We start from the raw sequence: 52,961 nt of genomic DNA on the forward strand, positions 1-52,961 counted from the left end.
CAGGGAAGTGAATTACACATTGTTTTCAAGAGAAAACATTTGGTGTGGAAATGGCCGCTGCTAGTGACAACTGATAGTTCTTGCACTTGCAGATTTTCCATTGGCTAATGATCGTTATGGCAGTCTTTTTGTGGTAACATTTTTCCACAGGTTTCTACTTCTGTGTCATGTCTGTAGCTAACACCTGATCCCAAGGCAGAATTACTGGTCCCTTCATGTTACAAGGGAACATTCCAGGATTCTGCCCAACCATTAAGCAGGAGAGGCTTACCTGCTGCCCCGAAGCCCCAGGAAGGTACAGAGGAGACAGAGTCACAGCAGAGCAGCAAATAAACAGCCCCTTGGGTACCGTCAGCAAGCCTGGGCTGCGGCTGTTACAGGTTGAATTATGTCCCCTGCAAATGTGTATGTTGAAGTCCTACCCCCCAGCACTGCAGAACGCAATTGTATATGGAGACAAGGTCTTTTAAAAGTACTAAGTTACAGTGAGTTTTTAAGGGTGAGCCTTAATCAAATATGACTGGTGTTTTTTATGAGAGGAGATTGGGACCCAGACTCACTTGGCAAAGAGCATGTGAGGACACAGGGAGAAGGCAGCCATCCGCAAGCCAAGGAGAGGGTCCTCAGAAGAAACCGGCCCTACTGACACCTTGATTTTGGAAGTTTAGCCTCTAAAATCAGGAAAAAATAATTTCTGTTGTTTAAGCCACCCAGTCTGTGGTACTTTGTTATGGTAGCCAGAGTAAACTAACACAATGCTGCAAAAGACCAGGAAAGAAGGAGCATTTAAGGATACGTGAGAGTTGAGTATAAATGAGAAAATCATTAGAGATCACAAAACCAAAATGAGAGTCAAATTCAATGAAATTGGAAGAAACAAGTGCACGTGGTAAGGACGTGAACAGAGCTTTGAGACAGGTGACATAGGTGATGCACTTTGTCATTTATTACTTAGTGCAATGGACATCTTTACGATGTAAATATTTTTACAATATCTTATAAATGAAAGTGCCTCCCTGTGACTTTGTTCCTAGCTAATTTGAAAGCATAATAAATTTCCCCAATCTTGAAAGGTATTATTCATTTCTTTTATCTAATTTCATCATAAATTCATAATTTTGAAAATATCCTTACATTTCTCAACTTAGTGCTTATATTCATTCTGAAAATAAACTAATGGTTGATGAAGTATCCTTAAAAAGTCCCCCCCTTAAAATAACTTTTATGGCTTTCCTAAACCATGGATAAAATAAAGCATAAATCAAAGGGTTCATGGCTGAGTTATAATAAGCACCCCAACAGCAAATCTCATAAATATAGGCAGGGGTTGTGAAGCCCATATAAGCATCAATTAATGTATCCATGGTGTATGGTAACCATGCGATCATAAATGCTACCACCGTGACCCCCAGGATTTTGGCTGCTTTTCTCTCTCTCCTGGCCACTCTGGCTTTGTAACTTTCTGAGGATGATTCTGCTTTGCTACCAGTATTTTCAATTTTTACAGCTTGTTGTTTAGCTATGAGAAAAATCTTACTGTAAAGAATGATCATAACAAGAGTAGGTATGAAGAATAACAGAAAATCTATCAAAACCCATTGCTGATTTACAACAATTTGACAACCACCTACACAGCTGAGAGCACTTACTAATTCCTCCATCCCATCATCACTGACACCTGTGTAGAACACAGCACCGCTGTAAGTAATGGGCAGGACCCAGGAGAGGCCGATGCATATGCCTGACACAGACACCGTGAACTTGGTGGGATAGACCAGAGGGTCCGTCACAGCAATGTACCTGTCGATGGAGATGAAGCACAAGTGGAAGACAGAAGAGTAACAAAATGCCACATCACAGCAACTGTGAAGGGCACAGAATCTGGCTCCAAAATACCAGCAGCTCTCTACGGACCTGACCAGGCTGAACGGCATCACAGTCACTCCCACCAGAAAGTCAGCACAGGCCAGAGAGGCGATGAGAAAATTGGTTGGAGAATGCAGCTGCTTGAAGTGAAGAACTGATGTCATCACCAAGAGGTTTCCGAACACAGCCACTAAAGACCCAAAGCCAAACAGTGTGTACAGAATCACCCGAGAGCCGGGTGAGTAGGGAGTTTTAATACAAGACCCATTCACATTCTCATAGCAGAGCTGCACAGCTGCAGGTTGGGAAAGATTGCTGGTCATGGTTCTGCAGAGTGATGCTTGCTGTGTTTCTGCCCTTCAGAAAGAAGGTTTTCAATTCTGAAAATTAAAAAAAAAAAATATAACTGCATATTTGAGTGCTGCTTTTAGAAACTGCCTCATATTACATCCATTTCCCTTTTTACTATGAAGTGCAATTAAAAGAATTTTTAAAAATTCAGAATTTTTTCTTTCTGTGTTCATATAATGATTACTGTAACTATGTCTAAATCTCATAGATACTTAACTCTAAGCAAATCTACTATGAATTTTCATCAGCTCCAGAAAACACATTATCTGAATAACTGAAATAATTTAATTTAAATACCTGGTCCTTTACACCTGTGAGGTTCTTCCTTGCAAAAGTTAATTGCATATAATAATTGCATATTTGAATCTTAATAGACTTTCACCTTCACTTTGAGAAGTTAACACCTAGGGTGCTTTAGGAAGCCAGCCAATAAACTTAGCCCTTTATAATTTCTCACTAGCAATCCCTATAGTGTGAGGTGTGAACCATGAAAGGAAACTTACTTTTGAGAACTATAATTAAAAACTTCTTCTACAAAACATCTCTCTCTGTGCTCTGTTACTCTACAAAAACACGATTGTCACAACTAAGATTTCTTTAAGTTCTGTCCTGAAATAGCCTCACCCAGAATTGGACAGTAATAGTGCCTATTCTCTATTTACAAGACTTGCTACATAGTATGTAGGACCCAGTAAAAAATAAAAATATGGGAATTTTTGTCCAAATTTATAGAAAGAGGCACCCTGAAGGTACTAAAATATGCAGATATTTCCTTCCTCTTGCAGTGTCTTCTGACCTGCCATGATTTTTGATTTTTGCTGTGGGATATCTTACTTCCTTGAGCATGCAGGTATTAGGAGGGCTAGTGCAGACCCTCAAGGATGCCTTCAGACCCTGCCCTGCTACCTTAGTATCCACGTGGCCCACCCACTGCCAGTCTTCCTCCCTCACCAACAGCTGGCACAATACTCCACCCCAGGTAGGGCCAAGGAAGCTGAGCCAGGCAACCAAAGGTGACAGGCAACCCCTCTTGGACTGCAGCCACTTGGGACTTGAATTGGGGGTGAGGGAGAGGCTTGGACCTGCTCAGAGCATGGAATGTGCTGTGTGTCCACCAGCCTAAGATGGGATGACAGCACCATGCCTTGTCCTGAAACTTCCTAGTGTGCACATGATCCCAACCCTCCCCGCATAATATCCAGTCCTCTAAAATGGTGAGGATCCCAGCATCCTTGAAAACTTCTAGGTAGCCACCGTCTGTAGGTTAAAAACTATAGTGTGAACTGCTACCATACAATTAGGATCCCTAAATGCAATGAGGATAGTGGGATCTCAACCTGGCAGGGGCCAAATAATAGCACAGTAGATCCTTGAACAACACAGGAGTTAATCCAGGTATAATTTATAGTCAGTCCTCTGTATCCATGGCTCCTCAGCATCTGCAAATTAAGTTAACCAAGGACCATGTAGCACTGCAGTATTTACTGTTGAAAAACATTCACCTATAAGTGGACCCACATAGTTCAAACCCTTATTGTTCAAGAGTCAACTGTCTTGTTCTTTCATCTCCAAAAACCAGGTGGATATATTTATCAAAATGGACAGCAGAGTCAAAGCAGCAGTCAGGGTACATGAATTGCAGAAACCTATGACATTGACTAGTTGATCATAGTCTCCCTAGAGCTGAAATAGCCAGCTTACTAAAGCCTTACTCAATCTCTATATGCAGAAAAACTCTAGTTCTCATGAACGGAAGACTGATTTGAATTCCCAACATAGTGTCTTTGCTACTCAATCAATTCCCAGAATTACCCAATTCACAGACCTAGAGCAGCCTGAGTAAAAATAGACAGTGCCCTTGAGGAAGAACCCTGTTTTACTGCTAAGAATTTATATTGTTAATCTTCCTTCTAATCTTTCCCAAAGTGGCATGCAGTCTCCTAATAGAGGATCTATGCACTGGGGTAAGGGAAATATTCTTATTTTAGGGGATAATTGGATGCTTGCTCTAAACTGTCATTAATTCTGAAATACCCAAAATGTCACTGTGATACACTGGTCAAATGGTCCACCAATTAGGGTAGGTTATGGAGGTCAGGTAATCAGTGGAGTTATGTCTTAGATCATTTTCACAATGAGCCTAGTGTGTCTCCCAAACCACTCTGCGGTTATTTCCCCAGTTCTGGAATGCATGCTTGAAATATACATACTCTGCAACTGACAGATGGCCACATTGGTTCCCTGGCCAGTGGAACGAGGGCTATAGGAAGGGCCAAGTAGAAGCCACTTAAACTGCCTCTACCCTCAAAAATAGTAACCCAAATTTCATATTGCATTTATGGAGGAATTTCATCTAATAGTGTCACTTTCAAGAAGGAAAAAATTCAGAGGTGTTGGTTCTTACCATAGTTGCATTCAACTAGCCAATTCGAGTGTGCAGAAGACAGATGTATCTTAGAGAATGACAGTGGAATATCATAAACTTAGTAAGACCATAATTCCAATTGCAGCTGCTATTCCAGACATAGTTTTGCTTGCTTGAGCAAATTCACATTTTCCCTGGAATCTGGTAAGTAGCTATTGATCTATCAAGTACTTTTTTCTCTATACCTGACTAGCTGTTGTAATCAGCACAACAGTGTAAATCAGCAGTGCTTCAATAAAAATTTCAAAAATCGGGAGACATCTTAGTGAGTGTGGGGGACATTTGAAACTGTAGACGTCATCTTGAGCAGGCTGTTATTGTAAACAAAGTGCTCCCATCCATGTGATTATTTCCTTCCCCAGTAGAGGAAGACGAAGCCATTGTTCTGCCCAGGTGATAGGATGATTATTTGGTTGCTCTCTTTCTACTCTTATTACCACTGGAAACTGTGTAATAGTTGGTAAGGATTGCCCTAAGTGCTATGCTACTGTCTTCACACACATTGAACACTACTTGTCCATTCAAGGAGAGTCTCTTTTGAAAGCACTCTCTAGTTTTCTTTCCTTTTCTACTCCTCAAAACTGTCAAGGTCATCAAAAATAAGCAAAGTAAGAGAAAATATCAGTTTAGAGGAGAATAAGGAGACATGACAGCTAGAGGTAATGTGATGTCCTAAATGAGACGCTGGAACTGAAAAAGGACATAAAGGGAAAACTGAGGAAAGGGAAAACTGATTAATGTGTGGACTTTTATTGATACATTAATAATAATATATCAGCATTGCTTTGTCAATTGTTAACAAATGTACCATGCTAATGTATTAATAATAAGAGAAACGGGGTGCTGGGTATGTGGAAACTATCTGTACTATTTTTGCAACTTTTCTGTGGGCTGAGGAATCTGAGAAGGCTCCATGGAGAACTCAGAATATAAGCTGAGCAATAGAGCACTAGTTTAAACAGGAAAAAAATGTAGAAAGGGAATTTCTAGGCAGAATAAATATTTCATCAAATGTATAAAGTTAGCAGCATGCCAAGCACAATTAAGCATCCAGGAAGGATAGTTGACAGACCAGCCTAAGGCGGAGCATTTGGATAGAAGAGTCTCAATCAATCCATCCATCAACCAAGATGCTATTTTAGGCTCTCTGTCTGCACCATACAATCTGATAGCCCATAGCAATATGTGCTTATAGAGCACTTGAATTGTGGCAAGTCTGAATTCAGATATGCTATGAGTAGAAAATACACATCAAATTTCCAAGACTTAATAAACACAAACAGAAGAATGTAAGAGATCTCATTAATTTTTTATATTGATTACACATTGAGATGATCAATTTTTGGATATATCCAGTTAAATAAAATATATTAATAAATTAATTTCTCTTTCTACTTTTTTGGTTTGGCTACTAGAAAAAAATTTTTTTAATTTTAAATTACAGAGGGGAGAGTGTAGCTCAAGTGGTAGAGCACACGCTTAACATATACAAGATTCTGGGTTTAATCCAAGTACCTCCTCTAAAAATAAATAAATAGGTAAACCTAATTCCCTCCCCCCCATAAATAAAATAAATAAAGTTTAAAAAAAAGAAAATTTTAAATTAAAAATGCAACTCAAATGATATTTTTATTGTACAATATTGTTCTATAGAAAATAAAAGTGAACCACAAGACCCAATTCTGTCCCTTCAGGGCTTAACATCAAAATAGAGAGACAATGCATGAACATAAACAAGTAAAAATATATGAACTATGATAGAAGTTAAGTGATATTTATTTAACAACTTATATGTAAAAACATATATAGAGAATTCATGTTAATCCAGTATTCTGCCCATTTTAAGATAATGAAACTGGGTCTCAGAGAAGTAAAGTAATTTGCATGACGTTATATAGCTAGTAAAAAATTAAAAAAAAACTTTTTGCCACGCTTTAAATCCAAATCATCTAGATTTTAGCCCAAATTTATTCCTCTACATGGAAATGAGAGTTTAGGGCAAACAAGAAAGAATGTCACAAAGGAGAACAGTTAAATAAATGCTACCCAAAAATGATATTTAGCATTTATGATTTATCCTGTAAGTCAATGGTTCTTAATGATTTTTAGATCATAATTACATTGAAAAATATGCTGAAATCTGCCTTCCCTCATCTCAGGAAAAGGTACACATAATCAAATAAACATAATATTTGGCATACATTTCTGGGTATTCCCAAATTATAGTTGAGATCAGTTATAGTTCATGAATATACTGCACCCGTCAGGATAGGGTAGACTTTGCTTCTGTAAAAACAATCTCAGCTACCTTTGTGCTTGCTGTAACAAGTTTCTTTACTGCTCCAGTGAAATCCAGTATGGACCTGGGGAGCTATTCAGGGCAGCTGTTCTCAATGCAGTGACTATGCAATGCAGGCTGCTTTGATTTCCTGGCTCCATCTTTTTGAGAAACTTCTATGCTTCAGCCTAAAAGGACACAGCAGCCCATTAGCCAGAACTAAGCAGACAACCCCTTGTAATGGCTGGGAAATGTAGGGGACCAAGTGGAATGGGTACAGCCCCCTCTACCTTCTGCCACACAGGGCTGTATTGAATGAAGTGTCAGATTATGTTAAGGTATATCTCTCAGAGTTTGAATTTGGCAGTAAATGTATTTACCCATTAGGATTTATTTTACTTAAGCAACACAAAGTCTAAATGAGGCAATTTCTGGCTGTGAGTCCATGACTCAAGTATGCTAGAGTCAAGGGTCCTGTGATTTTCTTCATAGTTCTTTAATGGTTCCAAAATGGCTGCTGGAGTTCCAGTCAAACCACACATATTCCAGGAAGCAGAGAGGAGAAAGAAGCAGAGAGGAGGAAGAACCAGTAAAAGAGAACTTTCCTGAAGCCTGATTCAGCAACTTCAGCTTCATCAAAGAAAGGAAATTTCTGATGCTATGAAGGAAGGAAAAAAATAGTTATTAGGTGAGAAATAAAGCATTTCTGCCCCATGAAATAATCTAGAAAATGAAATCTAGTAAGTGGAAATAAAATTTCTTGCCAAAATCCTCTGAAGGGATTTGCTTTACAAATCCAGAAGTGAACTGAGAAAGGGAAAATGAGAAAATATCCAAGTCTTCCTCACTGACCTCTCTACCATCTTTTTCTTAAACTTCTCCTTTAGTATTGTTCTTTTATTTTTTTCAGCCAATGAGCATTTAGTAGATATGTGCTTTGTAGAAAACACTCTGTTGGCCATGCAGAAGACATGGCAATGAATGAGACTCAGCCACAGCAATAGAGTTCCCATTACAAAAGCTAGCCCCAGAATGGGAAGGTAGTCTCTAGGCTCTGTGAATGGCTCATAAATCAAAGTCCAAAGCCTGATTCCTATACTACTTAGAATCAAATTCTAACTCTTTACTATGATGTTTGAGATCTAACAGAGTCTTAACATACAAAGCTCTTTAACTATATCCTTGCCTGAGTCAGCTGGCACTTTGCAAGGATGTCTCCCATGGTATAAAGTGGAGCATTTTGAAAACTGGGGAAGAGGGGAGAGTAGGGAGGGCTGGAGGAGGGTTAGAAGCCCATGATGGAGGCCATGGCGGCCAGTGCCATGACAGAAGTAGAACGTGAACCTGAGTCCTGTGGAAACAGTAGTGGTAGAACCCAAGGAATTGGTCCCTCCTGATACCTAGTTCCTAAAATGAGTAAACATGCAGACATAGTTCCTGGATTGAACTGGGGGAGGAGCAAGGCAATGGAATGGGTTGCCATTACCAAACTGTATGGTAACTGGGTCAAAGCCCTCTACAATTTTATCTCAGCTACTGATTGTTCCTGAGGCTGGAGTTATCCAGGAAACTGGACTCAAGCTCATTGAAATGCCTTCCTGCTCAAAATTATGATTACAGTCAACCCTTGAACAACACAGGTTTGAACTTAATATGGGAGGGTCCACTTAATACGGGAATTTTTTTCATTAAACAAGTACTCCAATACTACATGATCTGTGGTTGGTTGAGTCTGCAGGTAAGGAACCCTGGATATGCTGGGATATGGTACTTGAGCATCCTCAGTTTTGGTATCTGGTAGATTCCAGAACCAATCCTCACCCCATGTACTGAGACACAACTGTGCTTCAGTGCTGGTGACAAAGTGTGCTGTGCTTTCAGCCACATTGCTTCAACCTAGAACTGAAAATGTGTAACTGGAAGTCGAGGAAATTCAGTTGTTAAGTCAAGGGCATATGGGAATGTGTGGCCTCAGCAGTTCAGATTTTAATGCCCTGCATAGTGAAACTATAAGATCTTGGATTACATAGAAGAAAAGGGAACACTAGGTGTCTGTGATAGGCAGAACAATGGCCCCCCAATGATGTCTGTGTCCTAATTCCCAGAATCTAGGTGCTTTTCCTTATATGGCAAAGAGGACTTTGCTGATGTGATCTTGAGATGGGGAGATTCTCCTGGATTGTCTATGTGGGCTCGATGTAATCATAAGGGGCCTCATGAGAGAAAGAGGAAGGCAGGAGAGTCAGAATCTGAGGAGATTTTAACTCCATAAAACCCACATCAGACTTCTGACCTCTAGAACTGCAATAAATTTGTCTCATTTTAAACCACTAAATTTGTGGTGATCTGTTACTGCAGCAACAGAAAACTAATGCAATGCCTTTAATACAATCATCTTCTGGTTAGGCTGATCTTAAAGGCTATCCCATTTCCATCCCTGACATGCTGGGATATCTGGGATTCTTAGTTGAGTGTGTCACTACCGCTCTCTTGGATATCAGGAGGATGTGAACCCATCAGCTCATGCTGCCCTGTGTGGTGTCCACCCCAGACGGGATTCTTGTTCTCATTCCACCTGGTTCATTGGCGATACACGCATTGCGCCATGACACTCAGGTTCCAGTGGTTCTGTGACTCTTGCTTTTGAATTTTAGTCCTATTCACAGGTTCATTATGTGCTTCAGCTGTTACAGAAGGTTGATAATGTCCACCCTGCAGCGTTTATGGGCAGTAAGGAAGATGCAGAACATTATAGATTCTCAGCAAATGTTAATTCTTTTCCTTTCCATCTTTACTCTCTCTTCATCCTGTCTCAGATAATGCAGCCTTGTCCACTGAATGGAGAGCAATAAGATGTGAAAGAAGCAGAATCATTTCCTGCTTCAGTGGGAGTGACTGACTTGCAGAGTCCCACCTTGTGAGGCAGCTAAGTGTTCTTACTTCCAGGCAGATATTGCCATACCTAATGGAGTAGGAATGGGTGTGGATTTATTCTAGGAAGGTAAAAGGAAAATGTGTGTTTTAAAGTAGTGACTGACTTATATTTTGCAGATTATATTTATTGCTGTATCTAAGGCACAGTGTTCCAAACTTCTTAAGGTTTCAAAACTGTATGTACTAAGATAAATTTGAATTTATCATTTATTTGTAATTTAATTATCTCATGATGCTTAAGAGTTAAATGCAAAAGAAAGAATAATTACTTTTAAAGAAGAAATTAAGCATTAAAAAGTAGACTGAAAAATATTTTTACAACAAATATATTTTTTGACTCAGAAAAAAGAGTGGCATCAGCCATAAAAAAAATTCAACATAATGCCATTTGCAGCAACATGGCAGTCCCTGGAGAATGTCATTCTAAGTGAAGTAAGCCAGAAAGAGAAAGAAAAATATCATATGAGATCACTCATATGTGGAATCTAAAAAAAAAAAAAGAACATAAATACAAAATATAAACAGATTCATAGACATAGAATACAAACATACAAACTTATGGTTGCCAAGGGGGATGGGGGTGGGAAGGGACAGACTGGGATTTCAAAATGTAGAATAGATAAACAAGATTATACTGTGTAGCACAGGGAAATATATACAAGATCTTGTGGTAGCTCACAGCGAAAAAGAATGTGACAATGAATATATGCATGTTCATGTATAACTGAAAAATTGTGCTCTACACTGAAAATTGATACAACATTGTAAACTAACTACAAGTCAATTTTAAAAAATGTTAAAAAAAAAAAAAAAAGGAAAAAGAGTGGCATCAATAAAAGTTACCTCTATCAAAAAACAAAAGAAATAAATCCATTGTAGCAATTGTACCAAACTTCTGTGCCATAATATGACTTTACTTCTTTCTTTATTTACTGATATGTCTATATATATGTATCTGTATTTATAATTACGTTATGTACGTATCCGTACTCCAGACACCTCAGATTAATTTACAAACAGGTTTTCCAAATAAGCTATTATTAATTTGAAAAAGTCAGTAAGATTCCACAATAAGTGTTATCATTTGGTATATTACTTATATATGGAATCTAAAAAGAAGACGCAAATGAGCTTGTTTACAAAACAGAAACAGACTCAGAGACATAGAAAACAAACTTGTGGTTACCAGAGGGGAAGGGAAGGGTGGAGGGATAAATTGGGAGTTCAGGATTTGCAGACACTAACTACTATTTATAAAATAGATAAACAACAAGTTCATACTGTATAGCACAGGGAACTATATTCAGTATCTTGTAATGACCTATAATGAGAAAGAATAGGAAAAGGAATATATGTATGCATACCTATGATTGAAACATTGTGCTGTACACCACAAACTGACACAACATTATAAACTGACTATACTCCAATTTTAAAAAAGGGAAAAACATCAGTGGAAGTAGGGTGACTAAAGACCTGCAGGAAAATATTGAGGAAGAAAACAGAAACAAGATGTACAGAGAAGATACACCTTTCCTAGTAATAGCTCTTGAGAAGCATTTGGTTTGGTTTTGAGCAAGCATGTGGCATAAGTCCTTGTTTCCCCAAAGAAAATCATATACTGCTGTCCCTGGGAAGATCATAGGACTAACTTGTGTGGTGTTAAGAAAGGAGAAAATATTAAAATAATGAGATGTGGATCATGGTCACTTTACAAAACATGCCACATATTTTCATGTTGCAATTATTAAAGAAAAGGGGAGAAAATATTCTTTCAAGAATATAATGCCTGTACTCAGTGAGCACGGAAACAGACAGACTGGTTTACCAACATGTTCAACGGCTGGGTTCCAAGGAGATGGAGGGTTTTTAAAAGGAACATTTTGAAAAAGCGACTTTCCAAACACTTGACCATGGTTATGAAAGTGATACAAAATTAGGATTCAAACAATGTTTCCCAAAGTTCAGTTATACAATATTTGAGCTCAAGGATGTCTCAGAGAGCCAACAGTACAAACCTTTAATTTTCTTGATATGGAAACTGTGATAGGAGGAGGGGTCAAAGATTGTCTAAGTAGCCTAACCTGGCGCTGCCTATTGGCAGGACCAGGACAAGAACTCAGAAATCTGACCTCAGTGCTCTTTTTCCTCCACCTCTGCATCTCAGTTGTCTTGAGGAAGTAATAAACAAGGAGCCTAATATTTGCATAGATTTTGACTTATCCAATAAATACTTAGATGACTTCACTCTCTCCATTTCCTACGTTCTATAGAAACATTGAAAGAGTGCTGTATCTCCTTGTTTTTGCCCCTCCACTTAAACCCTGCTGCCCCGGAAGCCTGCCCACAAACTCCTGACACCACACAGCCCACTGCCACCGCTCCACTCATCCTTCCTCAAAACCGCACCCCTTGCCTGCATTCAGTCACTCTTGGTACAAATCGACAGTGGGTGTCCGCAGTGAGAAGATCTCCCGACTCAGGATAAGCTTCAGTGCCTTTCTGAACCACCGGTAGGAAAAGACGTAGATGATCGGGTTGCAGGCTGAGTTGAAGTAAGCAAGCCAGATGAAGACGTTGAAGACCAGCGGTGGCGTGATGAAGTTAAGGAGGCTGTCGACCATCGTGTCGATGGTGAAAGGAAGCCAGCACAAGAGGTACACGCCCACGGCGATGCCCAGGGTCTTGGCAGCTTTTCTTTCACGCTTGGCAGCCCCAGCCAGGCTTTTGCTTAAGCTGTTGATCTGCTGAGCCTGCCTGCTAGCAACCACGAAGATCTTCACATACAAGCTGATCATGATGAGGCAGGGGAAGAAGAACATAGGAAAGTTTAACCAGCCCCAAAACTTATTGAACAGCAGCTGACAACTGCCCACACAAGGCATCTCTTCCAGCCATTGGCTGAGCCCTCTCTCCACCACGTCTGCGTAGAGTAAGAAGGCAGTGTATGCTGCTGGCACCCCCCACCCTGCCAGGATGTACCTGAGGGCCACCCTGACTGTGACCTTGGAGGGATAGAGCAGGGGCTCACAGATGGCACAGTGGCGGTCAATGGAAATGAAACAGAGATGGAAGATGGAGGTGAGGCAGAAGAGGGTGTCCAGGTAGGTGTGCAGGCGGCAGAAGAAGCCTCCGAAGAACCAGCAGCTCTCTACTGAGCGGACGGTGCTGAGGGGCAGCACCAGCAGACGCAGAAACATGTCAGCCAGGGCCAGGGAAAGCAGCAGGAAGTTGGTGGGAGTGTGAAGCGCTTTGAAGTAGGACACAGCGAACACCACAAACAAATTTCCTAGGACCGTAATCAGCACGCCTGCTGCACAGGCCAGGTAGATGGCCCCCTGGATGCCCAGGGGATGGACCGTCCTGGGACAAGACCCATTCACCTGGTAGCAGAACGTAATGGGGTGTTTTTCAGCACCTTGGTTGAGGACGACACTCATTTATGGTCTCTCTTACCACCTGTCCCACCCCTCAAAAAATTATTTGCTAAACAACTAGAAAATGAGATCTAGAGGAAGAACTAAAGGGCATTTTGAATCAAGTGTGCCCTGGAAATCAAATACAGCATGGGATTTGAGGTCCCACAAGAATTACTTCTGTTAGCCCTGATCTGTCTGACTAAGCACTTTTGAAACTAGTATAGATAATATCCTTAAAGAAAGAGAAGAAAGATATAAGCAAATGTTTCTCAAAGAAAAAGCTAGCTATGTCACAGTAGGGAGTATAAAATTATTGAGAGGTGTGTGCCTTTTCCATTTTGATAACATACCTTTTGTCAAATGTAAAGTACGATTTAAAATTATGAGAAGGAACTGGATGAAAACAGGCAAAAAGTACAAATCTCCAGTTATAAGATAAGTGAGTACTAGGAATGCAATGTGCAACAAGATAAATGTAACTAACACTGCTATATGTAACACATGAACGTAAGAGAGTAAATTCTAACAGTTCTCATCACAAGGAAAATTTTCTTTAACTTCTTTAATTTTGTATCTATGTGAGATGATAGATATTTACCAAACTTATTGTGGTCATCATTTCACGATGTACATTAACTCAAATCATTATGCTGAACATCTTAAACTTACACAGCATTATTTGTTAATTATATCTCAATAAAACTGAAAGAAAAAAGAAGTTATGACTCTGAACCAGGGAAGAATTAATTCTTGTTAATAAATCATTACTTAGGGAAGAAGTAACTTCTGGATCCCCGCCCCCTTTAAGAACTAAGTAAATTGGCAATAAAATCTGCAGATCAAGCTTTTTAATTCCATGCCAGCTTTTTCCAAGAAAAGAATCCAGCATACAAATAATGAATAGAATTACCCTATTTCAGTTTTTCATGCTGCAAAATTTCTAAAGGTTACACATGGTGTTTACACATCCTGGGAGAACTATCAGGTATGAAAAAGTATTTATCTACCTAGTTTGATCACTAGTCTGAAATTTTAAACAAAGCCTAATAAATTGAATTCAGACTTTTTAAGCTACTTACAGAAGTAAGAATCAGAATCACTTCATTGGAAGGAGTCCTTCTTATGGCAGGTGGACATAAGGTGTGTAGAATCCTCTTCCAACAGCAAAGTTGACAGATGTGCAATCAGTTAATGATTTTATTCTCCAAATAGAAACTACTCCTCCATTTGGCATGTAAAACAAATTAGCACTTAAGTGTACCCAGGGACCTAGTTTGCACTATTCACAAGTCTCAGTAGTTTAAAATTCCTTCTCAATACAGAATAATTTATCCTGCCAATTCATTACAGATGGAATTTAAAGACAACAGATTTTGCAAACTTATTTTTAGTAAGTTCCATATATCCGTTTTGCACTAGAATTGTTGGTGTATATTTCTCGCAGCATGAGAAATAATTCAAATAATTGATCATAACCCTTTGGTTTGTGACTCTCACACTGAGTTCATCATGATGTCTTTTTTAAGCTCTCTGTTTTGTGCCAGTTAAAGAAATCATGGTAGATGAAGCAGTTCACCTGGATGCAGAAAAGTTAGATTTTTGTTCTGCCGCTTCCTGGCTCAACGTTTAACCACTTCCTCCCCTCTGCTCCCCCTCTGGTAAGAATACCTGCAATTTATCCTCACCGTCTGTGCCTCACAGAGATAATACTGAGGAAAACAGCGTGTTCAGTCATATTCTGCTCTCTCTGTTTCTTGATACCAAGCCTCCAGAGGATAAGATGTCTCTTTATGGCCTTGGAAAAATCATTCCACAATATAAGTAAAACTAATGTTGCAAAAATGACAGAATTCTGAAGGTAAAAACAGATGACATCAGCCAGCAGGGTCTGTAGAAGGTGGGCAGATCACAAACAAGGAAGGAGTTTGGCAGGCATGTACCGCCCCCCTTCTCTGCAAAGCCGGGGCTGAACCCAGTGGTAACTGCTGGAACTTGCTTTGTATCAAGTCTACATGTGTACAGATAGATTTCTCACTCCAGAATTTAATAAGACAAGGAAGAATCCTGCATTACCATGTACCATGACACCCTTTAGCCTACAAGCCATAATCCAGGTGCAATCAGCTAGGGAGTCTATGCGTCAGAATCTAATTTGCCCAAGAATCTGTGAAAAATAAGGACAAATGTCTTACAACTAAAATAAGACCTGAAGAAGGAAACCCTCAAAAAAAGGTTTGGGTTCTGGGACATATAATATCAAAACTGAAAAGCAATATACAATCCAAATATATGTAGAAGTGGAGAATTTTATAACAACTGTTTCTAGTTATGTGACTCCTATGTCTGAGTTTAACCCAGCCCTTCTGTGCCCAATTTTCTCATCTATTAATTAAATGTAATGCAATACCTACATTACGATTTTGTTGTGAAGATTAGTGAGCTAAAGTTCGTAAGGTGCTAAGAGCAGTTCCTGACACATAGTAAACTGTGTCGGGCAGACCAGAGTGTGAATGGATATCTAGTCCAGACCCTCTGTTAACCTTCCAAAGTTCGGCCTTTTATCTCCTCTTCTATTGACTTTCAGATATACATTCCAGTTACATAACCAGAAGGAGCAACAGTAACTGGATTTCGGATCTTTTAAATTTTCCTCCTTACATCCTGAGTCATCAATGCAGCATTTATGTGGCTTTCCTCAAAGTGGTTGTGTTTTACTAATGCAAAATAAGAGTAAGGGACATATTTATAAGGTAGTCAAAAGTATTGTTCAGGATTAAGGGCAGAGGAAATCCCCTACAGGATTAAATTACTGTCATCAGAAGAGAATAAATCAGTACTATGATAAGATCTTAAAACCCAGTTTTGATTTCAAATACTGTCCTGTGATAACAGTAATTTACTGAAACATCTCAGAAACTAAATATGCCATATTCAAATTATCCAATTCCAAATACTGACCTTGGGAAGTTTTAAAGGTTCAACAGAAAACATAGATCAAGAGGGTGTTGGGGATTAATTCCTAACTGAATAATGATGTTATTAGAGGTGTTTTAAAGTAATGATAGTTTCCCAGTAGATAGATGGAGCAAGGGTGGATTCAAAAAAAGCAAAAAAGTTTCATAAAAGCATGTAGGATTTATGTATATGAACATTAGAAACCTCAGGATTAGCTGTCCTACGCAGAGGTGTAGTGTTATTTGGCCAGCACAGGGAATGGAGAGGGTTTGGTTAACCAAATATTCTGATATTACTATAAGAATTACTACAGTAGAATACACTTAACACTAAAACCCATGCTAATGGGAACAAGCTTCTCTCTGCAGCATATCAGTGCCTTGCGGTTATTGTTATGAAAAACAACCTTACTTTCTGCGAAAAATAGGCTAAAGTTGATAAATAAATTGCTCTAGCCACGTGTAAATAGATTTCAGGTTTGTGAAGATGTTCTATTTGGGCTGGAAGAGTCCTTCTATTAATGATTTACATTTAAAAAGTCCCAATCTGTCAGTATATGTATTAGTGAACAGTATGTCTACCCCACCAAACCTTTCCATAAAGCACATGCACTATTGAAGCATTAGGAAAGGCGAGACCTAATTTCTATCCTCAGAAATTTCACTATATGAGCATGAAAGCTGCAGTCTGAATGTTGCAATGTTTCTGAGTTGATGAGTCACTTTCCACTATGTGCCTCTGCTGACCCTGTCCCCAGGTTTCCCAGCACAACATCGTGCACATACAACCAAAGCCCATTAGAACAAGAATTAAATTCAGTTCAATTTTTTCTTTATAAGTAAGCTTTTTTCTTCATCTTCCCTCCTAAGAGAAGGAGCCCTGCTCTGTTCAGTATCCTTTGTTTTATCATTGTTTATTTCTGTGAATTTGAGTAACTCTCTCCCATTGTCCTCAAAGTTTCTATGTTTTAGTTATCCAGTAAATGTGTCCAGAGATTTTTACAGGAAAGGAACCATGAATAGTATAAAGACATAGTCTTGCACACAAGAAGTTTATACTCTAGACAAGGAACCAGCACATTTGAGCACACTCGACCCCTGTACAAAGCAGGAGGCAGAAGAGATAGGTTTGGGGCGATGGGGTGGGCATAGAAGGAAGGTGCTGCATGTGTTGAGTGTGAGATCTTGTTGGGGCATCCAAAAAGACACTCTAATGATAATAAGAAATGCGTAACTCAAATTTGTGAAAAATGATAGGGCTGAAAATTAATATATTTGAGAGAAATCTAAATAGAAGACGCAATTAGAGCTGTGAGGCTAGGTAAGATTAGAGCAGGGTTTCTCAACCATGGCACTCTTGAAGTTTGGGGCCAGATAACTCTTTGTTGTGGGGCTGTTCTGTGTATTGTAGGATGTGTGGCAGCACCCCTTCCCTCTACCCTCTAAATGTCAGTAGTACTCCCTCCCTGGTTGTGACAACCAAAAATATCTCCAGACATTGCCAAATGCACTCAAGGTGCAAAACCGTCCCTGGTTGAGGGCAACTGGGTTATAGAGACAGAGTAATGTTGTGAAGGATGAAAAGAAGACTGTAAAGGACAAAATTTGGTGAAATAGGTTTGTGGGGTAGTAGAAGGAAGAGAAAGGCAAACGGAAACAGAGAAGAGACAATCACTGAGACAATAAACATTATCCAAAGCATAGGGGAAGGGAAAGGACTTCAGTTTGTGAATGAAGCTTAATCTTGGTGAATAATTAGTATGTGCACACACAAAGCCAAGAGATGGACATAGCACCTGTATGTGTACATGCAAGCCACATGTATACATAGATCACAAGTATATATTGAGAGAAAAAAGAATACATTCCTAAACTTTATCTTTATCCACTTTTCCCATTTAATGACAGTCCAATTTTATCAAACTATTGCAAAGCTCACATTAGTTCTTTTTGTAAAGAGGTTTAAATCAGAATTGATAAACTTGGAAGTAACTACAAATGCCTGCTTCCTTCTCCCTTTCCAAGTCATTCACATGCTCCATATTGAGGATCCCAGTGTTCTCAAGCTCTCCCCGCTCCCCAGTAATCTCAGGAAATAGTTAGACAAACTCTGTGTGCTCTCATGAGTGTGAAGACCAACTGTGTCTCCTCTTCTGTTGTTTACAAGAAGAAGAGAAGGTCCCCATCTGACTTATGCCAACGGAAAGAAATTCTAAATCTCTAAATTTTAAAATTCAGGAATTAGTAAGACTTGGGAGAGAGTTTCTTTTTACTGGAGGTGCCTTCCCCAAAAGTCCAGCAACTGATCACTTTGGTAATTCGGGCATGCCCAGAAGTCTAGAGCTATTGATTCTATTTAGGTGTCTATTACACCAACTGAAACAATATCTGTATCTAGTCAACCCATGGCCTTACATTTCTGAGGAAGAAGCACCCAAGTTTCCCTAGCAGGAAGGGATTTTAGAAAATGGAGAGTGTTGCTAAGCACATGCAGGAAATAGGCTTAGAGTGGAAGAGTCAGGGCAGAAGATCATTCCTGAGACAATCATCCTCAATGCCTTGCGAAACCAAGGGTAAAACATACCATATATAATGGGATTGAAAGTGGAATTGAAATAACCCAACCAGAGAAAGACATTGTACAAATCTTCGGGAGTTGTAAAATTAATGAAAGGGTCTGTGATTGTCAAGACAAAAAAGGGCAGCCAGCACAACACAAATACTCCCATGACTATGCTTAAAGTCTTGGTGGCCTTGCTTTCTTTTTTGGATGATATCTTCATTTTGTTTTCTGACACAATCTGTTCCACCATAGACCCCATGCCAATTTGCTTAGTGTGCTTCCTCGCTACTGTGTAAATATGTATGTAAATCCCTACCATTACCATCCCAGGGAGAAAAAAGGCTATAAAGGAGGCCAGAACCCCCCAGAGCTTGTCAAATATCAACACACACAAGCCTGTGCAATCAGTGGCTGCAACAAAGTCTTCTGCACCAATTATGTTTAATTCTGAGAATACCAGGCCAAAGGCAAAAATGATTGGAATAGACCAACTGATGAACAGAAAGACCCTTATGACAGGCATGGTAATTTTGGTGATATAATGTAAAGGGTCACAAACAGCATAGTAGCGGTCCACCGAGATGAAGCAGAGGTGGAAGATGGAAGTGGTACAGAGCATGATGTCACAGCAGCTGTGGACTTTGCAAAAGAGATCTCCAAAGTACCAGCAGGACTCAATGGACCTGATCATACTGAAGGGCATGACCACACAGCTCAGCAGGAAGTCAGTGGTGGCCATAGAGAGGATCAGGAAGTTGGTCGGAGAGTGGAGCTGCTTGAAGTGGGCAACGGAAATGATCACAACCAGGTTGCCCAGCATGGTCATCACTATGGCACCAGTCATGACAACATACATGGCACAGACACTCAGCCCAGACCTCACGTTTCTAGGGCATGAATTGTTAACCAGAGCAAAGCAAAATTGTACTTCTGGGGGGTTCCAAAGGTCCAGTGAATTCATTGTTTGTGTCTTGTGGGTACTGTGATTCTTTTACAAAAGTACTATGTTCCTTCCCTTCCCTGTGAAAGAAAGAGGAAGAAACAATAAAAATCATGGGCTGTGCAACTTTTCAGAGTGCCCAGCTAACTGCATTTTCAATCCCAGGTTGAGTTCCCTACTGACCCTGAGCACTGCTGATCTTTTCAAAATACAGATTCTAATTCTGGGGTGGGGGGCTGAGAGTCTGCAATTCTCATGGGCTCTTGGGAGATGCCAATTCTGTTAGTCTAAAAACCATCTTTGCTAGGAAGGGACTAAAGACAATTGAGTGCATGTTGTCACCCAGCATCTAAGTAACCCAGTTAAAACCATCTAAGTAATCCAAGTAAGTGCATGTTCTGATTGTACTAATATGTAACACTTACTTAGGATTCTGAATCAAGAATTTTCCATGTTCCACTTTCATTCATCAATTTGCTGGATAAAAGTCCCTCAAGTGCTTGCTTCGGCAGCACATATACTAAAATTGGACCGATACAAAGAAGATTAGCATGGCTCCTGCACAAGGATGACACGCAAATTCGTGAAGTGTTCCATATTTTTTTAAAAAAAAAGTAAAAGTCCCTCAAGAATTACCAGGGCCTGGGAAACTATTATTTAATGTTCAGCTTTAACAGTAATTGTGATCTAAAGACTGTGCTTCTTCTAAGACTGTGCTTTTGTTTTTTAGTTTCTTTTGTGGATATTTGCAGATGCTTTGGATCCTGCCACTTAATACATACTCTTCAATTAAGGAAACGTTTTTCTCTTCAATGTGAACAATATAGTTTTTAGAATTTAGAGCAATATATGATAAACTAAAAATATGCTAAAGTCTACAATATTATAAAGGAATAATCTCAGGAAAGAGGAAATATCTCTAATAGATTCTGTAAATCTTGCAGATTGTCTCCTTTCATTTGGCAGCCACGTTCAGTCATGAACTCAAATTCAGGTTGAGGTTGTCTTATCCACAGACTTCAAGTGTCACATTGGTAACAAAGCTGACCTATAGGCCTGCTCGTTGTTTAAGCTGTCACTTCTTATAATTTATGTTGTTGTCCTTAAAATGTGTAAATAATGGAACTGACTCACCCAGAGTATGACATGGGTTTGATTTGTTTTTCCAGGGCCAGAACTGGATGTGTAACTCTGAGGACCAATGACTAGCATTAGTGGGATCTAAGGCCAGTTTGGACAATGGACTTTGGCCTGAGAAGAAATTCAAACTCACTTGTCCACTAGGAAAATGAGCCTACAAGCACGTCCTCACTAGATTTACTCAGAAAAGATATTAATGAGAATACATGTAACTTTGAAAATAATATTTACAGTATCTGCTACTACAGCTCAGCAATTTTTCTCAATATGCATTAATTGAAACCTTAATATTATGGTACACTTTATTTGCTTTGGATATCGTGATTTAATTTCTCACATTAGTATTTTTCTTAAGATACATTTTAATTGTACCAATCAAATATTACACAGTTAAGATGAACTTGAGAAACCAAAACATAAAAAGTAAAAAGTAAGAGGGACAAAGACTTAACTGCTTTGTAAACTGCAGACTATCAATGTTGGAACACACTGCACAAATTATTTGATTACTTACCACTTCAGTTCCTAAGCAATAAAATACTGAATATAAAGAAATTTAAAATACCTAATCACCTCCTTTAGTAAATTAACTTTACTAGCTTTTTATCTTCTTTACTTTTGTGAATTAAAATTTTTTTCTTTAATTCTTTTAAAAATTATCTTGAAAGATAGTTCACAATAACCACAAAATAACTTATACGTTTATCACTATACATCTGAAGACACAGCATTCCTAATACAAAACACTATACTCTTCAGTACTTCATGGTATAATTTCTCGAGTCTTAAGTTTTACTTTTGAAAACCTAATCCCTGAAAGGATTGATATAATTTAACTTCCTAGATGTGTAAAGAGAATTTTATTTATTTATTTTTATTTTTTTGGAACTCATAGTATGAAACAGCTACTAGAAATTAATTGTATTATCTCATGTTTCTGATGAATGATTATAAATATTAGAGAACTATTTAAACATTTAAGTATTAGATTAAGACAAAACAATAGAATAAGACACATATTTATTTCAAAAGTTATTATGTGGGTGATTTGTTAAGGTGATATTGGAGATAATAGTACTTTTAAGCCCTTATCTTAAACTCTTAGCCAAAAATTACAAAAACAAGTAGGCAAATGCATAGATGGTTGCTGGTCCACTGCTTTGTTAAAAAAGGAAATTGTCATGAAATTAAATGCACTTGAGGTTTTGTTTGTTATTTAAAAACTTAGCAGAAGAGAGATCCCTTTCCTTTGAAGATTCGCCTCCAAAAATGACACAAAAATTTTTTTAATAAAATTAAGTTAAAACCTCTGTGACATCTTGCTTTTGTCATGGGACATTGTTGTTTTGCCTTTTTTTTTTTTCTTTTTATCAATAACATTTCAACAAAGGACCAAATTAATGACAACACTGCAAACAATGACCTAATGAAAGCATAGAAAATTGTTAATTAAAATTGTTAATTATTTTTGCTAGGAGGTAAAAAGAAACATTTGCTGTCAATTCTGGAGAGGAGCAAAAATTGCATTATTTTTTAGCTCAAATTTAGTTCTTCAGGGAAAAAAAATTACAGAATAGGGAAACAGACATGAGGAGTCTGAAATAACAATTTTAAAAATGTAAAAGTTCTTCAGCATTTCAAGGAAAAAATGAAAAAAGAATTGTATAATAATTTTCCTCAAATATTAAAAGCTTCAAATTCTATAAATGTATATGTGTTTCCCTCCAGTAAGAAGGAAAATAGCTGACAAGCTCAATAATATGTTACAAATAAAGTAGAAAAAATTAGGAAAGAGCTGATTATACTTGCTTAATCATGCATGATTTTTCTCCTCTTACTGGATTTACACAGGTCAGACACTCCAAAAACAATGATTCCTCTAAAAGCAATGATTTTTATCTTGCTTTGATTTATCTCACTTATGCAATAATTTCGTAGGTAGGAGAGGTTCTTTGTGAATTAGATGTAAGAAAGATCTGCTGTGGGTCTTTCTATCATTGCCTCTTCAGAATTTCAGTGATTTTTTTTAAGTGATCCAGATTTATTTTTATGGATCAGGATTTTCAGTTTGGTTCTTTTCAATATGAAATAAATAAATGAATCAATCAATCAATCAATTTGATCTTTTTCCCTCTCTTAATAGATTCTCATTTAGCTTACCAGAATTTGTTTGGCTAATTTGGTAATTTGGAGCTAAAAATCATTGAAAGGTGACATCTGTTGTGCCAAGGTTTCTTACCATGAAAGCAAGCATTTGCTTCACCACTCTCTTCTCTGCTCTTCTCTGCTGATTCCCCTTACCCCCCAGAAAAGGAATTTAGGCCTGAGTGCTCATTGGAAGCTCATGGCAGGCTGTGCTGTCATCAGTATTTATATAAAAAATATTCTCCTGAGGTTTATTACCTGTGTCCTGCTTTTGACAAATGTGTTCTTTAGCAATTTCAGTGTGCTGTCAGCAAAAAGGTTACACCAAGTCATCGGAGAATTGGCTCTGGGAGAATGAATCCATTTTGTGCTATCGTCCCCATGACTTCCAAGGGACAATGTGGACTAGCCTCACACAAGGCCTAATTGGGGAAGAATGAAAAAAAAAAAAAAAAAAGAAAGAGGGAGGTGGAAAGATGGGATGGAGGAGGAAAGGAGAAAATTAGTTAAATACAACAAATGCTCCCTCCACTTATTACCAAATACTAGATACTTTCAGACAGTGAGTTCTTTAATTCCTGTGAAAATTTGATTCATTTATATCTTTTGCTGGCACGCACAAGTCAGTGAAATACATTCACATTGTAGTGCTCTAAGTCTATGATTTCCCTAGTCCAAACAAGAAGCAGTAAGAACCATGTTTCAGAACAACCAAGTGAAAAGTGAAAACTTCCATCACCACGAGGGTATCTTCATGATCCCTAGGGGAAGGTATATCCATTAGGGCGCCATAGTTCCAAACACTAAGCTTCAAGTAGTTTACATTGATAGTTTTATCATCCATCAAGGCTACAAAATCATTATATTCAATCGCCCAATGTTTGGAGAGCATCAAAGCTTACATGTTTATAAAAATAGAATCAAATTATCTATATTTAAATTAACTGGTAAAAATTAGCTTTACAGACTCTGAGGATTTTCTTCATGAAATGAAAAGAGCCTTGGTGAATGGGAGAGGTTAAAAAATACTGTTATCTTTACATGCTCATCTGGGTTTCCAAAACTCTTTCCAAACTTCTTCCCAGATAGAGAACTAATAATTCTGTAGTATATTTTTTTATAAATTTTGACTGCAACAATCAGGGTTCAGTCAGGAAAAAGAAAAGGAAAATTATTTTAACAAAAAGAAGTTAACTCAGGAAATTGTTTTAAGAGATATTGGAGGACTTAAGATCTATTAATGGCTTTTGGAGTTTGCCCAGGCTCAGCTCCAGGCAAGAACTCAAATGCTTCAATGGTGTTAGGCTAAATGAAATTATTTAGCATGCAGATAATCCCTGCTTCTGAGCTTCTGACCTGACAAACTGACTTTTGGAATACCAGGACTTAATCATTACTAAACATAGGAACTTAATTTGCAAAAGGAAAAACAAGTGCATGCCTTTGACATTACGAAGACAGGTTCTCTCCTTGGCATTAACGTACCACTCCCAGTTGCAGTCCCCCAAGATGAGTAAATTATACAGAATAAAGTATAAATAAGAATAAAGTAAATAAAAGAAATAAGAATGAAGTAGTATAGAACTAAATAAAGGTAAAAGAATCAAGTAAATACAGAACTAAGTTTTTTTTTTTTTAAAAAGAAAACACACCAGACCAACAGGTACTTATAAACCCAAACACTTGATGTTTTTAATAGGATTTTTCTTATACACTAAATAATAAATAGACTAAATTAAACAGCAAATTCAGAAAGTTTAGGTTAGGTATATTATTCTTTCATGATCAAAAGCCTAGCAAAATATACATTCATCTGTCCATATGTTTCATTTTCTTCTACAAGGACTCAGATTTCTAGAGAACAGTGTTTAATTCTCATTTAACACTGTGTTCTGTGCTCTGTCTCTCTGGGAATGCATCAGTAACCATGCACAGTATTCAGTCACAAAAAGTGGCATGCTGTAATCATTGAGATGCAGTAAAATAAATTTCAAAAGCAGCTAAATATTTACTGATATACTCGCATGAGTAAGTGTGTACTGACATGGATATTTATTGCGACATGATTTGTTATGGCGAAACTCAGAAATAGTAGGGATCTATTAAATTAATTATGATACTTCCAAATAATGGAACATTCTGCAGACTTTTTGAAATATCAGTTTTGAAAAATTATGTTCCCTGATATGGAAAGAATCTCTAAGACATACACTAGTGATTAAATTTACAAGAGTTATTTAAGTACTAGGGAAGGTTTTATGTATTCGTCTGACAATTAAATTATCAAAAAAGGAACTTGAAATTTTAATTTGATAAAGACAAATAAAATATTAAGGGAATTCAATTACCTAGGCTTTAATCACCCCTTAAAGATGTTGTTAAAAGTTACTAAGTATAGAATAACATATTCTGTTTATAAATGAAACAAATTTTATAAATTATGAGTTCAATAAAAGTTGTAAGTTAAATAAGATTTTCCAAAAAAGAGCTAGGTTTTTCAATATTATTTTATAAATGAAATATTAATTCTAAAAGCCAAAATTACCACAAATAATCTTTTTTATATACAAAAAAGGATACCAGAAATCTTGAACTGATGACCGATCTTCAAAATTAAAAGAAGTTTGCCAAGTCGAGGAGGAGGGTGAGTAGCTCCCAGGTAGGACAAATGAGAAGAATGACTTACCGGGGGGCCAATAATTCCTTCAAAGGAGGGTAGACCCCAGAGGAGTGACTAAATGTAAAAATACAAAGAAAGGCCAAGTTGGGCTTACCGACTTGAAATTTTTTGGGGAGAATTTTTAAATTTTATCTCAGAGCAATGAAAAGCTATATTTGCCATGCGTCTGGCAGGAAACAGATGGCACCATCAGCCTGGGTGATTGAGGAGAGCTTGATAAAAGAACAATTTACAAAGATGTGGGCAGTGTTTAAGGAAATCAGCAAGAAACAGAGTAGTACCTAGAGGCAGCAATAGCGAAGAGTCCACCTTGGCTGGACCCAGAGTGACAGAGGAAGAGCGTGGTCACAGGAGTCTCAGAGGATGGCTGTATGCAGAGGGACTCCACATGGCCTTTCCTGGAGGACACAGCCAGCCCCAGGGCAATCTGGCAGAGAGGTTGTGTAATGGAGCAGGACTCTCTAGGGCTTTCCTGGGACAGACCTCCCCCACCCCATGTCTTCTGCCTGCCTTTTGTCTGTAGAAAAACTTTAGCCTCCTAGGCTTCCCCACGTTCCAAAGAATAAACTTAATCACAGAAGTAAGAAAATGCAGAAACAAAGGACAACAGTCAAGCAAGACAAACAATAATACCAGTTTAACCATTAAACAAAGTCAAGGACCTTTAGTTCTTCCTCAAGGGCTATAGATAATAATCTGAGCCAAGTCCTTTGAGCTGTTTTGTGGATACTAAAACCACCACCAGGTGGAAAAATTTAACTGTATGCTGCCCAGAAGCACTCAGACCACAGGCAGGTCAGAACCAGAAGGCTGATGACGTTGCTTCCTGATTACCTCACCATCAACCAATCAGAAGAATGTCCATAGCTAATCATATACCCCACAACCCCTCTCCTTCACCTCTGTCTTCAGAAACCTTTCCTAAACGCCATCAGGGAATTAAGGCCTTTAGAGCATTAGCTGTCTGGACTCCTTGCTTGGTGCCCTGCAATAAATGCTGCACTTTCCTTCACCACTGTCTCGTGTCAGTCAGTAGGTTGGCTTTATTGAGTGAGGGCTAGAAGTCCCAAGTCTGGCTGGGTGACAGTTGCCCGGGTTAAATACCCTGATTTTATCCTCCTTCTGTCTGTGGATCTCCTGCAGGTGCTTCCCATTGATAAAATGTCATCTATCAGACACCTCAGGGTAAGAGAGCACCTTAATCCTAGTCCTAATTTGTGCTTCCTGCCCAGAGGGAGTGGGGAAGTCTAGGAAAAACCCAAGGGATCTAGCTTAGAGACCACGTAAGATTTTTAAGAGGAAAGTGTCAACTTTAGGCAACTGTGCAGAGTGGGTTGGAAAGCTCTGAAGCAGGAAGCCAGATCACTAGCTACCATGGGTGGGAGGGGAGGCATGTTAAGGATGAATTCCAACTAAATATTTATATCCCTTGCTGAGTGCTCAATATCTATCTCAGTGAATAGAGAAAATTTTCCTGTAGCCTTACAGCTATATGTTTCATGCAGCTAGCTGGTTAAGTCTATTCAAACAGATTATCCCATTTGTATTTAGATAGATGTATATCTTTAGTCTAATAACCACCTGCTAAAATCTCACATATTGAAGCTGGCCTTTCCTAAACTGCTCCCTCTCCACTTTGAATACCCTAATGGTGCTTCTGTGAGAGGCATCACACACACACACAGACATACACAGGACAAAGTCTCTCTCCTTTGACCAAATTTTAATCAGGCTCCTTTGGTCCCTCTGCTTGACTAGATCAGACTTGGACTTCACTCTTGGCCCTAGTAGAATCCAGACTGAGCTAGAATCATGCTAAGTCAGTTTAGCAAAAATCCCCTACCCTTGGTATCTGACCAGCCTCAATATCTTATCACTCTAGCCTGTCCTCAGCAAGAATTCTGATGAGTCAGTCTAGCAAAAATCCTCCTTGACCCTGATATTTCCTCTTAGTAATTTTCCATCCACTACCTCCAACCCAGTTCCTTGGGTATAAATCCCCACTTGACCTTGTTGGAGTTGAGTGCAACCTTGTGACTGAGCAGGATCCTAGGGTGTCTTCCCAGGACAGACCCCCACTATGTCCTCCACCTGTCTTTTGTCTGTAGAATTTTAACCAAAGAATAAATTTAACCAGAGTACTGAGAAAATGCAGAAGCAAAGGAAAATAGTCTAATAAAACAAAATAATAATAGTTTTGCTGTTAAGCAAAGTCAAGGATCTTTGATTCCTCCTCAAGGGCTATGGATAATATTCTGAGCCATATCCTTTGAGCTGTTTTGCAGATACTGAAACCCCAGCCAGGTGGAAAAAGTTAACTACATGATGACTAGACTATAGCCATGACATAAACTGCAACATCTTACACAATTCCAAGAACTGGCCTCAAGGAAGTGGGAAAAAATCTGACCCAGGAGTTGAGGATTAACTGTACTTAAAACAATCAAGATGATGCTCATCATACTGCCACATGGCCAATTTCAAGATGATTGTCAAAGGTGACCGTGCTGTTCTACACGCAGCCTCCCACCCCTGATTGACAGTTGGGAGTTGGTTCTTTGGGACTTGAGTCCATCTTCTCCCCAAGTTTCCAGCCTCCTGAATAAAGCAACCTTTCCTTTCCAACCAACACTTGTGTCTTAAATATTGGCTTTTGAGTGGCAAGCAGCTGAACCTGAGTTTGGTAACAATCTCGCTCCCCCACTATAAAACCCATTGTAGTAGCTTCCTTTGAATAAAGTCTGCCTTACAGTCTTTAACAAGTGTCATGAATTATTTTTTCTCTTAACACACACGTATACACACACACACATCCACACCACCAAGTTTTTAGAATAAAGAAATAGTTCAGAAGTAGAGAAACAAATGAGAATTTTAAAGGCAGGAACTCAGAGGACGCCAAAATTGGCAAAGGAATCAATGGACATGAAGTGTCTGTCACTACTGAAGTGTGGCAAGTCAGTTTTAATGTCCTCATCTGTGAAGAGAGAGGCATGATTGGGTGACGTCCACGATCTTGTGAGACTCTCAGGAAGAAGGATCCTGGCTGTGCGTCTCACAATCTAATGTCTCTTCCCAGATGCAGCCTAAAATGTTCACTTCAAGACCAGCAGTCAGATTGAATTCGTGAACATTCTTTGGTAAATATGAAAATATCTCACTTACTATGCACATTTGCTTCTCTATGAACAAGTACAGGGAAAGAAAACTGTAAGAATGGTGAGGGAGGCAGTCCCTACTGAATCACATTATGCTTCAGGACACAAGTTAAGCCTGTATTAGTAAACTATATTATTAAATTATAGTTGGATTCAGGACTACTCAGGGAATGTGGAGAGCAGGGCTTAGAAGAGAGACAGAAAAAAGCCAAAATTAAATTTTCCTATTCAAAAATAGCCCCAAGGCTGAAGCTGGATTCAGGAACAGTCTACTTTCCTTCCATTCCCCCTCTTCTCCCTCCCATAACGTTATCCCAGGTATCAGGGGATGTGGACAAAATTGTCACATGTAGTCATGTGCTTTCCAACCTATTAAATAAATGAAAGTTTCTGTTTATCTCTTAGTGCTTTATAGAAAAACCACTGGACGGATTTTCACCAAATGTTAATAACCTGACTTAAATCATCGATGTGATATGGATGAAATTTATTTGGCTGGGCCCTAGGGCAACATTCAGAGAAAATTGTTAAACAAGTACAATGAGAGGCCTTATGATTGCTGGTTGATGGTGTAGACATATCAGGCAGGTTAAGAAAATAAGAGACAGAAGACACAGGAAGTCATTTCAAATATAAACCACAAAGTGAAAAGTCACAAGGATAAAAGCTGAAATTGCATGGGGTGATTTGTAATCAACTGCTTCTCCTATGAGCAGCTCTTCGCAGTGAGCTTCAAGGTGCCAGGGAACAACTGAATAATTTACACAACGATGGTTAATAATTCTCCCAAGTCACATGATAAGGTGGATGGCTAGTTGAGAGTAAAAATCAACCTTATGTCATACTTCCTCTATGGTACCTCAGGTCCCGGTGATCTTCCCTTTTCTGAATCCCTAAAGTGAAACCAGACAGGAAATAAAATCATTATCACTTTATTTTCTTTATTCTTTTATTGGTCTTTAATTGTCTCATGTGTGTAAATCAAGGCCAATCTATTCTGAACTACATGTTATGATTCTTTTGTACATTTCCCCACTTGTCAGAGGTGATTATTGATTACATACAGAGTTCACAATTAATAAATGATTGATTGGTTGGTTGGTTGGTTGGTTGATCAAAGATAATGAATGTAGCTCTTCTGCAGGTTACAGAACACTTACCTAGATTACCAAAATGTAATAGAATAATATTTTCAGTGACCTGGGGATGTAAGATATGTGTTTCATCAAACTAAAGTTTGGTGCAGTCATCATGGAAAACAGTATGGAAATTCCTTAAAAAACTGAAAATAGACTTACCCTATGATCTAGCAATCCCACTCCTGGGCATATATCCAGAGGGAACTCTAATTTGAAAAGATACATGTGCCCTCATGCTCACAGCAACACTATTTACAATAGCTAAATATGAAAGCAATCTAAATGTCCAGTGATAAATGATTAGATAAAGAAGGTGTGATACATATATATAGGTACATATATATATATGAATACTACTCAGATTTAAGCCTGGGAGTTAGATAAGAACATTTTCCATCAATGGAATACTACTCAGCCATGGAAAAGAATAAAACAGTGCAATTTGTGGTAACATGGAGGCATCTGAAGATTGTCATACTAAGTGAAGTGAGCCAGAAAGAGAAAGAAAAATATCATATGATATCACTTTTATGTGGAATCTAAAAAAAAAAGACACAAATGAACTTATTTATAAAACAGAAACAGACTCACAGACATAGAAAACAAACTATGGTTACCAAAGGGGAAAGAATGGGGAAGGAATAAATTAGAAGTCTGAGATACAAACTACTATATATAAAATAAACAACAAGGTCCACTGTATAGCACAGGGAACTACATTCAATACCTTGTAGTAGCCTATAATGAAAAAGACTATGAAAAGGAATATATATATATATATATATAATCTCTGAATCACTATGCTGCACACCAGAAATGAACACATTGTAAACCAATAATATTTCATTAAAATTAAAAATGTGCTTCAGTAAAAATAATGTCTCATTTTCAATACTCTATTCACTTTTGTAATGGCTTTTTTATTAATGTGCTTCAGGAAACAGATTCACACTTTCTGAATGGGAGCTAAATATTTTCCCTGACACTATGTATTTAAGAGCTTTCCGAAACCATGGATAAAAAAAGCCATGAATGAGGGGGTTGCAGGTAGAGTTGAAGTACCCAAGCCACACTAAAAGATCAAGTACTAATATGGGAGTGGAGTAGTCTAGATATGGGTCGATCAAAACAGCAAGAAAACAGGGCAACCAGCAAGCTAGAAACACCCCCATTACTATACCCAGGGTCTTAGCTGCCTTCCGGTCCTTTTTTTTAGACAAATTTTTTTTCACTTCCTCCTTTGTGTTTTCAGGCATGTTGCTGATAACTCTAGCATGTCGTTTGGAAATGACAAAGATTTTGCCATAAATACCAACCATAATGGAGCCAGGAGTAAAGAAACATGTAGTGAACAATATTGTCCCCCAAAATTTGTTGAAAGTAAGTGCACAGAAATTGAAGCAAGCAACGAGAATCTCATAGCTTCGCATACCAGAAACATTGGCCTTGGATAGAACTAAACTGAAAGAGAAAAGAGCAGGGGCGGACCAGCAAAATGCCAGCAGCCGCTTTATCATGGAGGGGGTCATTGTGGTCATGTAGTGTAGAGGGTAACACACAGCGTAAAATCGATCAACAGCAATGGAACAGAGGTGGAAAATGGAGGTCAGGCTTAGCATCATGTCAAAGCTTGTGTGGAATTTACAAAAGCCATCCCCAAAATACCAGCAGCTCTCTACCGATCGCACCATGCTGTATGGCATGATGACCAAACCAAGCAGGAAGTCAGTGGTTGCCAGGGAGAGGATCAGAAAATTTGTGGGAGAGTGAAGCTGTTTGAAATGTGATATGGAAATTATTATAACCAAGTTTCCAAAGACAGTGATAAACATGGCCCCGGTCATAATTGAGTACATTATCACTCGGACATGAAAATGGCGGCTGGTGGGAGGACAGGATTTATTTCCAAATTTGGGACAACTGGACAAGTTTCCAGGAATATAAGTTAGATCCATGGTGTTTTATCACTTTAAATTCCTCTCTAGGAAGATGAGTCGGTGTTTCTTCTCTTCTTAAAATGATTCCAGTAAATTTCAGCTCCTGAGAGTACAATAAAGTTAACATCACCTATTAGTAATTCAATCATAATGTATTTAAATATTTAAAATTATATCATTCTACTCCTGAGCTATAGCCTCCCCTCAGACTTGTGTTAATTTTCAATTAAACTTGATAAATATAGACAAAGTACAATTTCATGAGTAATTTCAAAATTTGAACTAGTATCAACTTATAAAAGTATAAATGACCATGTAATAAAATAGGAAAGCTAAGCAAAAGTTTGAAATTTATGAAAATTTATGATATTGGATCTTTTCTAGCTAATTCTCTAATATCTAATATAGACCATAATTTAATATTTAAAGGCTACAATAACAAAGTCCACTTGGAAACCACTTCAGGGATGACAATAAGCAAACTATATTCAAAGGTAGCATTGAAAACTAAGATAAACAGAAGAAAAAGTTTTTTCTATAAATCTACTTTATAACTATCTATAGTAGTTTATACATTAATGACATCAAAAATAGTTTCTGGCATGTACACAACTGATTTATTCCAAATAATGGAATCATAGTTCATAAGTAAGCTTTGCAAAACCACAAGGTAGTTGGCAAAGGGCAGAGATAGTATCTTGAAAACACTGTATTCTTAAAAGCAGCTGGGAGCAGGAAAAACATGTTAATTGACAGGAAATTCACCCACAGAACAGGCAGAGCAAACTCCATGCGGGAGGGCAGGGTCAGAAAGGAGAGTGAATATTAAAACCATGCCAAAAGCACCTTTATTTTAATTAGCTATAAACTATAGCATTACTTGAAAATAAACCAAAGAGAAAAATCTTTACTAAAACTATCAGAGAAGTAGGAGGCTCAGGAGGAACTGATTTAATAAATCTTTTATCAAGACCACACATCCTCCACCCCCCCCCCTTTTTTTTTTTTTTTTTTTTTTGGTAGTTACAAGGGAAAGGCTCTAGGAAAATGTGTCTTGGCTAGAACATCAGAGCAAGGAATTGCCCGTGATAAATGTGTCTTTTCAGCATCTGTTGTCATGGAAACTCTGGTTGTAATCTTTCCTCCCTTCAGTCTACAATACTCCAGCCACCTTTGTCCACAGAAGTCTCTATGTTACCCTGCAAATGCCTATTCTGTGGCTTGACCAATCCCCTTTCCTTCACCTGCCTGCCAGTCCCTTAGTCTCTGACAACGTAAATACTCAGCTCAAATAAACGAGTCAAAAATGCTGTGCTCCCGATTGAAGTTAATTATAGCCTATTGAGGTGGCCAAAGATCTTAGAGATAGGCTGATCCACTTCCTCATTTTACAGCTGACTTTTATTTCAAACACCTTTTTTCCCTCCTTCCAGCACAACACTTTTTTAAAATACCTTTTCTTAATTTACAGCTAAATTTCTTGAGAAATTTACATTTAATGAGATAAAATGCCGTTAACCATCCAACCCTGGCAACACAATGCAGAGCTGTGTACATGACAGGTAAGCAGTAACAGCTTGTTGAATTAAGTGGAAAAAAATTAATTCCAACACATTATGAAACTTACTTAATAGGCATCTTGTCTCATGATACTAGAGACATTTGGTTTGGGAAAGATTAAAATATTAAGAAAACAGTTAAGTCCTGTTTAGAAAGTAGCTAATAAAATCTCTTCTAAAATCCACAGCATTCCAAATGAAACCTAGTCAACAATAACAATTTTGGGTGTTTCAAAGTTTCCAAATTACTTGGAAGGCACATTGCCACTACATCCTCCCAACTCTTCCATGTATATAAAATAACAAAGGTCTTGAGGGAGCCATTGATACTAAATGCTGTTACCAACATAATCCAGGTCTTTGGGGTCCTGGTGTCGTAAACTTCCCACCAACTCTTACCATCTAATAATGGGAAATAATAATAATAATAACAATAGCAACAAACAATTCCTTTCTGATCTATTTAGGCAATAAGAAAGTCTATGGCTTCATGTGTTCATAGTTTCTCCCGTACAGTCCTTACTAATTAAAGTATGGTCCATAGACCAGCAACATTATCCTCTCCTGGGAACATTTTTGGAAATGAAAAACCTCAGAACCATCCCCAAATGCACGTCTTAGCAAGATACTTATGTTATTTGCATGACTATTGAATTCCAGGAGAACAATTCTAGGCAATAGAGAAAATGCATTTTAGTTTGGACACTTTGTATCTGCAATGAGTGAATAATATTGAGGAGCCATGAGCAACAGAATATCTTAAGTAAATACTGCTTGCAAGAGAAAAAAATCAAAAATGAAATATGTAGTTTCTGGCAGTAAATTAAGTAGTATATAACAAGAGTTTTTATTTAGATATACTATCAAAGAGGAGAGTACATTTTAGCATTATTGAAATACATAAGTAACTTACATTTACTAAACCATGTCTTGCATAGTTCTAGACTTTGCAAGCACATTTTTTAAATGCCAATACATAAAGATTTACAAACCTTGCCAACAAATTTTGATGGGAAATTTTCCTCTTAAATATCACAGTGATTATTTTTCAGTTAGGAAAAAAAACCCCTATCTTCTCTATTGCATCCTATTTGTAATGATTTCCAGTTCATTATAAAATTTAGTTATTACTGTTCAAATATTTTGAAAAGAATAAATCAAAAAAAATTTTTAAAGATAGTACATTTCCAATTCTTTTTATTGACTCAATACCTTCCCTCTCTTGAAGTGTTAGCTGTGAATCATTGAATCTCTTCTGGTGGCTTTGCAGTTATGAGGTCAGAATTCTAGAAAGTGTGGTGTCAAAGATTGAAATATCTGACTCATATAAGTTTGCCTCTGCTCTCAGGAGAGCTGGATGGAGAACTCAGATCCAGGAACTCCAAGAGAAACTAACTGCACAGCCCCAGTGGAACTGCCCTTTTAACTCTCTTCCCTGGGGGGATATTGAAATATTCTGACTATTTTTAATGTCTCAGGTAGTTTTCAGCTCCTTTTTTTTCCCCCAAAAGAAAGATAACAATTTCATATCAATCTCATGGTAATTTTGGGCTTCATTCAAGTAAGATAAGGTACTGAAACTTCTGCATATTAAAAATAGAGACATGTGTGGCTAAATTAAATGTTGGCTGATATCCAAAGGAGGAATGATTGTCTGAATCATAAAAGATTTCTGATGAAATGAGAAGATATTGGGATGGGAGAAAAGTATTTATTTTTGCTTCAATGATTTGTACCAGTTTGACAAAATCGTTAGTGGAAAAAAAAGAAGAAAAGCCCATGAAAGTGTCACAAATCTTGAAAAAACAATACTAGTGTGGTCAACAAAGAACACAGAATAAGAAGTCCAGAAAGCTGAGCTCTAATCCTGCTTCTATAATACATTTATAATCCAGGGAAAATCACTTAATCTCTCTGGGCTCAGTTTTCTCATCTGGAACTGCCTGTGTAAGTCTGAGCATAAAGGGAGGCATTACTAACTCTGGAAAATGAAGGCGGAATGAATGGTGGAAGGCAGACAGGAGATAGAAGGCTGGATCACTCTCTTTCCCTAGGAAGCAAGTCAGGATGACCACATTCTGAAACTGAAAGTACCATGAAAAGTACAGGGGAAATTACATTTCAGGGAAAGAGGAATAACTGAGCAGAATTTTTAGTTATTCAAATAGTGTTTTAATGTATGAATAGGATAAAGTACATAGTAAGAAAAGAGAAGAAATATCTCAAGAAATGTTTGGCCCACGTAGGGCTGCCAAATTTTTATTTCATCTGTAAGCACCAGCATAAACAATAACCACCATCACAAACATCATCATTCTGTAAAGAGAACACCATTTCAAAGCAGCTGCACTTTTCCACCTCTACCCTATAGGCTACAGAGTGGGACCAACCTATCAGCAGGCCAGTGAGGATAGGAGAGCCAAAGAAGGTCCGGACAACACGGGCCAACCCATCTTTGGGTAGCCAGGCAAGACTAACACTTAAGGTGACTGCTGAGTGGTCACTGTTTAATTGTGATCTGTGCAGTGAACTAAGATTGTGGGAGAATTAAGCAAACTTTTCCACAAAAAGGAAAAAAATTGTTAATTTGTTCATTGATGTAATATAATGGAGAAGTGAAACAAAAAACATTTCAGTGAGACATAGTACACTTACAAAAACACACCCACAAACATATACATATACAACTAAAATTAAATCATCATTGGGCAGTATTTATCCTCAATGTGATTATCTATTTTCATCTATTCTAGTTTGCTTTTCATTAACAATGTTATTTGCAGCCAGTGGTAAACTAGAACACCTAATGTTCACTTGCAAGAATAGGTTAACTTTTGAGGAATTTTGAAAGCCAGTTGCTATTACATTCTTAGCTTTAAATCAGCTAAATGAAAATATATATATATATATGTATGCACACACACACACACATATATATATATATGTAGAGAGAAAGAGAGAGAATGGAAATCATCAAATTCTACAATCAGGGGTTTTTTCTTTTTTCTTTTCAGAACCAGGTGTTATACTTTTACTAGGCACACCACTGGTTGATGACCTCTAAGTTAATTTCCCAAGTTGTTAATGGATGTTAACTTACAGTTAAAAAGTCACTGAATAACAAATATAAAGTTTTCTGTACCCAGAGGCGCACCCATAAATATTAGTTTTCTTCTTTTTTGCTCCTCCCACTACTCTATTATTCAAAAGTATATGTATACATAATCAAGCAAAAAGGAGTGATAGAGTCAAAAAACACAACTTTTTGGGTATGTATTTTACATTTATTAAAACTCAGAACACCACTTAGCAATACAAAGTGTGAATGAGCCTGAGAAAGAAGGGAGGGCACTGACCGGAATTCTCCTGCAAGTAAAATAGAAAACTGCCAACTGTGATGATTCGAGTGATACATGAGCCATAATGTAAGTGCAGTCTGGTTAGTTTCCATTCCCTCTTTCATTTAAAAAATGTTTAATCTCACAACAGTAAAATCTAGTAAAGCCTTAACTCTCAATTACCAAATGACAGATTCCTGACAGCACATACCTTCTTGAAATTGTTACTGCTGTATTTCTTTACCTGTAATTTTTAGTGGTCGATGTTTCAAAATACATCTGATCAGACTCTGAGAGAGAAAAAGTAAATGGAAATATCGCACAAAGCGTGTATGGAGGTGATGGGGGAGTGGGCGCAACCCTCATGTTCAGCTTGTGTTTGGATCTCTTCCAAATAGTATAAAAGGTTTTGTGTGTCCTCTACATCCTGTCCCTGGCTTTTCCCCACCTTCTCTTTACCTTTCTAACTTTCTTCCTTCTTCTCTATCTAGAATTAGTGGGCATAAGAATTATTCTGAAAAGGAAGGAATGTTTGGTTCAAAGCAGATTCCTTATACATACATATATTCCTTTTCACATTCTCTTTCATTATAAGTTATTGTAAGAACATATATAAGTATATGTATGACTGAAACATCATGCTGTATGCCAGAAATTGGCACAATATTGTAAACTGACTATATTTCAATAAAAAAAGAAAGTTTCCTTTTTCCTTCAGGTCTTAGAAACTAAAAATTTTCCATGGTAGTCAAAATCACACCTGCGCGCACATGCACACACACACACGTTAAGCAACGTCCTTCTTCTAATTTCCAGTCCTTTTGCTTCTATTCACTCAAACAGAATAAGTCTACTCAGTTTCTTTTTGAGTAAACAAATTTGTATTATGGAAATGTGAGCTGAAAATTTTCCCTAGCAAAATGGACGTAAGCGCTCTGCGAAACCAGGGATAGAAGAAACCATATATTAAGGGATTACATGTGGAGTTAAAATAGCCAAGCCATGTCAAAGCATCAAACCACACGACAGGAGTAGAGAAGTCCAAAAAGGGATCCAATAAAATGGTGAAAAAACAGGGAAACCAACATAATAAAAAAACACCCATCACTATTCCTAAAGTTTTGGCCGCTTTCTTGTCTTTCCTCATTTGATTATTTCGATTCTCTGGCAAGTTATTGATGGCACGAGCATGTTTTCTGGATACTGCAAAAATTTTGCCATAAATCCCGACCATCACAGACCCAGGAGTGAAGAAACCTGCCATAAACAAGGTGGTCCCCCAGAGCTTGTTGAACATGACGGGGCAGGAACTGGAGCAAGCAACCAAGGTAGCGTAGCCTTCTATACCATCAGCGTAGGCCTCCGAGAAGACCACCCCGAATGCAAATACGCCGGGGACCGACCAGCAGAGAAGTAGCAACTGTTTAATGACTGGAATCGTCATGGTGGTGGAATACCACAAAGGGTAACAGATAGCATAAAATCTATCAACGGCCACTGAACAGAGATGGAAAATTGACGTTATGCTAAGCATCAGGTCGAAACTGTAATGGATCTTGCAAAATATAAGCCCGAAATACCAGCAGTTCTCCACCGATCTGATCATACTGTACGGCATGATGGTGAATCCCAGGAGGAAATCAGTGACCGCCATGGAGAGGACGAGGAAGTTGGTTGGTGTGTGAAGCTGCCTGAAGTAAGAAATGGAAATGACCATGGCCAGATTGCCAAACACTGTGAGGAATATGGCTCCGGTCATGAATGAATACATGGCAGCTCGGGCAGCCAGCGACCTTTCACTTTCTGGGCAAGATCCATTTCCGTATTCAGAACAATTCAATATTTTCTTCAGAAAAAACAGAAACACGTGGAATTTTGTCAGTTAATTGCCAAAATATTCTGTTTCATATATACTTTCATCAAAAAAACTCAAGAAAGAGAAGACATAAGGAAGATAATTTATGCTGAAATATTACTTAGGAGCTTTCTTATTTATCTTAACCTGTATTTGCAACGTCACAGACTTCTAACTTAATGAGTTTAAGTAATTATTTTTTACTTTATTCTTGCCTTGATTCAAATCGCACCACCATCATTTATTAAGGACTTAATGTACCCCAGGGCCTGAAACTAGAAGGAGGAAGTGGGAGAGGTTAGGGGCAGGGAGAAGAGGGGGAAGGAAGGAAAAAGGAGGAAGAAGAAAAAGAAGAGACAAATTTATTATCAAATGTATATAATTGATTCTCTCTATGTACACAGGAAGAATAGATACCTATTGGACAATACATTCTTCAATGAGTATGGAACGCATAATCAGATTTTGCTGATTGGGGTCTATGGCCTTGTGGGACCAGGAGGTTATTATTTGAAAACAGTTTCATTCATGTGCTCTATTATTTTCACTGTGCTTCAATTATTTTTTCATGCCGAGGTTATTTGAAAGAGGATTAAACTTTCGAATCAATTCTGCTTAAGCAACACCATCCTCCGGGGTGTATTTGGCATGTTTCTTGGATGGGGCAGCTGTCCTCAGTTTAAACCTTTCAGTGGTCATATCTTTCAGATGGCTTATCTGTGGAAAGCTAAATGCAAAAACCAGTATGTCAAAGCTGTATTCTTCAAATGTCATTTTTTTTTCTATTTTTTTAAACCTCTTAATGTAAGCACATAGAGATACAAAAATTGCAACAGAATGAAAGAGGATGTCTGGCCGTGTCTCCATTGCTGTTGTTTCCACAAGAAGTTCAAGCACAGAAATTAAGATTTGGAACATGGTGAATTTCTTGCCCATTCAGCTTATGTCTGAACTGTCTTCTACTAAATTGTTAAAATAAAAGTGATTTCTACCTTCTTGGAGAAAGCTATTAAACTGCAAGAGCAGAACACACTGATAAAAGTTTTCTGGGGAGGGAGTGTATAGCTCAAGTGGTAGAGCACATGCTTAGCGTCCTTGAGGTCCTGGGTCCAATCCCCAGTACTTCCTCTAAAAATAAATAAATAAGTAAATCTAATTATCTTCTCCCAACCAAAAAAGAGAAGGATTTTCTGATTTTCCTGATACGTATGATCTCATTTCTTTTTACTTTGTCATTAAGTTTGTTTGGCTTCCCTATTAAATATTCCACTGCTTTAGCACCCAGTTTTTAAGGCTTTTAAGAGACTTTACCCAAGCAATTGATTCCCTTCAGTTGTTCAATTTCTACCAAAAATTAAATGTTAATTAATTTTTTGTTTGTTTTTTAGGGGGAGGTAATTAGGTTTACTTACTTATTTTTAGAGGAAGTACTGGGGATTGAACCCAGGACCTTGTGTATGCTAAGCATGCACTCTACCACTGAGCTATACCCTCCCCCTTTAATGAATTTTAACATGTGAAATAATACATGTGAACAGCCGTAGCACAATGCCTGATGTATAAAGAGCGCTATCAGAGATGGCTTTCCCCTTGTCTGTCCGTCCTTCCTTCCTTTCTTCCTCCCTCCTTTTTCCTTCCTTCTTTCTTTCCTGATTAGGATGAACACCACATTCAACATTCAAGAATACATTTGACCAGAAAAGCTTTCTCTTAAGAAAGTAAAGGAATGAGATCGTACATAACAATGCAGGTAGTTTTCTGAAACCTCTGTTTCACAAAGGTAAGCATTTGTGGCAAATGATACACTAAGCTGCTTATGAAGAAATCACCCCTTCCATGATTTTAAATCTTCTTCCCAGGAAACACGCTGCACTGCCAAAAGGAAGCACATTATCCTGTTCACATATTTTAAAAGCTCTGCCTTTTATTGCAAATTCCTACTAAGTCCTGCACCTACGATCTTCCGCATTCCTACGTCTCTCTCTGCACAGAACCAAAACGCCAAAAAGAACCAATCCACCTGCAGTGCTACTGAGTTATTAGGGTGACAGTTTGCTTCTTAAGAAAACCTCAAGGAAGAGAAAGCAGAGATCTCTGCCCCTTAACCCCTGTCCACATACCTGTTGCACTGCAGAAGATGACATGGTTACATAAACTCCTTGCTGGAGGAACTTTATTTCTTTGGTTCTTTTCTAACTAGTGGGAATGCTTTTATGGAACTAGAAGACCTGAGCTATGTGCATTGCGCTGTTCCATAACTTAACAATTACCCTCAAGGGAATCAGGTCTGAAAAATTAAAAAAAAAAAAAAGAAGAAGAAGAAGAAGAAGAAGAAGCAAAAACAAAAGCCTCTTTAAAGTTTAGCAGTTAAATGAGCCTAAAACACTCCTCCATCCTCTCAGGAATCTCTGCATTCCTAAGTTTTCATCACCTCCAGCACTGAAGTCTCTAAGTCCACTAATATAAAACTACTGTAAAAGCAAATCTAAACCACTGAGTTTCAGGTGGCCCTGAGTCACCTGATCCAGTTACACATGGATGAGATCAGTGGGCCAAGAAGGAAAATGTTTTTGTGCCCTCTTTCTCTTTAAGAAAATCTGACTGTCACAGTCCACACATTGTCTCCCATTCCAGTCACTGAGAAGAGGTCTTACGACCTATTGTTTTTGTCTTTTCTCTTTTATTTAAATGTGACTAAAAGAATAAACCTCATCAAACCTCTTAGATCTGGAGGAATGGGGCATAATTGCTGTCTCTTTAAGGAACTCACGTAATGATACCAAAATCTCGGCTGCTACTGGCTTAAATCTACTCACATGTTGACGGAGCTACTTTTTTGTTTGCATTCTTTTTAGAAAATGTCTATGAAAGTGTGTTTAAAGAAAACTTTACAAGTATTACCACAACTACTTGCCAGGAAGGTAGAACTTTATTTCAATAGCAGAAGGCATTACTACTCCAAGGTTACCAGCAACTTCTCTGCCTTGTGGGGCAGACAGTAAGTCATCTTGGATAAATCTTCTTGGTTCTGTAAGGAATTACTTAAGCATTCTTTAATTTAACTTAATTATATAGATGAGAGACAAGTAGCAGGGAAAGATTGGAACTTAAACTGTTATTTTTAACCAGCTGAAGAGTCTTCACGGAGCAAAAAGAATGAGTCTGGTCCTTTTCCCTTCTAAGGTTCACTGTGATTACAATATATCTAATAACCTGAGAAAAAAGTTTTTTAAAAACTAGGGGGAGGGTATAGCTCAAGTGGTAGAGTGTATGCTTAGCATGCATGAGGTCCTGGGTTCAATCCCCAGTATCTCCAATGAAAAGCCAAATAAATAAATAAACCTAATTACCTCCCCCCTGCAAAAGGAAAAAAAATACAATATATCTAATAACCTGAAATACACCATCTTAATATATACCTGCTTAATATACCAGTTTAATATGCAAGCTGGCAAGAAAGGACACAAGGGCTTTCCTGAGCAGGACTGACCACAAGGGAGGGCAGATGGAACACTGATGGGTTATAAAGTCAAAACCAAAGCCTAGAGACAATGTATGGGTGAGCCTTGAAAACTCTTCAGAACCAGCCTATTTAATTCCAAGGGGAAGATTCAATGGTAAGGGCTCTTCGGTGACTGTAAGTGTAACAAGCGCCAGCACATTCTTCTTTCTAAGCCCTCGGAGATGGTAACCTCCCCTGATAGCCCCATATCTCTATCTCTACCTCATTGCAGATGGAATGGTATCACTGGACTGGGTGGTCGTCTATTTTCAACAGTGACATCTTGTGGCAGCTTGGAAGAACTGAATCTTTGGTTTTAGTCCCAAGAGAATATACCAAAAGATCCGAAGAGAAATGGAAAATGGATAATTAATTTAAATCAAACAAAGAGATAGGATCTTATTTTGTACCTCAAGCTGGAGGAAAAGGATATATCACTAACATGAGTGTTCACATTTTTTAATGAAACTCAGGTGTGCAGAATTGGACTTAATCACAATTAATTATGCCACATATCTTATTTGTTTGTAACATAATGAATACCCATAACTGTGAACAAGCTTGCCAATACTTTACATACCGCGATATTTTGCTTTCTGCCCATCACCTCAGGTAGCTACTACACTGAAGTTTGTGTTTATCAGTTTTTGTATTCTTCTAATAGTTTTATCGTGTATATTTCCATAATCAAATCAAAAATATTGTTGGGTTTAATTGTTTTTCAAATTATTTATAAAATGGGTATCGTGCAATTTGTTGTTTTTTAGAATTTGTTTTGCTCTTATTTTTCTGCTCTATTTTCTACGATATATAGCTGTAGTTCATTCATATTCACTGCTACACAATAATCGTTTCTATCAATATATATTTGAATTATATCTAGTCCGTTTGCTATTATGAACAGTGCTATTTTTAATATTCTTGTGCAAGTTTCCTGATGCATATACTCAAGAGATTTTCTTGGAAATATACATGAGAAATTAATTAAGGAGTCAAAAAGAATATGAATATTCAACTCCATGACACAAAACAAATTTTATTCCAAAATGGCCATACTAATTTATATTCTCACAATCAATATGCAGAAATTCTGTTGACCTATGTACAACACATGGTATTAATAAGGCTAAATTCTTGATAATTTGAGTGAAAAGTAGTATTTTATTGTAGTCTTGATTTGCATTTTCCTGTTGCCATTGAGGTAGAACACTTATTCCTGTGTTTATTATTCTTAATTGTTTCCCTTTTGTGAAATCCTGTCATTTCTTTTCTTTTTGATTTATATTTTCCTTCTCTTGTTGATCTATACAAGTTATTTTTATACACTTAATAACCTTTTATCAGTTATTGTATATGTAGCAAGTATATTGTCCCAGCGGCTAGCTTACCTTTTTTTTTCCTTTCAGGTGAATTTTTGATAAACAAAAGTTCTTTCATAAAGCTTAAATTGATCAATCATTAATATTTCATAATTTAAAAAAAAAATCCTTCCCTACTTCAAAGTCAGGAAAATTGTCATCTATATTTTCAACTGAAACTTTTTCAATTTTACTTTTAATATGTAAGTTTTTAATTCACCTGCAATTTTATGTGGTGTGAAGTAATTTAATGTTTTCATATTAACCATCTTTTCCCAGCTCTATTTATTAAATAGACTTTCCTTTTCCCAATTCAGATATGTCATATATCAAAGTCTATATATTTCTCTAAGCTCTACAAGTAATTCCAGCCACTAACCTGCTCAATGCTACACAAAGACCACATTGCCTTAGTTACCATAGCTTCATAATGACTGCTGATATTTAATGGATTAAGTCCTCTCCCTCTCCTCCTCCATCTCCCCTCCCCTCCCCCTCATCTTCTTCTGCTTCTGCTTCTGCTTCTTCTGCTGCTTCTTCCCTTTTCTTCAAAGATCTTTATTACCTTTACAAGGCCCATAAAAATTATGTTGGATTTTGAGTGGGTAGCATTAATATATCTTCAGTATTATTCAGTCTTATTCATGAGCATGGGCTAGCTCCACATTTATTTGGCCTTCTTTAATGCTCTTCAGTAAACTTTTTTAATACTTTGCAAATGCATCTTCCACATCTGTTGGTAGTTTTATTCCTGGGTAACTCAATTTTGTATTTGTTTCTTTTTAAAATTACATTTTCATTGTTGCTTTCTGCTGGTGCAAGCATTCAGTTGAATTTTGCATTTTGGTCCACCCTGTATTCAGGAAACTTGCTGAATTCTCCTATTATTTAAAAAATTTCTTCGTGTACTCTTTCAGGTTTTCTATGTGGTTAATACTACATGCAAAGATTTATGGTTTTATCTCCTCCTTTCCAATGATTAAGGCCTTCAATTTCTTGTTCTTAATATACTGTACTAAGACCTCTAAAACAATGTTCATTGAGGTATAATTATAAAATTATGAAGTTGCTTTTAAAATAAAACATACCACTTATGACACTTAAAAAGTCTTCTTAAAGAAGATACAGTTCAAAACTTTTGGAGATCCTTTCTGCCAGTCTGTCATTCAGACACAAGTCATCTTTTTTGTTGTAGTTTGCTTCTATTTCTAGAATATAAAGACCACAGTATATCAGCCAATCAGATCATTGAGACTTTGCTTGAAATGTTTCTTACTGTTTTTGAAAATCCAATTCACATTAAGTATTTTTCTTTTAAATGTGTATCAGCCATTTTCATCTGAAAAAATATATAGCATTAGTTTTATCTGAGTCTGACAAGGACTGCTTGCTTTTCTGAATCACTAGAGCTCTCGCTGTGACAGCTCCCACTGTCACTCAGATGCTTGGTGTTGAGATATTCCACTTACACGGCACTGCTCCACAGTTTCCACTTTATTCTTACTCTTATCCTCCCCTACCCTAAACACATATGAATAAGGTCAATTTTAAACAAACACTTTTTATACTACAAAAAAGAGAGAAATTAGAAAGAAAGAAATGAAGGAGGGAAGAAGAAAGGAAAGAAATAAGAGAGGTGTGGAGAGAGAGAAAACCATGCATAGTATGATTTGCTATATCAGCTAAACAGAAGGAGGGACGTGTAAGGCTGTGATCTGAGCTCTAAGTTGATAGTCAGGGATATATTTCTTAATTTTATCTGTGCAACTATGAACCAGGCTGACAATGGTGAGTTAATTGTAAATAGCAATATAATAATAATAATGATAACTCAAACTTATTGACCATGTACTATGAACTAAGTATTATACATTATGTAAACAGTTGACAAATGTAATCTACTTTTATTTCCAAAAACCTTATTTCATTTCCATGAAAATTTCAAAGGGATTGAGAGCATGTTAGTATTCACGTCTGGACCCTTATCGTTTAGCTAACACAATGACTGGCATATAATAGGTGCTCAATAAATACATGTATGTGAGTGAATAAATGATTTAATGAATGAGTAAATCTTCACAACAACCCTGAAAGTTACATTACCCATTTACAAATGAGAAAACTGAAATTTAAAGAGGTTCAGTGCATTGCTTTCTGCTGTTGAGCATGGCTAAACAGCTAATACTAACCCATGTTTGAATATAAACTCAAGTCAGTATGTTTCCAGGGTACTCCAAGCAATGATCCTGCTTTCTTTTGTTTGTAGTCTTATTTGATGGTGGTAACAGGAGTGATGAAGGAGAGAATTTAGATGAATCAATTACCCAAGTAATAACCACTATTTTTCACTTCACTTTTTGTTATAGAACTAACCTGGATCTAGCTGTACATATTCAAATTTAACATTGTGGTAATCCCACTTCTAGTCTACTGCATGGTAGCAAAACAGGTATTAGTATGGTATTTTGTTTTGTTGTGTTTTATTGTTCCTTGTAATATGAACCATGGAAGAAAAATCAATGAAGTATCTGTGTTTTTCCTAATTCTCCCGACTTCTAATAATTTTCTGTTCATAGAAAATACACAGACAAAATGAAAACTTTAAGCCATTTAAAAATAAAGTTATCAACACATTTCAAACCTGTGATATCACTGTTTGCAAACTCTTCTGTTTTTCAAAAGTAAAGTCTTAGGAGAATCGCTAATAACAGTAATTAAATGTGTTGATTGGATATTTACCAATGTCCAAGGCACTTCATTTACAGTTTGACACTCTGATGCTGCAATTCAAGCCCATAGTCCAAAGAGACAAATTTAGGCAGCATTTTTCTCACTTTGCTCTCATTTGCCAAACTTTTGTGTAAATAGAGACCAGAGGGCATCATTAACACCTAGACAGTTCTGCCTTGATCGTGATGGGAAATAATTACACAATCTAAGTCACTGGGGAAGTAGTTGTACTTAGTGGAGATAGGAAAACATTTATCACAGAACTTTATTTGAGGGCCAAATGTTTGGGGAATTCTCAGACTGTTATGCAAAGGTGAAGTGTAAATCTGAGAAAGAAAACTTTAGCTGATGCAAGAGAGGCAAAACAGTGACTTCTGTCTTAATTTATCTTCTAACTTGATGTAATATGTTTACAGAGCTGGCATCATGAGCAAAAAAAAAGAAGAAGAAAGGAAGAAAGAAAAAAAAAAAGAAAAACCAAGGAATCACTTATCTGGAAGATTTCAGAAGTCTCAGAAAAAATGTTCAACTAACATCACACCTCAACCCTGATTGGCTGATACAAGAAAAGCCTTAATTATATACTCATTCTGTTGATCCTTTAATGAGTAATTTCAAATTTTAGAATTATAAGTAAATTACATACATGGAATAAATTGAGTTTGTGTCAAAGGGAGGTATAACCAGGATAAGGCCAACTTTTTCTCAGTAGCAAGAATTCTTTGGCTTGTGTTTGGTTGTGGCCTTTGTCATGTTTCCACTGTATTGTGACTGTAGGTTATAAGCTGTCCTTCTGACTTTAATTTCTTTGATGACTGGCACTAACTTGATGCCTCCCTGATATGTTCACCATAAAAACCTTATGGCCAAAAACACCTTTCCTGCAGAAATATGTCACCAGGGTAATCTTTCTGCCTAGAACTTGACATAAATCTTCTGCTATTCTTTTGCACAATTTTAATTGTGAAATTTATTAGGAAAGAGGATGATATAATTCTACACTAGTTTTGGGTTTTGTTTTTTGGTTTTTATTTTTTTATTTTATTTTTTTTTACAGCAGTCAGAATCGCCATCATTAAAAAGTCTACAAATAAATGCTAGAGAGGGTATGGGAAAAAAGAAACCTTCCTACACTGTTGGTGGGAATGTAAATGGTGCAGCCACTATGGAGGACAGTATGGAGGGTCCTTAAAAACTGAAAGTAGACTTACCATATGACATAGCAATCCCACTCTTCAGCATATATCTGGAGGAAACTATAATTCAAAAAGACACATGCACCCCAATTTTCACAGCAACACAATTTACAATAGCTAAGACATGGAAACAACCCAAATGTCCATCGACAGATGAATAGCTAAAGGAGATATGATATATTTAGACAATGGAGTATTACTCAGACACAAAAAATGAAATAATGCCATTTGCAGCAACATGGATGGACCTAGAGATTATCATATTAAGTGAAGTCAAAGACAAATATCATATGATGTTACTTTTATGTGGAATCTAAAAAAAAAAAGATACAAATTTTATTTACAAACCAGAAATAGACTCACAGGACATAGAAAACAACTGTAGTTACCAATGGGGTAAAGGGTAGGGGGAAAGGATAGATTAGGAGTTTGGGATTAATAGATGCACATTACTATGTGTAACATAGATAAGCAACAAGGACTTATTGTATAGCACAGAGAACTATATTCAGTTTCTTACAATGAGCTGTAATGGAAAAAAATCTAAAAGTGTATATATATATATATATATATATATATATATATATATATGTATATGTATATATATATATGTATATATGTATATTTATAACTGCACTTGATCTTAGCCAAAAGGCTGAATTGCTTTGCTGCACACATAAAACTAACATTGTAAATCAACTAACTTCAATTAAAAAATAAGACAAAAATGATATGTAATATCTACCTGTGTCAACTTCTCTGTGTGCACGACTTCATCGTATTCTGAGTGAGCACCACCATAGCACACATCAATAAAATGGCATGGAATCATGCTAGTTATGTGGGTTTGCTGTGTGTTTTTATGTGCAAAGCCCATACTAGGTGGTATCTCTCATGTAATAATTAACAATCCAGTGAAATAGTAGTATTGTCCTCATTTTGTAGGTGAGTAAATAAAGGTTTAGCGTTTTTGAGTAACTTTTTTCAAACACTAGCTGATAAATGTTGGAGCCAGAATTTAAACCCATGATGTCTGTTTCCCAAGCGTGTCCTCTTCACCACGGATCAACCTCTTGACTTAGGCCCTTAGCGTCCACGTTATTTATATTCCCACTACAGCTCCCCATCAGCAGTGAAGGTTGAGAAACACTAACAAATCATATTGTGAAAATATTGGCCAATAAAATTCTAAAGTGTATCATTTCAGTTATTGCTTATTTGATTTGATTTATTTTTTCATTCAAAGAATTCTTTTTTTTTTAACTGAAGTATAGTTGATTTTGATTTGCATATTTATGAAGAAGAAAGTTTGCTATTGATAAGCCATTGTGAGTGGCTTAACTTTAAGCTTCTAAATCATCTAAATTGATAAATATACTGGGAGCTTTTAGTTTGTGTAAGTTAATGATTTATTCCTCCTGGAAAACAAAATCAAAGACAGAAACAAATCAGATGTTGAGGTTGATATGACTTCACAGTGAAGTAGGTTCAGTGGAGCATTCCAACCAAGTTAGGATGTCAGAGCAGCTGAATTCACTGGGAGCTTAGAGACTTGGAAAAGGGGTTTTAGGAGGAAGGGGGATGTGAGAAAGAAGGTCAGGACCCGCCAAAGATAAATTTACTTTCCCTGAATGCTTTTTTACAGTTGGCCATGTACCCAGTGACCTGTGTTGAAACATTTTGGAAAATGTTTAAAAAAAACTGCTCTGATTTATACATTACCTAAATTATTTGAGTGCAACACTCAAAATATCTCTCTGAATAATTGGGTGTTAGGGGTACACTTCACAGTCTGCTAAATTTAAAAACACATATCCTTCATGCATCTTTAAACATTTAAGTTAATGTTCAGGCTCTTATTGACAATGTACAAATAAACTGATACACCAGAATTCACAATTTATTGGGGTTTATATGACTTGCCTTATTTTTTTTTGTCAAATATTTATAAGCCTCCAAAGATTGAATTATTGACCTCAAGAACCAAGTTGAAAATCAGGATAGAACTTGCATATCACTGATCTTTTAAGATGGCCATATTATTATTATAAATAGATCAGTTCAACAAACTTCCTTGCTAATACATTTATTTTTATCTCCTCTTGAGTGGAAATTTATATGAATACTCGTCTCTGAGAGGAGAGTGGAATAAGAGACTATTTTGAATGAAAGTTGTCTGGACTGGGGAAGGGGTGTCATGTGGTTGCAATCACTTTCTTCGTATTTACCATAAAGTTGTGTTTCAAGTTAAAGTTCTTTCCATTCATGCAACCAAAAACTGCTGCCAAGGAGAATTTTTTAGAAGACTATCTAGGACTCATGGAATCTATGAAAGAATGGATAACGCAGTTTGGAAATGAACAGTTAGGCATCTCTGAAGTCTGGGAAGCAAGAACGCCAACAATACCAAGAGCAATCAGGTCACAATCTCATCACATGGATGGGATGGAAACTCATTATTTTTTGCTCTCTGCTAACGATTCTGCAAAAAATCACTGTGTCTTTCCCTTCACTGAAGATTCCGTTTCTAGAGAAAGGCTTTCTGAAATTTTCAGTGAAGGTTATCCACCCATCTGTTTAGTTAAGGGGAAGGGCTGAAGGCCAGTCTCTGCATCACAGCCCAAACAGACTATGTCTAGTTGAGATGGGAAATTTCACAAAATCTCATTGGATTCCAGTTGGGAAGTGGACTCTGGACAACCAAAAGACAAAAACAACTTCTGCTTGAGGGAATGGAAACTAGAGTAAAGCTGGGACTATGGAAAAGACAAGGGAGCCTTTCTTGTTTTGCTGAGAGGATGTGGTTAGGGGTTGTCTTTTATTATGAATATTAAAAACAAAGGCTAGAAAGAAAAAATAGGCTAGAAGGGATTTAGTCCTAAGTAAAAAGGTAGAATTATCTCAGTCATGAAGTTGTCCCATGGAAAATGTAGAATCTATATTAAAACCTGAATAATACTTTAAAATAGATGTAAGACAAGGATGACTTTCATCAGCATTGTCAATATGACTCTAGAAATTCTGACTAATGAAGTACAGCAAGCAATGTAAATAAGAATGATTATCGGAAAGGAGATAAAACTTAGCATTGTTTGAAGATAACATGACAATGTATAAGAAACCAAACAGAGAACAATCTCAAATAAACAAGTTAACCCACCACCTGAATGAATTAGAAAAAGAAGAACAAAGAGCCCCAAAAAGCAGCAGAAGGAAGGAAATAATAAAGATCAGAGAGGAATTAAATACAATAGAGATTAACAAGACCATAGAAAAAATCAACTAAACCAAAAGCTGGTTTTTTGAAAAAGTAAATAAAATCGACAAACCTCTGGCCAAACTCACAAAGAAGAAAAAAGAGAGAGCACAAATTAGCAAAATAAGAAAGGAAAATGGAGAAATTACAACAAACAAAATAGAAATACAGAATATCATACGAGAATATTATGAAAAACTATATGGAACCAAACTGGATAACCTAGAGGAGATGGACAAGTTTCTGGAAACATACTGTCCACCAAAACTGAATCAAGAAGAAACTGAACACTTGAACAATCCGATCACTAGAAAGGAAATAGAAATAGCAATTAAAAACCTCCCTACAAATAAAAGTCCAGGACCGGATGGCTTCACCGGGGAATTCTACCAAACATACAAAGAAGAACTCATACCAGTACTTCTCAAACTCTTCCAGATGATTGAAAAGGAGGGAATACTCCCAAACTCATTCTATGAAGCCACCATCACCCTGATACCAAAACCAGGCAAAGACACTACAAAAAAAGAGAATTATAGGCCAATATCACTGATGAACATAGACGCCAAAATCTTCACCAAAATTTTAGCAAATAGAATCCAACAACACATAAAAAAGATTATACATCATGACCAAGTGGGGTTCATCCCAGGGACACAAGGCTGGTTCAACATACGCAAATCAATCAGTGTAATACATCATATCAACAAGAGAAAGGACAAAAACCACATGATCATCTCAATCAATGCAGAAAAAGCATTTGATAAAATTCAACACCCATTTATGATAAAAACTCTCACCAAAGTGGGTATAGAGGGAACATATCTCAACATAATAAAAGCTATATATGACAAACCTACAGCCAGCATAGTACTCAACGGTGAAAAACTCAAAAGCTTCCCACTAAAATCTTGGACAAGACAAAGCTGCCCACTATCACCACTCCTATTCAACATAGTCCTGGAAGTCCTAGCCACAGCACTCAGGCAAGAGAAAGAAATAAAAGGGATCCAAATTGGAAAAGAAGAGGTAAAAGTGTCATTATATGCTGATGACATGTTACTATATATAGAAAACCCTAAAAGGTCCACACAAAAGCTACTAGAGCTGATTGAAGAATTCAGCAAGGTAGCAGGTTACAAAATTAACGTTCAAAAATCAGTTGCATTTCTTTACACTAACGATAAATCAACAGAAAAAGAAAGTAAAGAAACAATCCCCTTTAAAATAGCACCCAAAGTAATAAAATATCTGGGAATAAATCTAACCAAGGAGGTGAAAGAATTATACACAGAAAACTATAAACCACTGATGAAGGAAATTAAAGAAGACTTTAAAAAATGGAAAGATATTCCATGCTCTTGGATTGGAAGAATCAATATTGTTAAAATGGTCACACTGCCCAAGGCAATCTACAGATTTAATGCAATCCCTATCAAATTACCCAGGACATATTTCACAGAACTAGAACAAATCATAATAAAATTTATATGGAACCATCAAAGACCTAGAATTGCCAAAGCATTACTGAAGAGAAAGAAAGAGGCTGGAGGAATAACTCTCCCAGACTTCAGACAATACTATAGAGCTACAGTCATCAAGACAGCATGGTATTGGTACCAAAACAGACATATAGACCAATGGAACAGAATAGAGAGCCCAGAAATGAACCCACAAACTTTTGGTCAACTCATCTTCGACAAAGGAGGCAAGAATATACAATGGAATAAAGACAGTCTCTTCAGCAAATGGTGTTGGGAAAACTGGACAGCAGCATGTAAAACAATGAAGCTAGAACACTCCCTTACACCATATACAAAAATCAACTCAAAATGGATTAAAGACTTAAACATAAGACAAGATACAATAAACCTCCTAGAGGAAAACATAGGCAAAACATTATCTGATATACATTTCAAAAATTTTCTCCTAGAAGAAATAAAAGCAAGAATAAACAAATGGGATGGGACCTAATGAAACTTACAAGCTTCTGCACAGCAAAGGAAACCAGAAGTAAAACAAAAAGAAAACCTACGGAATGGGAGAAAATTTTAGCAAGTGAAACTGACAAAGGCTTGATCTCCAGAATATATAAGCAGCTCATACGACTCAATAAGAAAAAAATAAACAACATAATCCAAAAATGGGCAGAAGACCTAAACAAGCAATTCTCCAAGGAAGACATACAAATGATCAAAAAGCACATGAAAAAATGCTCAATATCACTAATTATCAGAG

At 37.2% G+C, this 52,961-nt stretch overlaps 4 protein-coding genes, 1 long non-coding RNA gene and 1 other non-coding gene across 6 annotated transcripts; 1 reads left to right on the forward strand and 5 right to left on the reverse strand.

Annotated features, from left to right (window-relative positions):
• Positions 1-1,157: 1,157 nt before the first annotated feature.
• LOC102512530 (trace amine-associated receptor 8) lies at positions 1,158-2,189 on the reverse strand. Its single transcript, XM_006185157.2, has one exon. The coding sequence runs from the start codon at positions 2,187-2,189 to the stop codon at positions 1,158-1,160; it is 1,032 nt and encodes a 343-aa protein (XP_006185219.2).
• A 9,025-nt stretch (positions 2,190-11,214) lies between these two features.
• Positions 11,215-13,442, reverse strand: TAAR5 (trace amine associated receptor 5). Its single transcript, XM_032484948.1, has one exon. The coding sequence runs from the start codon at positions 13,292-13,294 to the stop codon at positions 12,281-12,283; it is 1,014 nt and encodes a 337-aa protein (XP_032340839.1). The 5' UTR covers positions 13,295-13,442; the 3' UTR covers positions 11,215-12,280.
• Positions 13,443-19,220: 5,778 nt separating this feature from the next.
• Positions 19,221-26,263, reverse strand: LOC102506972. The gene is made up of 3 exons (XR_004322004.1): positions 25,977-26,263; positions 23,274-23,437; positions 19,221-19,810 (listed from the first exon to the last, which is right to left on the reverse strand). It is a non-coding gene; the product is annotated as an uncharacterized LOC102506972 (long non-coding RNA).
• LOC116665554 lies at positions 20,227-20,333 on the forward strand. Its single transcript, XR_004322212.1, has one exon. It is a non-coding gene; the product is annotated as a U6 spliceosomal RNA (small nuclear RNA).
• Positions 26,264-30,915: 4,652 nt separating the features above from the next.
• LOC102513504 (trace amine-associated receptor 3) lies at positions 30,916-32,043 on the reverse strand. The gene has a single exon (XM_006185161.2). It carries the CDS (start codon positions 31,945-31,947, stop codon positions 30,916-30,918), a length of 1,032 nt encoding a protein of 343 aa, XP_006185223.1. The 5' UTR covers positions 31,948-32,043.
• Positions 32,044-37,460: 5,417 nt separating this feature from the next.
• TAAR2 (trace amine associated receptor 2) lies at positions 37,461-41,111 on the reverse strand. The gene is made up of 2 exons (XM_006193430.3): positions 40,802-41,111; positions 37,461-38,672 (listed from the first exon to the last, which is right to left on the reverse strand). Exons 1-2 carry the CDS (start codon positions 40,823-40,825, stop codon positions 37,677-37,679), a joined length of 1,020 nt encoding a protein of 339 aa, XP_006193492.2. The 5' UTR covers positions 40,826-41,111; the 3' UTR covers positions 37,461-37,676.
• Between the last annotated feature and the right edge of the window lie 11,850 nt (positions 41,112-52,961).

Source organism: Camelus ferus, chromosome 8, assembly GCF_009834535.1.
Source record: "Camelus ferus isolate YT-003-E chromosome 8, BCGSAC_Cfer_1.0, whole genome shotgun sequence".
In the NCBI taxonomy this organism is placed as follows: Eukaryota; Metazoa; Chordata; class Mammalia; order Artiodactyla; family Camelidae; genus Camelus; species Camelus ferus.

What these genes read in the sequence shown, in the direction of transcription:
- LOC102513504 (XM_006185161.2), bottom strand. Translation starts at nt 31,947, where the DNA reads ATGGATCTAACTTATATTCCTGGAAACTTGTCCAGTTGTCCCAAATTT.
- LOC102512530 (XM_006185157.2), bottom strand. Translation starts at nt 2,189, where the DNA reads ATGACCAGCAATCTTTCCCAACCTGCAGCTGTGCAGCTCTGCTATGAG.
- TAAR5 (XM_032484948.1), bottom strand. Translation starts at nt 13,294, where the DNA reads ATGAGTGTCGTCCTCAACCAAGGTGCTGAAAAACACCCCATTACGTTC.
- TAAR2 (XM_006193430.3), bottom strand. Translation starts at nt 40,825, where the DNA reads ATGTCATCTTCTGCAGTGCAACAG. An exon ending in CATCTTCTGCAGTGCAACAG is followed by an intron (nt 38,673 to 40,801) that starts GTATGTGGACAG and finishes TTTTTTCTGAAG; the next exon opens with AAAATATTGAATTGTTCTGA.